The following is a 72089-nucleotide window of genomic DNA, read 5'->3' as shown; positions in this document are numbered from 1 at the left end:
TCTTATTCATCAGTCCATGCTGATTTCTTATTACTCTGGGTCTAACTTTTCCTTTTTGGTAGTCGTGTTGGAGTCACGAACTTATTTCTTAAAATGAGGATATGGCTTTATGGCCTATACTCCTTTGTCGTCTCAAGGCCTGTCACCTCTTGTTTCCTTCACTTTACTATAGACTCTATAATACTATCATCTTTTTGATCTACCATTGTCATCCATGTATCACATCTTAATCATAATGCTTCATTAACTCTCTTCTTATTTCCCGCTAACATTTATGTCTATCACTTTATTCTGAAACTCGAACAAGACATTCTTTTGCTTTTAGCTCCCCTTGCTGCATCTACCGACCCATCGAGTTGCCTAACATTCTTTCTCTTCTAGGGACGGGAGTCACACTAAGATAATATTTATCCCTTCCAAGCTTCCAATGCCTATCTTTGTAGTACTCATATCTAGCTGTACTATTTTAGAGTGTACCATCTGGGTGTCTCACAAGGAGATCTATTAGCACCTTTGCAATATCCTTCAGAAATGTCAACTAACACAAACAATCCATTCACCATTTTGGGTTACTCTTACCCCAGCTGGATCCTGATATCCGTCCTTCTTTTATACTACTTTTGTTAGCCCCCCATAAGGCATAAATGAGATGGGTGTGGCCAATTGTACATACCTATGTTACTGTTGAAGGTTATCTCTCTGCCTGACTTGTAGATAATGTTCATCTTTACTAACTGGGTACCTCGTACCCTTCTTCACCTTGCTTCTTTTGCTTGTTGAAATTTGTATCTATCTTCTAAATCTCTCATTGCCTTTCACCAAAGGGGTGGATAGATATTCTTGCCTTAAGGCTCCTTATCAAGAAGCTTACACGTCTTAATACACATAAGATCTGATGAAGACTTCACATTTACTCATCATAAGTATGATGCAAAATCGAGTTCCTCTAACTCAATTCTTCCACATCTATATATCTTATCAACCGTCTTTCTGGATGTAGGCATCGTCGTATTATGAATAAGATAGAGTTTAGGAAATTGAGTGCTTACAACTGAGCTCTACCACACGATCTAGATATCTGAATATCTCTGTGAATCATTTAATATTATAATGTCATGCATATGCATATAAATGTTATACCATGCAGGGTTATATGCGTTCATAACATCATCAAACCTCTGAGGGCATCCCATCATATCATCTCGGCCACTGTGGGTTAATTATCAACGTATATCAGCTGATCAGGTGGTGGAGCGTATATAACGCCGTAACCTTTTCCCATATCCCATATACATATAATATACATATATATATATATATATATATATATATATATATATATATATATATATATATATATATATATATATATATATATATATGCGTATATAACGCCATCTGGTCATGGGTCAATGTGCATGTATAATTGCATGAAATGCATAAGAATTACGTTAATAAGATTTCTCGGAATGTCATAAAAATCAATATGCCTTTCGGATAAACTTTATCAAATACGTATTTTTCTGAGAACCATGAACAGAAGATATAATAATAATTCACATTGGGAATCAAGAATATAGACACCCATAGTATTTTTATGAATAGAATCATTTATGAAAGTTGTGCATTTGCTCGTTTCATTTGTGTCGTATAGATCATGCCAAAAGAAAGAAGGGATAGCCTTAACATACCTGAATCGATTCTTTTGACAATCCCTCCAATACACGTTGATTGCGACAAAATATGTAAGGGCGAATCGAAGTAGGAGAAAATCCGTATGATATTCCTTGAGAAAGATTGCACCGCACTCCGTTAGAATCGCAAAATCCGGTTGCTATAATATTACTTAGTCTTTGTATGAAATATTGAAGCCACTTCACGTTGCTAAGATGATACGGTATTTTTGCTTGAATTCTTGGTGAATATCTGTTTCTTATCAAATGGACATAAGCACCTCTCTTTAAAGTAGAGAGGTTTCCTTTTTATGCTTAATATGGTGTGGCCCTCACATCTAATGACTAAGCCACCAAATCAACTTAAGTGTGACACCTCTCCATCATAATTCAAGAGTCATTAAATTAACTTTAGCTTGCTTCCAAGTCCTCCTAAATCACACGTGGGTTTGTCCCCCTAACAATTATCCAAATAATTATCCACAAAATTAAATTTACAAGTTAATCTCCCACTTAAAAATTTATAATTACCCAATTATCCACATAATTAAGAATTATCTCAAATTACTTAAAATATTAATCACTTATAACACACTTTATACACCTTACTATCATGGTCATGTGGTACCTTGAATGGCATTATTCCATAGCTACGGGGTATTATAGCTTGGGCCGTATTTTATCCCAAAATGTCAAATTTCGACGAAATTCATTTTCTTCGATTTGCTTGCCCTCTCTCCTTCACAAATTTACTCATCACTTTTTTGTAATAGCATAATGTTTATAATCTCAAAATAATCCCATTTTCGAACTTACGTCGATTAACTTACGATGAAACTTTAACACACGAAAATGCGGGATGTAATATCTCATTTTCGAGCTTCCATCAATTTACTTATGTTGTACTTTCACGTACGCAAATATGGGGTGTAACACTTCTTTTTCCATTTCTTACATTTTTTATTTTGAGTTTTGTAGAGTGATTCGTTCACGTGCATATTCAAGATCGATTGGATTGTGAATATCCATATCTTATATGTCTTGGGTGGTTATATTTGCTTCTTAGACTACCTCTGTGCTCTGTATATTAGAATTTCATCATAACTGCCGACCTAATGTTTATTGATAAACCTGCGGTCGATTATTTCTGTTCATATATGTTTGTTGGAATTGGGATTTATTTTTCTTATTTTAATGATTATAAGTTTAAAATTATTAAATGTGACATTGTATATTTTCATGTAGGTAACATGAGGAGGAAATCAACTGCTAAGAAGCATATTCCTTTGACAAAGCCTTTAGAGCCTTCAAAGCCTTCAAACATGGAAGGAAATGCAAATAAATAAACATCGCCAAGTAAAGCAATTGCTGAGCCTTCAAAAACTGTTACTAGAAAACGAAAAGCACATACCTCTAAAGCTTCCCCTAGTAAAAGAAATGCTGAGATTTGTAAGCGTGATAGGAGAAAAAAGAACAAAGAGCCATCAAAGTCTATCAGTAAAAAAAGAACAAAATCAAAGTCTAGATTAGTTGACGAGGACATACATGTTAGTAAAATATTTGTTGTAAGGAGGTTAGCATTAGAGGGTGTTGATAAGGAGGAGGAAGAAGACATGGACATAAATGCTGCACAAACCCAAATGGAAGAACAGGTTTCTGAAAAAATAATTGTTGAAGAAGAAAAGGACAGTGTTGATGAAGCTTTAGGTGTGGAGGATGATGAAAATAGTGATGATTCTGCTCAGGAGGTTGATAAAGATGCTAAAGAAAAAAAAAGATGTAGTAGAAGAAGAACATGTAGCAGAAGAAGAAGTAGCAACAGAAGAAGAAGATGAATAATATGATGATGATGAAGAAGATGATGAACAACTTGAAGATGGTGAAGATGGACCGGAAAGTGAAACAAATGCAGCAGTTGAAGGTGACCAGGATGCTTTGTCAATTCCTGTGTTTGTAAGGGCGATCGACGTATCCAAATACAGATTCAGGACTTTTCTAAGAAAACATAGACATTTTTCGGCCAAGATAAATGTGAGGTCTAGGATCAATGTATTTCACTAGTTCAAGGACAAACTTAGAACAATCAAATTGATGGAAAAGTTTAATAGTGGTTCTTTTGGTCAGTTTGCAAAACTTTCAGAGCACTGGACACAGTTCAATGGACAACTTGTCCATTCCCTGCTGCTTCGCCGAATTTATCGCGCGAAGAAGCAGGAGTTGTGGTTTTTAGTTGGAGACAAGACTGTTCACTTTGGATTGAAGGAATGTTCTATGATGACTGGATTGAACTGTGGTGCCAAACCAAGTAAAGAAGCTAAGAAGAAAGTGATGGATGATGGCCAAGCATTTTGCGACAAAGTTTGCCAGTCTAGCATGAAAGGGGTGGATGCAGAGCTGCTTTTGAAACAGTTGAAGTCGAAGAGGTTTGACACAGTCTAGAGGTTTAAGATTGCATTGGTGTGGTTCGTCCATTCAGTCTTGCTTGCAAGGGATAACATAGCGCGCGTCGATAAGAAGTGGATTCGTATGGCTAACAATCTGGAATTTTTCATGAAATATCCATGGGGCAAAGAGTGTTTTGAGCTTAAAATTGTGTACTTCAAGAAGGACATGTTTCCAATATACAAATCATATGTGAGCAAGAAGAAGGTAAACAATATCTCTAGTTATGCCTTGTACGACTTCCCATGGGCATTCATGGTAAGTATTAAAACAACATTCTCAAATTTCTTTGCAGTTGAGTACTAATATTTTATTTACTGCAGACAGAAATTAATACTTTTTGATTCATGAAAAAATATAGGCATGGGCGTACGAAGCAATTCCGCTATTTGGTGGTAGTGCTGAGATTTCAAAGGTCGTACTGATGCCGCGACCAAGGATGTTGAGATGGCACAACAAGAAAGTGACATATGACCCTTATTGGGATCCCTTTAAGCAGAGAGTTGATGTCCCTGGTGTGGTAAGATAGGGAGTGCAATAACACTCCACCAGTAAATTAGAATCTACCTAAGTAGGAGATTATCATAGACCTCGTGTCTATTTTTTTGTATTGCTTGTCTAATGACTTTTATCTATGTTATACTTCAGGAGGTGAACCCTTATCTTATTCCTACCCTACGTGAGATGGATATGGACTACATGAAGAATTTGGTATCATACAACGATGAGGTAGCGGATCCTATAATCGACCAACTAGCGGTTGATTTGGAATGAGTGACTGCCATTAAAAAGGCACCTGGTGCAGTGATCTTAGAGACTAATGATGAAGCTGACATTGTTGATGATGACCCTTTGGGTGGGAGTATTCCTGGTTCACCACTAGTTGGTGCTTTTTCTGATATTGGTTCAGGAGGACCATGCAGGATGTGCAATGCTCAGATACAGACGTGCGCGAAGATTTGAAGGTTGTGAATGAGAAATTGGATAAGGTGTTGAAGATACTTGGGGAGATGCAAAATCAGAATGAGAGCCCTTCTAAAGTAGTTGAGTCACCTTGGTACAAAGTTACAAGATTGCAAAGCAGATTGAGGAATGCTCAAATTTCTGCAAGCAAGATGAGGAAGTTGAAATAGAGCAAGAAGAAGAAACCAAAGGTAGACGTACTCAAACAAGTTTCAGAGGAATATAAGAAACTATTCTGTAAATGGTTTGACAAGAAGGAGAAGTTTCCCAAAAACTTGTTGACTGGCAGCTATGGCTGGAGGTTTTTCGAGCAGTTGTGCGGTGCTAACCCGTCCGTTTTAATTTTTGTAAGTCCCTTAATCACTCACTGCGTGTATTTCTTTTTTTTAGTAGCTACATAATTAACAAACAATTTTTTATAATATTTAGCATGTGGAGGAACTTTTGGCACTGATGCGTGTACAAAACATAAAACGTACACGCCTTTATGCCCGTAGTCATGTTGTTATGGATGTTGCATTATGCAACAATATGTGCACTGCATGGGATAAGATCAAGGAGAATTCCAGTAAAGAGGGAAAGGATTTGGACTTTTGTGAAACAGTTGATGCTTGTCAAGACTTGTGTCTTATACCCCCTAATACTATATCCTCAAGAAAGTATGTCAAAACCCGGGGCTGTGGAGTGGTGCAAGGCTAAGCTGTTGCACTGTGTGTGACAAGTTGATAACAAGTATTTTGTGCCTATAGCTTTTCACTTGGCAGAGGATTTGATTCGAATTTATGATAGCAATGTTAGTTTGTATGATGATGGTAAACTAGAAGAATTGGTACAACTGTAATGACCCGATCAGTCGTTTTGATCTCTAGCACATTGTTCGGTGGTTTGAGGCCTTGAGTTGCTTCACTTCAAGTATTATAACTTGTACGTGTGGTCGGAATTGAATTTTGGGAGGTTCAGAGTTGACTTGGAAAGAAAATTCTAATTTCGGAAGATTTAAGTTGGAAGAATTGACTAAGGTTTGACTTTTGAGTAAACGACCTCACAATCTGGATTTGAAGGTTCCAATAGGTTCATATGGTGATTTCAGACTTGGGCATATGTTCGGGTTGAGTATCGGGTGGTCCGGATGCATTTCAGCGCTTATTTTGGAAGGTTGGCATTTTGAAGGTTTAAGAATTTCATAAGTTTGGTTTGAAGTGAAAATTGATGTTATCGATGTCCATTTGGGGTTTCAAGCATTGGAATAGGTTCGTATCATGATTTGTGACTTACACACAAAGTTTGGCGTCATTCCGAAATATTTTGATATGATTCAGACGCGTTCGTCAAAGTTTGGAAGTTTGAAAGTTTAAAGAAGGATTTTGATCGTCGATTCGTAGTTTTGATATTGTTTGGTGTGATTTGAGGCCTCAAGCAGGTTCATTTCATGTTGTAGGACTAATAAGTGTGATTGGACGGGGTCCCGGGGGCCTCGGGTGTGTTTCGGGGTGGTTTCGAACCAAGTTTGGCTAAATTATTATTGCTGGTTTGCTGGTGCTGGTGTTGTTCTTCACGAACGCGAAAGGCCTCATGTGTTCGCGAAGAAGTAATTTTGGACTGGGCCCTTTTGTTCTATGTGTTCGTGATTGAGTAGACGCGTTCGCGAAGGGCAAGCTGGAAAAGCTTGGCGTTCGCGGGCCCTGTCTCGCATTCGCGTAGAGGAACTGGGAGGGCTGAAACAGGTTGTGCTTCGTGAACGCGAGGGACTTGCTGCGTTCGCGAAGAAGAATTTCTGGGCCTGAGTTTGTTGAGCTTTGCAAACGCGAGGGCAGTGACGCGTTCACGATGAAGGTCGCCTGGGTAGTGTATAAGTTTGCAAAAACGGGTTTTGACTCATTTTATCTCAAATCTTCCATGGGAGCCGAGTGTGGGGCAATTTTGAAGGAGCTTCTCCGTCACCCACCACTAGATAAGTGATTTCTTCACATTGTGAGTTAAATACATGGTTTATATATGGATTTAAACATGAAAATTAGTAAAAATTTAGAATTTTGGTAGAAAACCTAGAATTTGATATTTTTTTTTATTTTGACCACAAAATTGAACGTGGATTTTGGAATAAATTAAATATTTGAGTTCGTGGTGTTATGGGTAAAGTTTATCTTCAAATATTTTCGGAATTCGAGCACGTGGACCCGAGGGTTAACTTTATTGACTTTTTTATCGGAGTTGGGAATTATTATAAATTGATTTATTATAAGTATTAGAGTATATTTTTATTGGTTTGCGCATTATTTGACTAGTTTTGGAGTGACGAGCATCGATTTGAGGTGTTAGAGTGGCGTTGGAGGCGGTTATGGAACTTCGGAGGTGTTAGAGTGGCGTTGGAGCCGGTTGTGGGAGCTACGTACGTATGAGGTGACGGGTGTCCGTACGTATGCTAGAATTCCTGATTATGTCCGGGTAGACTTAGGTTCACACCATGCTATAATTATACTAATTGAGTTACCTTTGCTCGATTAATTCCTTTATTTCGTATTACGACTTGAGACTAGACTTGCATAGGCTGATAGACTCGCTATTGTAGAGATGTGACGAGCTGCTTGATAATCCGCGGAATAATTTGTGCTTCCCTTATGAATTTCTCCTGCATTATGTGTATTTATTGCAAGGTTTTTCTTAAAATTCATAAGTCACATGTTTATTCGTGAGTGGGGCCAGGGACCCGTTAAAGCTTCTTATTCTAATAGGATCGGGTCATTCACCTCGGCAGGATTATGTACCACACTCTCATGGGAGCGGGTCGTTCGCCTCGGCAGTATAATAGATGTATTTATGGTTTGTGTTGTTCGACCCTCAGCAGTGCAAATATTATGATGGGATCGGGCCGTTCGCGACGACATTTCTATAAATCACTCTTAGGAGCACTTCCCTTCTTGATTCCTCATCATGCAATTTGATTCCTTTGAAGCTTATGCCTTTATTTCCTTCTTACTCAATCTTATGCAACGTGAAGCACTTCTTATCAATTGGGCATCGAGGAGTTGAAGTGATACTGCAGACATGGTGCAAGATGTTTTTCCTTGCGTGTTCGGGTAGACTATTATCGTTGCCTTGCGGAAGGATGTTCTGTCGTTTCAGCTCAATATCTATATTTCATATGGTTTTGAGGCTATGCACAAATTGCTATGATGCTCATGCGTTGTTATCGCATAGTGTTGGTGTACGTGTAGGGTGCTTGACTATGTGTTGAGGCAGTGAATAACTCAAAAGGAGGATCTCTCAGTGCGTGGTTTAGAGGTTCAACATTTAATTCTAGCAAAGGAAAGGCAATCGGACTATGGATGTTCAGGCTTTGGTTGATGGAGTAACGAGACTTGATATTCCGAGCATGGTAGAATTCTCATTTGTGATGTGGTATCGTCGTCCTTGTTTGAACACATTAAGGTTCACCGGTGTTATGGTCTTCTTTGATTTGTCTACGGGGCAGGGTGTTGTGAAATGGTGCCTGAGAAGCGGTTGTTAGGGATGGCGATGTCTAGCGGTTCAGAATCGAATCGGTGTGTCTAATGCTGATGGATCGAGAAAGAGGATCTTCGAGGAGGTTTAGAGTTGGTAGCAACTTATCAGTTCAGGTGCTACATAGATGAATTTTGATTTGAGGCAGCAATTGGACAACGAAGGACGAGGAAGGACATGGTGGGAAGTGTCTCGCGGTGGTCGAATTTCTAGCAGGTCAAGTATGAAAAGCAGAGATCGAGAAGTTGCTTAAAGGAGATGGTTTAACCGAAGTGGGAGTGACAGAGTAGCATATGGATTCTGTGGCAGGATAGCCACATGCCTTGAGGAAGTTTAGAGTGATTTGGGAATCATGGTGGAAAGTGACTAGGTTTACGGATTTCATTTGGGATGGAGGCTACTGTATTGAGGGAGATTGAATATGGCAGAGATGAGTTTGCTTGAAATAAAGAGGGATGCAACGTGACTTCAAGTTGGGAATGTATTGTCGGACTTTCAGTTGATGTCAATGGGGAATGAACAGACTCTTACAGCTAGTGGGCGAGCATAGGCTTAGGAGGACTTACTGATTTTGTGGAGGTTGTACTCTGTGCAGCGCCGTTGGAAGATGTCGGTATGGAATTCCACAGGTGGGCTATCTCCTCTGAACAGGTTAGTGTTTGCGTGATTTTTATGAAGTTTCTGCGAAGAAGTTCTACTTACTACCCAGCAGGAGGTCGAGTATGCGATTGTGGCTGATAAATTTGGAACGTTCATGAAAAGTTTAACAAGAGATTACGAGAAATTTGGCGGGTTAGCGGTGCGAGATCACGGTAATTGAGTAGGAGAAATCTTTGTGGGTTCTAGATTTATGTGACTGTATCTTAAAGCTAAGTAGGGGAGCCCACCGTCTACGATTGGATCGCATGGTTGTCTACTTGTGTGGTTTCTGGTTATCGGTGGATTATTTGTGACTAAGAAACGAAAACATCAGGGGTAATTCGAGAAAAGAACTTGATGAATGTGTGCTATATTTCGCCTTGTCGATTCAGGTGCAGGTTTTGAGAAGACTTAGAGTTTATGCTTTTTATGGATGTGATGTACAAGGAAAATAATTCAGCCGGTTGCTTCTTTGAGAGGGTGTTCATGTGCTAGCAGAGCGTCAGAGTTTGGTTGTATTCGGACCAGGTCAGAGTGTGTGACTCTCAACAACGGTCCTAGTGGGTTCAAAAATTTAAGGTGCAACAGCTAAGGATTTTTGGGGGTCCATTCCTTGGGGAAATTCCTATGTTATCATTGGATCTGCGGGGCAATATTGGAGGAATGGGAGAAACTACTTCGGATTCGTAGAAGATCTTTCAGAATGGGTATACCAGTTAGATATGCTATTGTGCGCATAAGGAGGGTATGAGATGGTTCATGAGTATTGAGGCGATGTGATCTCGTGATTCGGGTCACTCGGGATGGGTGTTGATTGAGTTTGTTATGTTTTTGAATGGAGTTATTATTATTTCTAAGGCAAGTCAAGAGTAAATTGGAAGAAGTTGGGTCGGTTAGTAATGGTTTGAATCTGCATGATTGTGGTAATGATCAGTTCCTTCGGTATGTGAGCTATATAGGTGATTCGTGGATGTACGTGCGGGCTTGACAGCTACCATAACTTGATTTATTTGGGAGGTATTTGATTCAAATGGCCTTGTTGTGTAAATGGATTCCGAAAGAGTTATGGCGGTTTAGATCACGACTTGGGGTTTGTATTTTCTTCAGTTTGGGAATTCATTTGCGTGTTGCATTGGTTCTTCTGAAATGAGCTAAGTGAAAGGTTTCTAGCCAATGGAGTGTTTATTCTACTAGTAGTTCAGGGGTTATGATGAATTCTTGTACTTTCGTGTAGCGGCATTTCTTTAGTGTCACCTGAGAACAGTGTCCTGTGTAAGAGGCTTTGTGTACTGATTTGCGGATTATTGATTTGCTTTACAACATTAGTATGGTTGGTGGTATGGATGTGCAGACTTTGCTACCTGGTGCGGAAGGTCGTGGGAGCGTATCCCACAGGGAAATCTGTATAAAGGTGACATGTTAGTCACTTGATTATTAAGGATTGAAACCAAGTATGGATATTTTGGTACTATCGCTAATGTGAGAGCTTATGCCTGAAGGGCGCTCTATTCATTTAGTTGTGGACTATGGAAGTTTGTTCCGGACTGGACGGCTGCTCGTGTGTGTCATGAATAGGGCCATTGTGGATCCTTAAAAGGGTGTTGGCCCATTATGGTATGATCAAAATCGGTTTAAGGTCCGTTGGTGGGTCTAATGTGAATGTGTGCTCTACATCAGGTCGGATGTGTTCATTCAGCATAGCGTTGCTTATGGAGGAGTCTTCGAGCGTTGGATGTTATTCCCATCGTCAGCTATTCCATGTAATACTCTATTGTGCCATGTAGGTTGTGAGATGGCTTGATTATTCGTACATGTGTTGTGGTCCCGTGTAGCTTGTGGTGTTATATGAACGAGATGGCTCTCGAGATGCAAGTTATTTATCACACCTTAGTTGTGCTTGAGTTTTGTAGCGTATGGCGCTATCCATCTCCCTAGGGCTGTATTTTTGCACTTGGCGTGCTTGTGGTCGATATTCGGGTATTTCGTAGGTATAAGCGTTTTGTCTTGATGGGTACTTCTTTATTTATTGTTATGTGTGGATCGGGTGGCACGCCGCCACGGGTATGTTGTTTGGATCAGGTTGCACGCCGCAACGGTATCATGTTTGGATCGGATTGCACGCCGCAACGGTACCATGTGTGGATCGAGTTGCACACCACAACCATGAGATGTGGAGTACGGTTCCCTATTTCTAATCTTGTTTATTTTGTCTCATTTTCTAAGAAGGGTTCATAGTATCGGTTCGACTGTTTTATTCGTTACGCGGGCCGGGTAGTTCTTTTACAGAGTTCATTTTTCCTTATGTATCACATTCGAGTTTGTAGTTTGTTGGCGCATTGATGGCGTCATATGAGATTTTTGGCGGTGTTGAGGTGGATTATTGTCCGAGCAGCTTGTACTGGGTGAGACAAGATTATTAGACCTGAAATCAGTGCAATCAGATTTATATAAGGCATATTAAAGAGCCAATATCGTCATTCAGTTAAGAATGAGTTAATGGTTCTTGTCAGGAGGAGAGACTCCATGGTTTGTTGATTCGGCAAGTGGTTATGAGTTTTTATACATCTCTTCCATCGTGGAAGTATTGCGAGAGTTGGAACAGGGTTTATATGTGTTATGAGGTGTATCGCAGGCACCGGGTTCGTAAAATTGCAGCTATTGTGGTTGGAGGATGTAATTATGGTCAAGCGACTTGTGTGGTGCATGGTGTGATTTTAACGGAGGAGCATGGTCATGTTGGGTATAGTGTCTAGTGATTGATGTGGTGTTCGTATGTTGGAATCAGGTCTCGTGGTGGATTTCGGATGTTGGAATTTAGCCCTAAGGCTTGTTGGCTAAGGTAAGAGAGAGGATCTTCAGTCTAGCTCGAGCTAATGTGCTCAACTGGATTGTGGTGGCAAGGGTAGGTGCACGAAGTGTTAAATACTGATTTTGGACAACCCCGGAGCAGTTCTTAGAACGTTCGAGGACGAACATATGTTTAAGTGGGGGAGAATGTAATGACCCGACCGGTTGTTTTGAGCTCTAGTGCGTCTTTCAACGGTTTGAGGCCTTGAGTAGCTTTACTTTAGGTATTATGACTTGTATGTGTGGCCGGAATTGAATTTTGGGAAGTTCGGAGTTGACTTGGAAAGAAAATTTTAATTTCGGAAGATTTAAGTTAAAAGAATTGACTAAGGTTTGACTTTTGAGTAAACGACCTCGAAATCGGGATTTAAAGGTTCCAATAGGTTTGTATGATGATTTCGGACTTGGGCGTATGTTTGGGTTGAAGATCGGGTGGTCCGAAAGCATTTCGGCTTATTATGGAAGGTTGGCTTTTTGAAGGTTTAAGAATTTCATAAGTTTGGGTTGAAGTGGATTTTGATGTTATCAATGTCCATTTGGTGTTCTGAGCGTTGGAATAGGTTTGTATTGTGATTTGTGACTTGCACTAAAAGTTTGGCATTATTCTGGAATGTTTTGATATGATTCGGACGCGTTCGTCGAAGTTTGGAAGTTTGAAAGTTTAAAGAAGGATTTTGATCGTCGATTAGTAGTTTTGATGTTGTTTGGTATGATAAGAGGTCTCGAGCAGGTTCGCTTCATGTTGTGGGATTGATTGGTGTGATTGGACGGTGTCCCGGGGGTCTCGGGTGTGTTTCGAGGAGGTTTCAGACCAAGTTTGGCTAAGTTGTTATTGTTGGTTTGCTGGTGCTAGTGTTGTTCTTCGCGAACGCGAAGGGCCTCAAGCGTTCGCGAAGAAGGAATTTTGGACTGGGCCCTTTTGTTCTATGCATTCACGATTGGACAGAGGCGTTCGCGAAGGGAAAGCTAGCAAAGCTTCGCGTTCGGGGGCCCTGTCTCGCGTTCGCGTAGAGGAACTTAGGGACTGAAGCAAGTTGTGCTTCGCGAACGCGAGGGACTTGCCGCGTTCGCGAAGAAGAATTTATGGGCCTGAGTTTGTTGAGCTTCGCGAACGCGAGGGCAGTGATGCGTTCGCGATGAAGGTCGCTTGGGCTGTGTATAAGTTTGCAAAAATAGGTTTTGGCTCATTTTATCTCAAATCTTCCATGGGAGCCGAGCTTGGGGCGATTTTGAAGGAGCTTCTCCGCCACCCATCACTAGGTAAGTGATTTCTTCATATTGTGAGTTAAATACATGGTTTATATATGGATTTAAACATGAAAATTAGTAGAAATTTGGGATTTTGGTGAAAAACCTAGAATTTGGTATTTTTGGATTTTGACCACGAAATTGGACGTGGAATTTGGAATAAGTTGTATATTTGAGTTTGTGGTGTTATGGGTAAAGCTTATCTTCGAATATTTTCGTAATCCGGGCACGTGAGCCCTAGGGTAGACTTTATTGACTTTTCGGGCGGAGTTGGAAATTGTTATGAATTGATTTATTATAAGTATTAGAGTATATTTTTATTGGTTTGCGCATTGTTTGGCTAGTTTTGGAGCGACATGCATCGGTTTGAGGTGTTAGAGTGGTGTTGGAGACGGTTATGGAATGTCGGAGGGAGGTAAGTCTCCTGTCTAACCCTGCGAGGGAGAATTTACCCCGTAGGTGTTATGTTCTTACGTGCTACATGTGGTGGGAGCTACGCATGTATGAGGTGACGGGTGTCCATGCGTATGCTAGAATTCTTGATTATGTCCGGGTAGACATAGGTTCACGCCTTGCTATAATTGTACTAATTGAGTTATCTTTGCTCGTTTAGTTCTTTTATTTCGCATTACAACTTGACACTAGACTTGCATAGGGTGATAGACTCGCTATTGTAGAGATGTGACGAGCTACTTGATAATACGCGAAATAATTTGTGCTTCCTTATGAATTTCTCTTGCATTGTGCGTATTTAATGCAAGGTTTTCCTTAAAATTCATGACTCACACATTTATTCGTGAGTGGGGTCAGGGACCCATTAAAGCTTCTTATTCTAATGGGATCGGGTCGTTCGCCTCGGCAGAATTATGTACCACACTTTCATGGGAGCGGGCCATTCGCCTCGGCAGTATAATAGATGCATCTATGGTTCGTGTCGTTCGACCCTCGGCAATGCACACATTATGATGGGATCGGGCTGTTCGCCGCGAAATTTCTATAAATCACTCTTATGGATCGGGCGGATCGCCTCGGCAGCGTTGTGCGTAATATTTTCCAAGAAACCAACGTATCCGTGTGTTTTTCCTGATTTGAGTTGTGACGACCTATATGGTGGGGGTCCATTTTATATATACTCCGGTTGAGGAGGTAAGTGCTAATTGATAGCTTGCGTTTACCGTTCAGAGAAGGATTGTACCACATATTTATATTGGTTTATACCATTTATTTACTCTTCCTCATACCTGTTTACTTCTGTAACGACCCGACTTGTCGTTTTAAGAATTAACGCCCCGTTTAGTAGCTTAAGGTCTCGAGAAGCTTCGTAATATGTATTATGATCCATGGGTATGGTCGAGTTTGATTTTCGGAAGATTCGAAATCTAATTAAAAGAATAATTCTTATTTAGAAGCTTAAATGAAAAGTGTTGACCAGAAAGTTGACTTTTGAACAAACGACCCCGGAATGGAATTTCGATGATAGCAATAGCTTCGTATGATGATTTCGAACTTAGGCATATTTTCGGATTCGGATTTGGAAGTCCGTAGGACAATTCGACGCATTTTGGCGAAAGTTGAAAAATATAAGATTTTGGAAAAGTTCGACCGAAGGGTGAATTTTTGATAACGAGGTCGGATTTCGATTCCGAAAATGGGAATAGCTCCCATACGTCAATTATGACTTGTGTGCAAAATTTGAGGTCATTCCGGATTGATTTGATACGTTTTGGGGCAAAATATATAAGTGGAAGATTTGAAAAACTTATAATTCGATTCGATGCGCGATTCATAATTTCGGCGTTGTTTGACATGGTTTGAAGTCTCGACTAAGTTCGTATTGTACTTTGGGCCATGTTGGTATAATTGGTTCAGGTCCCGGGGGCCTCGGGCGAGTTTCAGATGGTTAAACGAACCAAAATTGTGCTTGAAGGAATTCTGGAATTTTTCCAGTTCTGGTACCATCACACCTGTGATGGAAATGGTCGCAGGTGCGCGACCGTAAAAGCAACAAAATGGTCGCAGATGCGGCCTGGAGCGAGATGGGCAAGGGTCGCAGGTGCGAAGCATTTTCCGCACCTGCGTGAGCGCAGAAGCGGAAGCTCTTCTGCAGGTGCGAGGGAAGTGGTCTAGGCATCGCAGAAGCGAGAATTTTCTCGCAAAAGCGAGCTCGCAGGTGCGACTAAAATGTCTGCGGGTACGAAACTGGGCAGAAACATAAGGATTGAACTTGAACATTTTTGGCATTTTATTTTGGTATTTTTGGAGCTCGGATTTGGGCGATTCTGGAGGGATTCTTCACAAGCTTGGTTGGGGTAAGTGTTCTATATCCTAAAGTGATTATATTTCATGAATCTATGATTATATTCATCATTTAGTTCGGATTTAAATGGAAGAAATCAAGATTTTTTACAAAAACTTCCAAAAACGAAAATTTAAGATTTGGAGGTCGAGTTGTTTTAGGAATTCAATAAAATTGGTATGGTTGAACTCGTATCGGAATGGGTGTTCGGATTTCATAAAAGTTATGTCGGGTTCCGAGAGGCGGGTCCCGCGTTGACTTTTGTTGACTCTTTGGAATAAATTTTTAAGTCGACGTATTACTATCCGGAATTATTTTCGATGAATTTTAATGAAGTTATACAATTAATTTGGATAGATTTGAGCGGTCCGGAGGTCAATTCAAGCAAGAAGGCGATTTTGAAATATCGGCATAACTTCAAAAGGGTAAGTGTCTTGCTTAACCTCGAGTGGGGGAATTACTCCTTAGGCATTGAGTCTTATGTGCCATTTGTGAAATGTGAAAATTCGTGTACGCGAGGTGACGAGTACGTACTCGGGCTTATACGTGCAAAATTCATTGAATTAAAGTCTTAGGCATTATTGTGTAGTAAATTGGAAAATTATGGAAAACTATTAAATCATTTATTTGCCATGCCTAACTCCTTATTGTTGAATTTGTTTTTATATGATAATTTGATGTGATTGTTACTTGAAATATTTATGAAATTTCGTGAGTAAATAATGAGGATATTTGGCACATGAATTGTCCGTGCAATTGTGATATGAAATGTGGGCATGAAGTGCTGCGATGAAATGATAATGATATTTGGCACGTGAAATGTCCGTGCAGTTGTGATATGAAATGAGGGCACGAGATGCCGGAAAAATATGATGATTTAATTATGGGCACGAGGTACCGTGGAAATATGAAAAATGGGTTGAGACCCGTGTTTAAGAAAAATATGAAAATGGGCTGAGACACGTATTTTTATGATTATGAAATGAGGTGTCACATGGTGAAGGAAATTATATTTGAAAAGATTTATTGAAAGAATTATATTTGAAAAATAATTATTTGAGAAAATTATATTTAAAAGAGAGTTATCTGGAAGAATTATATGTGAAAGATATTTATTTGAAGGACTTTATTTAATTGGGTGTAATTGTGTTTATTAATTGTTGAGTGATATTAATGGTACTTGTTGTCTGTTGTGCATATAACTGGTCGTTTTATCCTGCCCTTATTATTATTTGTTTCTTATTATTTTGTATATTATATTGCACAAGTTATTAGACTAGTGAGTGTCTTGATTGTACCTCGTCTCTACTCCATTGAGGTTAGTCTTGATACTTACTGGGTACCGACCGTGGTGTACTCATACTACACTTCTGCACATTTTTGTGCAGAGCCAGGTATTGGAGATATCGGACTTGAGCAGAGTTAAAGCAGGATCGTAAGGATATTGTATTGGAGATATCCCTTGGAGTCTTTTCATTTCATTGTACTGTTAATTTGTAGTCAAACAATATTGTATATTCGGTCCTCGTGATCATTCCATGTATTCAGTTAGAGTTCGTGACTCAGTACTACCAGTCTTGGGAGGTTGTATATTCATATTTATTCCGCTGTTAGTTTTGGTTACTTATTTAATTCAAAAACAAATGGCTTCAAAATATAATAGAAATCGACTTACCTAGTCGTAGAGACTAGGTGCCATCACGACGCCTGTGGTGGGATTTTTGGTCGTGACCAGTTGATATCAGAGCTCTAGGTTCATAGGTTCTAGGAGTCACGAACGAGTCTAGTTGAGTCTTGCGGATCGGTACGGAGACGTTTGTACTTATCTTCGAGAGGCTACAGAACTATTAGGAAATTTCAATTTCTTTAATTTCTGTCGTGTGGAATTTGTTGAATTTGGAATTTGAGCCTTTGTATCTCTATTCTCTCACAGATGGTGAGGACACGTGCTACCAGGTTAGCTGAGCAGGCATCCGCTCATACTGTTAAGGCTGCAAGAGGCCGGGGCCGAGATAGAGGCCGAGGTAGAGGTCGAGGAAGGGCTGCGACTAGAGCACCTGTCAGAACACCAGTTGAGGAGCCACCAATAGCTCTAGTTGGGGGACAGGTACCAGAAGCACCTGTTACCCCAGGACTTTAGGAGACTATAGCACAGTTCCTGAGTGTGTTTGGTACATTAACTCGGGCGGGATTGATCTCTGTTGCACCACACATTCAACAGATTGCGGGAGTAGCTCAGACTCCTACCACAACTCTAGAGCAACAGGTTCCCGTTGGTCAGGTTCCGGGTGTAGTATCAGTACAACCTGTTATTTCGGTTCGACCTGAGGTCAGGCCAGAGGCATCATAAGAAGAACAAAAGAGACTAGAAAGGTTTAAGAAATATGATCCACCAACTTTCAGTGGCACAGCTATAGAGGATGCCCAAGAATTTCTAGGGAGTTGCCTTTAGTACATTTCAAATGTCAGGCTGTAAGGACCCATAAAAATTTTAACCAAAAACTCGGGGTTTCATGGTGCCAAGGTAGATTCCTTCATTACTATAGTAGAAATTCTTCGCGGCGAGCTTGCTCGCCGCGGTTCAGACCTTTTTGGATTGAACAGTACCCTACAGACTGAGAGAAAAATGTTTCACAGAAAAACGCATTTCTGCGGCCCATTATGCGGCCGCATAATGGCCGCAAAGTGAAGCAGTAAGTTTGGCCAATTTGAGGTCAATTTTGCGGTCGATTATGCGACCGCATAATCGATATGCGGACCACATATCGGTCGCATAATTCCTCTTGGGTTTCTGCGGAGGGAAATCTGCGGTGCATTATGCGACCGCAGAACAAGTATGCGGACCGCATACTGGTCGCATACCTGAGCCGAAAGTTTAGGTCCCCGAGAGCCATATCTGCGGTCACTTTGCGGACCGCATAACCATTATGCGGTCGCATATGCGACCGCAGACCTGTGTCGGGGCACCATTTTTCTTAATTTAAAACCCGACCCCCATTCCGTTAAAACACCTATTTAGTCTATTTTGAAGCTCATTTATGATATTTCTAGAGTGAGAGAGAGAGGGTTCTAGAGGGAGGGCCTAATTTTCATCAATTAATCTTCAACCATCACTCAAAGCTTGGAAATATTCAAGTAAAGCACCAAATTCTTCATCCTAAAAGGTAAGGCTTCATCACCCCAGCTCTTAATTTCAACATAGCTATAATGGGGTACTAGGGTGATACTTCATGGATATGAGGGTAATTTATCTTGCATGCATATGTGATTAAGAGTGTGGGGAAAAATGTGATAGAACCTTGAACATTTTCCAAATTCTGGGTTCAATTTGTATATTGCTAAAATAGATTGTGGTTTCTAAGGGTTCCGGATAATTGTAGGGTCTAAAGAAGCGCAATTGAGGTATGTATGGCTAACTCTCTTCTTCCAAGAATCGCACTCCTGGTGTCCGAATAATTGGTGTGAGTTCCGACTTGATCATACTAGAATTGTATGCCTTAGTGTGTTGGGATGGAAGATTCATGTTCCCTAATTGTTTTAGATGTTTACCATGTCATCATGCTACTTGAGAACGTTATTATGATTTTCCAAGTTCCTTCCTTATATGTGTAATGCCTTATGTGATGATACTTATCGACATGAATGAGGATGTTATTTGAACGGATAAAAAAAGGGAAGGACTCGAATTGTAAAATGTTCCCAAGTGCCAAGAACTACTTAATAAATGAGGCTGTTTGTGCCATGTAATGAAAGATGGGAAAGAAATGTGAATTGAGTGAACAATTGAAAGAGGTTATATCTCAAGTGAGATGGCTTAGCCGATCGGGCCGAGATCGGACGCCATGTTGTACACATGGTGGCATTTGTGTTGGAATTATTGATTTACATGGTGGAAATGGATATGTCTCACTTGAGAATGGCTTAGCCGGTCGGGCCGAGACCGGACTTCGTGTAAAAACAACACTGTGGCATTGTGAGTTGTGGCTTTGGCCCTAAAGATTATTAATCTAAAAATATAGAAAGATTGAATTGGAAACTATGTGACCCTTACTTGGTATTTTCTTTATATTTCTATGAAGCTCTTATTGATTATTATGACTGCCTTCTCTTTGTTTCACTGTTCATTCTACTAAGATTGGTGTTTGCCTAACATACTAGTACTATTCGACAGTACTAACGTCCCTTTTGCCGGGGGTTCTACATCTTTGAATGGATGTAGGTGGTTCCATCGCAGATAGTGCCGATCGCAGATAGTGGTGCTCTATTTCTCTCCTCACAGCAGTCTTGGTGAGCCCCATTTCTCATAGGGGTCATGTAGTCCTTCTTTTGTGTAAGTTTTCATAATTTGAGGTATAGCCGGGGCCTTTTTATCGCACCTGTAATGTTGCTCTTTTGTACTCTTAGAGGCTCCGTAGGCGTTTATGTGGGTCATGTATGTATGTTGGGGTGGTCGCTGGATCGAGTCGTATTTTGGGAACTCAACTATGACAAATGTATATAAGGAAAAATGAACTAGCAACGTTTATATATTTATATAACTGATCTCCCCCCATGTTTTACAAATGGTGATGCGATCCCTTTTTGGATTATGAATGAGTCGGGTAGGAAAGGTTTAATAGGCTTGCTCGACCAGGTTCACTCGGTTGAGTGTCGGTCGCGCTCCTCGAGGTTGGGGCGTGACAAACTTGGTATCAGAGCCTAAGGTTTTAATGTGTCCTAGGATGTCTCGGAGCCGTGTCTAGTAGAGCCCTTCTTATCGGTGTATTGTCGACCACATCTATAATTAGGGGGCTACTTGGACATTTAAGAATGATACCCTTCATTGTTGTTCTATATCGTGCGATAGAGCGGAACGTGAGGTTGTTTTCCCCTAACTCGTGCATTGTTATAACTTTCAGTAAATGGCACCTAAGAAGAGAGCGAGAATTGGCCAAGAATCCAATGCCACTCCAGGAGTGGCTGTTGATCCCTTACTTGATAATGCGGGTGAGGATAATCCCCCTACTATCACACTGCCTGATTCGTCTACTCCAGAACAGACTACCCTAGTTCCTACACCCGCGGAGGGTGCCACAATCCCTCCCATCGATATACCTGTTTCACCTCCAGCCCCAGCTCCAGGTCCCGGTATTTCTGATGGGGATCTTAGGGGAGCTATTCATATTCTGACTCAGTTAGTAGCTTCTCAGGCCTAGAGGTCAAATGTTGCACCCACCTTATTTTGCTCGCAAGAGGATTCTTCTGGTTCCAGGGTAAACATGTTCCTTCAGTTAGACCCTCCAGTGTTCACAGGTACTAATCCCGAGGCAGACCCTTAGGATTTCATTGATGAGATGCATAAGACTCTCCGAGTTATGCATGCTACTGAAGTAGAGGGAGTAGAGTTGTCCTCTTATCATCTGAAAGGGGTGGCATATTCCTGGTTTGAGATGTGGAAAGATTCCCGTGAGGAGGGGAGCCCTCCGACGAGATGGAGTGAGTTCGCGGATGCCTTCATAGACCATTTCTTGCCTGCTGAGACTAAGGTAGACCGTGCTGTGGAGTTTGAGACCCTTAAACAGGGTAGTAGGAATGTGTGGGAGTATCACATGGAGTTCGTGCGCCTGTTGAAGTATGATGTTCATATAATGCCGACTATGGAGGCAAGGGTACGTCGATTTGTGCAGGGCCTTAGCCCTTTGATTATTAATGAGGCCACTACAGATGGTCTAACATGAGCTATGGAAGGATGGTGTCATTTGCCGAAGATACGGATGCTCGAAAGTTAAAGCTCAGGATGGAACGGGAAAGTAGTAGTAGGGCCCGATCAATGGGAAACCTTGGGGATTCATTCGGAGGTGGGAGATCAGCTTTTTGGGGAGGATCATCAGGGCCATCCCAGTCTTATGCTCAGTCTTCAGCTAGTGCCCCGCCATCAGGGCACGACCAGCAGCAGGGGAGTCACTTTAGGCCTAGTCAGGGCAGTAGGGGGTCCCACCATCAGGGCCGGTCAGGAGGGAGATTCCAGCAGCAGCAGAGGGCCACATGCCCTAAGTGTAGGAGGATACATTAGGGAGACTACTACCTGGACATGCCAGTATGTTACGGATGCGGAATGAGAGGCCATATTCAGAGGGAGTGTCGTGCATCCCGTTAGGGTACAGGCAGGGGCACAGCTCAGTCATCCTGTCCTACAACTGCCACATCTTCAGAACACCCTCCAACTCGAGGCTCTTCAGCACCCGCAGGGCATGGTACAACTAGGGGTGGTGCACAGAGTTCGGGAGGACCCAACTGATTCTATGTTATGAGTAGTTGACAGAGTGCGGAGGCTTCCCCAGATGTCGTCACAGGTATATTGACTGTTCAATTTCATGATGTGCATGCCCTTATTGATCCCGGATCTTCTTTGTCCTATGTTACTCCTTATGTTGCTACGAGCTTTGGGATAGAACCGGAACAGCTTCATGAGCCGTTCTCTGTATCTACTCCGGTTGGCGAGTCTATTATGGCCGCACGGATTTATAGGGATTGTGTTGTCACGGTGCGTGGTCGGGATACCATGGCCAATCTTATTGAACTAGGGATGATTGATTTTGATGTAATAATGGGAATGGATTGGCTCTATTCATGTTTTGCCAAACTTGACTGTCGGACTAGAATTATGAGGCTTGAGTTTCCTAACGAGCCAACTGTTAAGTGGGAGGGGAATAATGTTATGCCAAAAGGTGGGTTTATTTCTTACCTTAAGGCTTTATCATTTGGTTCGAGTGACAGACACCACTGCTGAGGTGCCTACCCTTGAATCTGTACCAATTGTGAATGATTTCCCCGATGTCTTTCCGGATGAGCTCCCTGGAATACCTCCAGACAGGGAGATTGATTTTGGGATTGATATGATGCCAGGCATGCAGCCTATATCCATTCCACCTTATAGAACGCCGCCGGCAAAATTAAAAGAGCTAAAGGAACAACTGAGGGATTTGCTAGAGAAAGGTTTTATCCGACCAAGTGTGTCGCCTTGGGGCACACCGATTCTCTTTGTCAGAAAGAAAGATGGATTGTTGCGGATGTTTATTGATTACCGGCAACTCAACAAAGTCACAATCAAAAACAAATACCCATTGCCTAGAATAGATGATTTGTTTGACCAATTACAAGGTGCTAAGTTCTTCTCCAAAATTGATTTGGGGTCTGGGTACCATCAATTGAAGGTAAGGGAGCAGGATATTCTGAAAACAGCTTTCAGAACCCGGTATGGGCACTTTGAATTTTTGGTAATGTCTTTCGGGCTAACAAATGCCCCGACAGCTTTCATGGATCTTATGAATCGAGTCTTCAGGCCGTTTCTTGACTCTTTTGTGATAGTATTCATTGACGACATCCTTGTATATTTATGAAGTCGAGAGGATCACGCCGACCACCTCAGGGCAGTTCTACAGACCCTTCATCACCACCACTTGTATGCAAAGTTCTCGAAATGTGAATTTTGGCTTGAATCTGTTGCATTCCTGGGTCATGTCATCTCCGGAGAAGGAATTAAGGTTGATCCTCAAAAGATTGCGGCGGTGAAGGATTGACCTAGACCTACTACTCCAACAGAGATTCGCAGTTTCTTGGGTTTGGTCGGGTATTATAGAAGGTTCGTGGAGGGGTTCTCCACTCTTGCCTCTCCATTGACTAAATTGACGCAGAAGGCGGTTAAGTTCTAGTGGTCCGATGCTTGTGAAAGGAGCTTTCAGGAATTGAAATCAAGATTGACTTCGGCGCCAGTATTGACCCTGCCAGAGGGTACTGAGGGGTTTGTGGTGTATTGCGATGCTTCAAAGATCGGTCTTGGGTGTGTATTAGTGCAACATGGTAAGGTCATAGCATAGGCTTCAAGGCAACTTAAGAATCATGAAAAGAACTATCTAACTCATGATTTAGAGCTTGCGGCGGTGGTTTTTGCATTAAAAATTTGGCGTCATTATTTGTATGGAGTCCATGTAGATGTATTCACGGACCACAAGAGTCTTCAATACATTTTCAAGCAGAAGGAATTGAACTTAAGGCAGAGAAGATGGCTTGAATTGCTCAAAGATTATGACATCGACATTTTGTATCATCCGGGGAAAGCTAATGTGGTGGCGGATGCTCTTAGTTGGAAATCTATGGGTAGTTTGGCTCACTTGGAGGCATGTCAAAGGCCCTTGGCTCGGGAGGTTCACCAGTTGGCCAGTTTGGGAGTTCTTCTTACGGACTCTAGTGAAGGGGGAGTGATTGTGCGGAATAGGGCGGAATCATCGCTTGTGACGGAGGTCAAGGAGAAGCAATACAGTGATCCAGTGTTGGTGCAGCTGAAGGAAGGGATTCATAAACATAAGACTACAGCTTTTTCTCTTGGCATGAATGACGGTACATTAAGGTACCAAGGACGACCATGTGTTCCAAACGTAGATGGTCTTCGGGAAAGAATCATGGCAGAAGCACATACTTCTAGATATTCCGTGCACCTAGGCTCTACAAAAATGTGTCATGATCTCAAGGAAGTTTACTGGTGGAATGACATGAAGAGGGGTGTGGCGGACTTTGTGGCAAAATGTTCAAACTGTCAATAAGTGAAGGCCGAGCATCAAAGGCCCGGTGGTTAGCTTAGAGTATAGAAATTCCAATGTGGAAATGGGAAATGATCAACATGGATTTTGCGGTAGGGTTACCGCGCACTCCGCGTAAGTTTGACTCAATTTGGGTGATCGTGGATCGACTCACAAAATCAGCTCACTTTTTGCTAGTTAAATCCACCGACACTGCGGAACAATATGCTCAATTGTATATCAAGGAAATAGTCAGGCTCTCCAGTTTCCATCATTTCCGATTGGGGGGCCCAATTCACAGCTAATTTTTGGAAGACGTTTCAGCAAGGTTTGGGTACGCAAGTAAATCTTAGCACCACTTTCCATCCACAGACTGACGGGTAAGCAGAGCGGACTATTCAGACGCTTGAGGACATGTTGCGTGCGTGTGTGCTTGACTTCAAGGGTAGCTGGGATGATCATTTGCCGCTCATAGAATTTTCTTATAACAACAGCTTCCATGCCAGTATTCAGATGGCGCCGTTTGAGGCCTTGTATGGTAGAAGATGTAGATCGCCGATTGGGTGGTTCGAGGTTGGAGAAGCTGAACTAATAGGACCAGACCTTGTGTATCAGGCTATGGAAAAGGTTAAGATCATAAAATGGCGGTTGAAAACTGCTCAGAGTCATCAAAAATCCTACTCGGATGTTCATCGTAGAGACTTAGAGTTCAAAGAAGATGATTGGGTGTTCTTGAAGGTATCTCCCATGAAGGGGATCATGCGGTTTTGAAAGAAAGGGAAATTAAGTCTGAGGTATGTCGGGCTGTATAAAATCATTCAAAGGATAGGTCAGGTGGCGTACAAGCTTGAACTACCACCCGAGATGTCATTAGTATACCCGGTATTCCATGTGTCCATGTTGAAGAAGGTAGTTGGATATCCGTTCGCTATTGTGCCGGTTGAGACTATCAAGGTTAGTGAAGAATTGTCATATGAAGAAATTACGATTGCCATTATTGATAAACAGGTCCGAAAGTTGAGAAACAAAGAAATTGCATCCGTAAAGGTATTATGGCGAAACCAGCAAGTCGAAGAAGCTACTTGGGAAGCCGAGAATGAAATGAAAAAGAAGTACCCTCATTTGTTTGAATAGCCATGTAATAGCTCTATAAAGTTGTCCCCCCTATTTATTTATTTTTTTTGTATTACTTGTTCGGCTTATATAAAGACACTCCGGTCTAGTTATATGTCCCCCATGAGGCTTCGGTTGATGTTATTTTGCATTTTGTTGTGTCATTTAATCCTATATATGTTGCTAAGGTGTGTTTTAGGGGCTCTCTGACAGGTGGATAGGCCTAAATACAAAGGAAACTCTGGCGAAATTTTCAGCAAGTTAGGAAGTTAGGCAAATTTGGGGCTAATGGTATGTGGCAAACTGAAACTGTGTTAAGTGAACCTTGATCCTCATTCGAGGACGAATGATCTTAAGTGGAGGAGGATGTAAGGACCCGTAAAAATTTTAACTAAAAACTCGGGGTTTCATGGTGCCAAGGTAGATCTCGCAGCGGTTCGGACCTTTTTGGATTGAACAGTACCCTACAGACGGAGAGAAAAATGTTTTGCAGAAGAACGCATTTCTGTGGCCCATTATACGGCCGCATAATCACTCTGCGGACCGCATAATGGCCGCAGAGTGAAGCCGTAAGTTTGGCCAATTTGAGGTCAGTTTTGCGGTCGATTATGCGACCGCATAATCGATATGCAGACCGCATATCGGTTGCATAATTCCTCTTAGGTTTCTACGGAGGGAGTTCTGCGGTGCATTATGCGACCGCAAAATAAGTATGCGGACCGCATACTGGTCGCATACTTGAGCCGAAAGTTTAGGCCCCGGAGGGCCATTTCTGCGGTCACTTTGCGGACCGCATAACCATTATGCGGTCGCATATGCGACCGCAGACCTGTGTCGGGGCACCATTTTTCTTAATTTAAAACCTGACCCCCTTTCCGTTAAAATACCCATTTAGTCTATTTTGAAGCTCATTTCTGATATTTCTAGAGTGAGAGAGAGAGGGTTCTAGAGGGAGGGCCTAATTTTCATCAATTAATCTTCAACCATCACTCAAAGCTTGGAAATATTCAAGTAGAGCACCAAATTCTTCATCCTAAAAGGTAAGGCTTCATCACCCCAGCTCTTAATTTCAACATAGCTATAATGGGGTACTAGGGTGATACTTATGGGTATGAGGGTAATTTATCTTGCATGCATGTGTGATTAAGAGTGTGGGGAAAAAATGTGATAGAACTATGAACATTTTCCAAATTCTGGGTTCAATTTGTATATTGCTAAAATATATTGTGGTTTCTAAGGGTTCCAGATAATTGTAGAGTCTAAAGAAGTGCAATTGAGGTATGTATGGCTAACTCTCTTCTTCCAAGAATCAAACTCCTGGTGTCCGAATGATTGGTGTGAGTTCCGACTTGATCATACTAGAATTGTATGCCTTAGTGTGTTGGGTTGGAAGATTCATGTTCCCCAATTGTTTTAGATGTTTACCATGTCATCATGCTACTTGAGAACGTTATTATGATTTTCCAAGTTCCTTCCTTATATGTGTAATGCCTTATGTGATGATACTTATCGACATGAATGATGATGTTATTTGAACGGATAAAAAAAGGGAAGGACTCGAATTGTAAAATGTTCCCAAGTGCCAAGAACTACTTAATAAATGAGGCTGTTTATGCCATGTAATGAAAGATGGGAAAGAAATGTGAATTGAGTGAACAATTGAAAGAGGTTATGTCTCAAGTGAGATGGCTTAGCCGATCGGCCCAAGATCGGACGCCATGTTGTACACATGGTGGCATTTGTGTTGGAATTATTGATTTACATGGTGGAAATGGATATGTCTCACTTGAGAATGGCTTAGCCGGTCGGGCCGAGATCGGACTCCGTGTAAAAACAACACGGTGGCATTATGAGTTGTGGCTTTGGCACTAAAGATTATTAATCTAAAAAGATGGAAAGATTGAATTGGAAACTATGTGACCCTTACTTGGTGTTTTCTTTGTATTTCTATGAAGCTCTTATTGATTATTATGACTGCCTTCTCTTTGTTTCACTGTTCATTCTACTAAGATTGGTGTTTTCCTTACATACTAGTACTATTCGACAGTATTAACGTCCCTTTTGCCGAGGGCGCTACATCTTTGAATGGATATAGGTGGTTCCATCGCAGATAGTGCCGATCGCAGATGGTGGTGCTCTCTTTCTCTCCTCATAGTAGTCTTGGTGAGCCCCATTTCTCCCAGGGGTCATGTAGTCCTTTTTTTGTATAAGTTTTCATATTTTGAGGTATAGCCGGTGCCTTTTTATCGCACCTGTCATGTTGCTCTTTTGTACTCTTAGAGGATCCGTAGACGTTTATGTAGGTCATGTATGTATGTTGGGGTGGTCGTTGGATCGAGTCGTATTTTGGGAACTCAGCTATGACAAATGTATATAAGGAAAAATAAACTAGCAACGTTTATATATTTATATAACTGATCTCCCTCATGTTTTACAAATGGTGATGCGATCCCTTTTTGGATTATGAATGAGTCGGGTAGGAAAGGTTTAATAGGCTTGCTCGACCGGGTTCACTCGATTGAGCATCGGTCGCGCTCCCCGAGGTTGGGGCGTGACACAGGCACAGCTTATCGGTGGTGGCAAATCTATGAAGAAGGTAGACAAGCCGATGCCACACCACCAACTTGGGCTCAATTTTTGGAAATGTTCTTGAAAACGTTTGTTCCCCAGACTCTCAGAGATGCGTGGTGCGCAGAGTTTGAAAGGTTGTGTCAGGGCACTATGACAGTGTCAGAATATGCTATCAGGTTTAGTGAGTTAGCCCGTCATGTACCTATCTTGGTTCCTACAATTAGAGAGCGGGTCCACAGATTCATTGAGGGGCTCGAATATGATATTAAAATATGCATGGCTTGAGAATTACAAACTGATACTCCATTTCAACAAGTAGTAGAGATTGCAAGGAAGATTGAGGGTGTTTCAGGCGAGGAAAGGGAGTCTAAGGAGGCCAAAAGGTCTCGAAGATCTGGAGGGTTCAGTGGATTTTACTCTTCAGCTAGAACCCATCATAGCGAAGGATCGAGCAGTCGGTCAGCTCAGTCCGCACATCAGATTACTCGGAGTGCTCCAGTTTACAGTGCACCACCGACACAAGATTGTGGTTATTCCAGTTATATGGCACAGACTCAGTACGAGCAACCGCGACCTCAGAGGGGTTGTTATGAGTGTGGTGATACTGGGCATATCATAAGAGATTGTCCTAGACTTGGGAGGGGAGGATTTCATCACAACACTCAAGCTACAAGCTTTATTCCAGTTGATACTCCACGTGCACAGTTAGCTAGAGGTGGAGGACAGGTGGGTAGTGGGCGCCTAAGAGGTGGAGGCCCGACCCGTTGATTTAATCACTATGATTTGGCTGAGGCCAATACACCAGATGGTGTCGTAACATGTACGATCCCGATTTTTATTATAAAAGGATATTTTCCTTAATTTGATCCAATTCTGAATATTGAGGTGAGTCCTCCTATTATGCTCCACTTATGGGTGAGCTCCGTAAATTTGTGACCCACTTATATGTTTATCCTTGTTGGGAGATTTGAAGGTGTGAGCCCGTGTCTGTCATTTATTTTTGTACACCATTGAAGGCTATAAGTCCAAAAGTAATTTTTTATTATTCATTACAGTGGGTTTAATGTGTTTCGGAATAATTGATTCCAATTTTTATGAATTATACACCCTACCGGTATGAGGGTTCATTATGTGTTGTGAAAACTGTTTATGAAATATATTGAAAAGAAGAAATAAAGGAAAATTCAAATTTCAGTTGGCACAATGTGCAAAATACTTGTGATTTGGAGTTGAGGACGAGATCCTCGCATTTTATATATGATGTAAAATATTTAAACCGGGCTACAAGTCACGGTGGAAGTTATAAGGTCGAGGTCCTTGTGGTGAAATATTTATGAGTTTAAAATTATCCCTTTGTGAAATCAATTTGTACAGCAATATCAATAGGGAGTCATGCCTGTTAGGCTTATTTGATAATTCTTGTATATTTTTCTGTTCATATTCAGCCATTTTTGTGCTGTAAACAGTGAGTTTTAGCCTATGAGGTGAGTGCCCAGGTGGCGTTAAATATGACTCATTAATCTGAGTAAGTAATCATGAGGTCTTCATACCTCACATTCCGTTGTCAGGATTGTGAAAATTCAAAATGAGGTGGTGGTTAATATGAGATTAATATATGATGCTGGAATTAATTATGAACGGCTTTTAAGACCAGAGATGTGGTGATGAGCATACATATGATGTGCTTCATATCCCGATATCATTGTGATAATGCAGTGTTTATAACGCTGAGATTGTGTTATTGATATATACATTGTGGATGTGTTGTTAGGAGTTGTTTTGCTGTTACTCTGGCAGGTGGTTAGGCCCAATTACAAGGGAGACTCTGCCGAAATTTCTGAAAAATTTGGGAGTTAGAAAAACATTTGGGAGATTGAGACGTTCAAAGAAGAGACAAAATTATGTTATGTGTTTGAGGGCGAATTATCCTAAGCGGGGAAGAATATAACACCCCGGATTTTTTTTTTTGAAGTACTTCAACACTATCAAGAAAATTGATGTGTGCGTAGGCACGAGTTGCTATAGCCAGTTGAGACTAATACCGTGCGTTGTTGTGAAAATCAGACCTTTTGAAATGTTTGGAGAGTAAGAAATTGATCTTAAAGTTTACAAATATGGATAAAAGAAATAAACTCAAAGGAGATGATGTTGTCAGGCTTATCTCAAATGCGGTAGCGTGGAATCAACCGTGAGTATATGTGTAAAAGTAAATCATCAATTTGGTAACCTCAGAATAATTCTTAGAACATTCGAGGACGAACGTTTGTTTAAGAGGTGGAGAATGTAACGACCCGACTTGTCGTTTTAAGAATTAACGCCCCGTTCAGAGTCTTAAGGTCTCGAGAAGCTTCGTAATATGTATTATGACCCGTGGGTATGGTCGAGTTTGATTTTCGTAAGATTCGGAATCTAATTAAAAGAACAATTCTTATTTAGAAACTTAAATGGAAAGAGTTGACCGGAGAGTTGACTTTTGAGAAAACGACCCCGAAATGGAATTTCGATGATGGCAATAGCTTCATATGATGATTTTGGGCTTAGGCGTATGTTCGGAATCGGATTTGGAAGTTAGGACAATTCGACGCATTTTGGCGAAAGTTGAAAACTATAAGATTTTGGAAAAGTCCGACCGAAGGGTGAATTTTTGATAACGAGGTCAGATTTTAATTCCGGAAATGGGAATCGCTCCCTTACGTCAATTATGACTTGTGTGCAAAATTTAAGGTCATTCCGGATTGATTTGATACGTTTCGGCGCAAAATAAAGAAGTTGGAAGATTTGAAAAACTTATAATTTGATTCGTAATTTCGGCGTTGTTTGGCGTGGTTTGAAGCCTCGACTAAGTTCGTATAATTGGTTGAGGTCCCGGGGGCCTTGGACGAGTTTCGGATGGTTAAACAGACCAAAATTGTGCTTGAAGGAATTCTGGATTTTTTCTAGTTCTGGTACCATCGCACCTGCGATGGAAATGGTTGCAGGTGCGCGACCACAAAAGCGACAAAATGGTCGCAGATGCGGCCTGGAGCGAGAAGGGCAAGGGTCGCAAGTGCGAAGCATTTTCCGCACCTGCGTGAGCACAGAAGTAGGAGCTCTTATGTAGGTGCGAGGGCAGTAGTTTGGGCATCGCAGAAGCAAAAATTTTCTCGCAAAAGCGAGCTCGCAGGTGCGACTAAAATGTCCGCAGGTGTGAAACTGGGCAGAAACATAAGGATTGAACTTGGTCATTTTTGGCATTTCGTTTTGGAATTTTTGGAGCTCGGATTTGGGCGATTCTGGAGGGATTCTTCACAAGCTTGGTTGGAGTAAGTGTTCTATATCCTAAAGTGATTATATTTCATGAATCTATGATTATATTCATCATTTAGTTCGGATTTAAATGGAAGAAATCAAGATGTTTTACAAAATCTTCCAAAAACAAAAATTTAAGATTTGGAGGTCGAGTTGTTATTTGAATTCAATAAAATTGGTATGGTTGAACTCGTATCGAAATGGGTGTTCGAATTTCATGAAAATTATGTCGGGTTCCGAGAGGCGAGTCCCGCGTTGAATTTTGTTGACTCTTTGGAATAAATTTTTAAGTCGACGTATTACTATCCGAAATTGTTTCCGATGAATTTTAATGAAGTTATACAATTAATTTGGATAGATTTGAGTGGTCCAGAGGTCAATTCAAGCAAGAAGGCGATTTTAAAATATCGGCATAACTTCAAAAAGGTAAGTGTCTTGCTTAACCTCGAGTGGGGGAATTACCCCTTAGGCATTGAGTCTTATGTGCCATTTGTGAAATGTGAAAATCCGTGTACGCGAGGTGACGAGTACGTACTTGGGCTTATACGTGCAAAATTCATTGAATTAAAGTCTTAGGCATTATTGTGTAGTAAATTGAAAAATTATGGAAAACTATTAAATCATCTGTTTGCCATGCCTAAATCCTTATTGTTGAATTTGTTTTTATATGATAATTTGATGTGATTGTTACTTGAAATATTTATGAAATTTTGTGAGTAAATAATGAGGATATTTGGCACGTGAATTGTCCGTGCAGTTGTGATATGAAATGTGGGCACGAGGTGCTGTGATGAAATGATAATGATATTTGGCACGTGAATTGTCCGTGCAGTTGTGATATGAAATGAGGGCACGAGGTGCCAGAAAAATATGATAATTTAATTATGGGCACGAGGTACCGTGGAAATAATAAAAATGGGTTGAGACCCGTGTTTAAGAAAAATATGAAAATGGGGTGAGACACGTATTTTTATGATTATGAAATGAGGTGTCACATGGTGAATTTTTAATTGAAAGAATTATATTCAAAATATTTATTTGGAAGGATTTTTACTTAGAAGGTATTATATGAAATAATTGTATTTGAAAGATATTTTTTTGAGGAAATTATATTTGAAAACATTTATTGAAAGAATTATATTTGAAAAATAATTATTTGAGAAAATTATATTTAAAAGAGAGTTATCTGGAAGAATTATATGTGAAAGACATTTATTTGAAGGATTTGATATAATTGGGTGTAATTGTGTTTATTAATTGTTGAGTGATATTAATGGTACTTGTTGTCTGTTGTGCATATAACTGGTCATTTTATCATGCCCTTATTATTATTATTTGTTTTCTATTATTTTGTATATTATATTGCACAGGTTATTAGACTAGTGAGTGTCTTGACTGTACCTCTTCTCTACTCCATTGAGATTAGTCTTGATACTTACTGGGTACCGACCGTGGTGTACTCATACTACATTTCTGCACATTTTTGTGCAGAGCCAGGTATTGGAGATATCGTACTTGAGCAGAGTTAAAGCAGGATCGTGAGGATTCAAGGTAGAGTTGCTTGGTCGTCGCAATCCCTTGGAGTCTTTTCATTTTATTGTACTATTAATTTATATTCAAACAATATTGTATATTCGGTCCTCATTATTATTCCATGTATTCAGTTAGAGTTCGTGACTCAGTACTACCAGTCTTAGGAGGTTGTATATTCATATTTATTCCGCTGTTAGTTTTGGTTACTTATTTAATTCAAAAAGATGGCTTCAAAATGTAATAGAAATCGGCTTACCTAGTCTTAGAGACTAGGTGCCATCACGACGCCTGTGGTGGGATTTTGGGTCATGACAACTTCTTACTGTATATGATTTATTGGACCACTAGTATGTGTCGATGTAGACCTCTCGTCACTACTTCTCCGGGGTTAGGCTAGATACTTACTGGGTACGCATTGATTTTACGTACTCACGTTGCACTTGCTGCACTTATTGTGCAGTTATATACATATGTTTAGTGGTCTTTTGGGCGCAAAGGTGCGGCTGTTGCGGGGACTTTACGATGAGCTGCATTCCATGTTATGATCCGCAGCATATAGAGTCTCCATCAGAGTTATTTATATTCGCCTGTCTAATTTGTATTCCATACAGAGGTTGTATTATTATTGTACTCCTTAGTAGATGCTTATGCACTTGTGACACCAGATTTTGGGATATGCTAGTTGATGCTTAGGGATTTATATATTATTAACGCCATTCATTCCTTTTATAAACTACTAATTATTGTACATTCCCGTGGATTTAAAAGCGTAAATTTCCTTCCTTAATTAAAATTATGATTTCAAAAGTAATAATATAAGTAATGAAGTTGATCAATCATCGTTGGCTTGCCTGGCGACGTTAGGCGTCATCACGACCTATAGTGAATTTTGGGTCGTGACAACAACCCCTCGCACTCGTGATGCCTAGGATTTTGATGAAAACTGGACAGTTTGCAGACTTAGGCCAAGATGTGCTTACGAAAAAATGGTCCTGGGAGCGTATTATGGATATGGCAGCCATTCGGTAAAGGTAAATTAAATGTGTCATCCATTATGTTTTACTCATTCTTCTGGTTTCTTTAATAATTAATTGTGTCTTTGATTAATATAGTGAAAGCAGTGGAGCATATTTAGTGAAGGTTATTGACTTCCTGCTAACTGATACACCGCTGGATCAACTTAATGACAAGCAAATGGAGTTGTTCAGGAAAAAAATTTCAGTTGATATCTTCAGGGGAAGGATGGACCCTTCTTAGTTTTATAATTGAAATTTCAAGTTGTGATGGTCATGGGACAAATTTATTTTGGGTGAACTTGTAGTAATTATGATATCTGTATCTACCTGTATATAATGAAACTACCTTGTTGCTTATTAACTGTTGATGTTGTAATTTTTGTTTCCTTCGCACTTCCTTATTGTATTACAATAGGCAGCTACTTGGTTGCATAATAGACAATGTGTCTAGTAATAAACTAGCTACTTGGTTGTGTAGTAGACAATGTATCTAGTACTAATAACTTGATCAAATATAACATTGCATCAGGCATAACTCAGAGGTTGCGTAATAGACGATGGGTCCATTAATAAACTAGCTACTTGGTTGCGTAATAGACTCAATGCCGCGTTTAATAACTTCAACAAATTTAACATTACATCAGTACAACATCACATGATCCAAAATACTTCCAACAAAACAATGTTCTTCTTCTCACTTCATTATCCAAGACAACGACGCACAAGAGCATTACCCACTTATTGAGCCTCATTTCATTCATCTTAACCATCCCTCCAACTGTATAATTTACAGGAATATTCCCTCCCTCAATTTCAATCCCTCTATCATCATCATCTTTTTCATGAACATCCATTGCTAATATATTTTCAAGTTCAGTCACCTTCATCTGCAGAACGATCCTTTCACGCTTAAGAGCATCCTTTTCACACTTCAAACTACTGATAAGGTCAGCATTCCTTGGATCTAGTAGATCATCGTCCCATTCCCAAAATTGACATCTTTTACCCTATCGAATCAAATAGAAAAAATAATTTATTTGTAAAATTAAATCTCTAAAATTAAAAAGAGACGGATCTGTGGAATTCATCTTACCTTAGTTTTGGAACATTTTGAGAAACGCCCAATTCACCGAAGTTGTAGCTGTAAATTGACTTGCAGCCATGCCGCAGTAACAATTCTTTCTCGACCCAAAGGATGCACTCTACCCTTGACTCATTTTCCTTCAATTGTTTGAATAATTTGTTTTGGAAGTAAAAATTGGGGTTGAACTGTGATCAATTTTATTTTGGGCCAAATGGGTTAATTTGAGCGGGTCAAAAAAATATGGTTGAAATATGATCAATTTTATTTTGATCACATGGCCGGTCAAATGGGTAATTTTAACATGTCAAAAAATGTATGGTTAGGGATAGTCCACGCGGACATATTTTAATTTACTGAACAGCACGAGTTGTCTTCCATCAACCAGTAGTCACTGATAAACTTCTTTAATAGTCTATAAACCCTGAACCCTAACCCCAACCCTGGACATTCAGCATAAATTAATAAAATTTCTTAATGGGCGTGTCAACTTGAGGTTTCGTCCTCAACTCTTATTGCTGTCGAGGGTAAACTAATGGTCGAGAATTCGCTAAAATAAGGATTACACCATGTTCGACCTTGGTTTTTTTTTATTTTATAATGTTTAAACATCTTATTAAAAACATTTAAAGTTATTATACATAGCGGTGTATTTCATACCATTAAGAGTTGATCTTTCTAAAATATGTAACAACTCAAGAAGCAAGACCTCTAAGTATAAAAGTGTTGTCTAGTGAAGTGTTGTCAACAAGTAATGACTCTAAGTATGAATATTGTATATTGAATATTGGGCTGTAATATAAATATGTGTTGATATTACGTAATTCTATGATCGATTATAATAGGTATTTAGTCTTCAAATTGCATACATTGCCTTAACATTATGTTGTCATAATATTCATTGACTATATAATAAAAATTATTTTCACCAATTATAAGATTAGGTTGATACCAATATAATTGATACGTTATATTAATCTATTTTATACAATTCAAAGTTTGCAATTTGTTGAATTAGATGTTTATAACTTTAAGTTATTCACAAATAATTGTCATTTTTTGATTTAAAGTAACTAAATTAATATTTTACACTAACGAACAACTAATAATCGAGGAACTACCCCTATTTCTGATATACCGTTCTTAATTCTTTACTATGAAAGTCTATGGTTTACATTTACAATGGATCTATAAACCACCAGTGGGCTAGACTATATACTGTAGGTTTATTCAAAAACTGTTGTAAAATTTTCAATTCATTGGCTAGAAATTCAAATATTTGGAAGACTTAAATTTATATCCCCTGAGTTGTATGTTTATATTGGAACCTCTTTATTTCATTTTGGGGCCTTTTTGCACTTAAGTGTTGTTAAATAGAAAAAAAAAAGCATAAAAATAAAAACAAGGCAACAAAATTCAAAAACATAGGGTAGAAAATTAAATAGACAAAAACTTAATATTTTAATTAAATAACTCCCCTCACAGCAGCATACAGTTTTTCCCATTAACTAAAGAAAAAAAATTAAACTGTATAGGGAGAAAGATCACGGGGAGAAAAATTTCCTGGGCTAACATAGTGGTCAGTATTTGCTCCAGCCCTACAAAGGAGAATCCGTAGCATGCGTGCTATACGACGAATGTTCCTTTCTTACCTCACCCTGTCTTCTTGGATCTCTTGGATGAGCCTATCCACTGATTCCCTGATGAAAATGACGTCCATGCTTGGCCTTGGCCTCGGAAGCATTTCTCTGTTAAGTGATTGGGCTATTTGGAAGAATGATGAATAAATATTTCCATCAGATCTAGTGTATTTATAGGAAAAATTTGACACTAAATGGTGCCTTTCCATATGACTTCTCGTAAATGACGTGACTGTTGAGTGTTTTGAGAAACAAATTGTTGTTTTGCATCAGCATATTCGATATAGTTCAGTTAATTATACAATTCCTTTTCATATTAGCTGCCATCTGTTATTAACATTAGACATTAAATTAACTACCTAAATCAGTGGTTGTCAATAGATTACCTAAACCAGTGCAACAAGTCTTGGTTAAATTGAAAATATCGATTGGGGTTGACAATAGAATATTGGTTGATTACACGTGGTTGAAGATAGAATAAGGGGGTTGATCGTAAAATAGGAAATAAGTATGTCACATGACTCCTTAACACCTATTTTTCGTCAGGCAACACCTATTTTTCTTTTGTAGGCTCGACAATGGTTCCATCATATGCAGCCAAATATGTTAAAACCTTATAGAATGAAGAGGAGTGATAGTAAATGGAGGAACCATATCCATCCCCAAAGCTCAATCTCAGAGCTGTGATTGCATGTGGGCAGGGTATTTTTTTCAAATAAAACTGGCAACAAGAACATGTGTTCAAATCCAGATCAACTACCGCATCCCTGCCGTGCCCGACGACGCTAAACTGGTTATTCTCTAATTGATGCACCTGGAGCGCATCGTCGATAACCATATTATTCCTAATTTTCTTTTCAGCAGAAGGAACAAAGAAGGTCAAAATATTTTTCATTTCTTTACGCTGCTCCTCGAATTTGTTTACAAACTTTCGAATAATATGATTGAACAGGCCAATGATCGGGAAGTCTCTTTGGTCCTTAAGCATTGCGTTAAATGATTCTGCAATATTTGTTGTCAACATGCCGTATCGGTTTCCTGTAAATAAGGCCCTGTTCAACTTTTGGAACCCAATTTCATTCGCGAGGCAGTTAGCTACTTCCCTGCTTTTATCACGCAATTGCTGAAAATGTTCAAAGAATTCCTCAGTACTATATGATTGTGCGGCAGAAAAGAAATACTTAATAAAAATATCACAATGAAACCTCTTGCGCATATTTTCAGCAATGTGATGCGTGCAAAAACCATGATGAGCGGCGGTAGAAACTTTTTTGCAGCCACTCCCAATAGACAGATGCTGATCAGAGATAATGCACAATTCATCACTATCGTCAACAATGTGCCACAATTGTTCAAAAAAGTAGGTCCAAGAATCATCGCACGCTTTATCGATTATACAGAACGCAATTGGAAAAATGTGATTCTCTGTATCTTGTGCCACAGCAAACAATAAACAGCCTACATACCTGCCACTCAGAAATGTCCCATCAACAATAATAACCTTTCTCATATGCGTGAATCCCTTAATGAAAGCTCCAACAGATAAGAAAAAATATCGAAAATGCAATTTATGATCAACCTTCAAATCAACAATACTTCCTTCATTATCGGATAACATAACATGGCGATACACTACCAACAAGCATACCCCTGATCATAGCCTTAGCTATTTCACCTACCTTCCATCTCCTTCAATAAGTAAGATTTTGATTAAAATCTGCAAAAATAGCATCTTTCAAATCTGATGGGGATGGGCCTTTGCCATTAACTGTCACGACCCAACTCCATGTTAGGCCGTGATGGCGTCCAGCACCGTTGCTGGACAAACCAACAGTGAACAACTTAGTAATTTCCCATTTTTGTTTATTAAGCAATTCCAACATTTAGCTTTACTTACATTTAAAGTATTTGATAAATAAAAGATTTTTAAGGCAAACAAACGAAAACATCTAAAAGCAGTTATAACTATTGAATTACAACCCAAAAATCAAAGTCTACTAATACGTGCCAAGATCTGGTGTCACAAGTATGTGAGCAACTAGTAGAATATACAAAAGATGACTATCCTACTGGCCAAAACAGAATAGACAGATAAAAATAAAAGAGAAACTCCGGCATGCTGCTGAACGGCTCATAAGGGGCAGCTCACCATGAAGTCTCGGTCCAAGATCAGATATGCATGTCGGGCGGGTAACTAGATGCACCAGCCTCAGATCCTGTACAATTAAGTACAGAAGCATAGTATGAGTACATAAACAATATGTACCCAGTAAGTATCCCGTCTAACCTCGAAGAAGTAGTGACGAGGGGTCGACTTGACACTTACTAGGCCAATAATAATGTAATAAAAGTATTATGCTAAGCATGGATATCATGAATGATACTGCCAGTTCAACAACAGAAATAGATAAGTCCTTCTTTCATAATTATAACTTAAATTTCAGTAATACCATTTAGCAACTTACATTTCAAGGCATTTAAGCAGAATAAATCATGGAGAATTTCCGAATAATTAGCATGCGCAATTATGTCGAAGTCGTACGACCCAGTCCAATATAATATTAAATTGTGCACTGCCGGAGAGTCGAACGGCGCAAACCATAGATGCATCTATTTACTACCGAGACGCTCGGCCTGATCCACAAGTAACAATTATTTTCAAGAAAATACAAGTTTCTCATTTACAGTTAAGTATCTCATACAAACCTTCAAGTAAGTGAATTTAACCTTATACAATATATCATGACTAAGTGATTATATTAGCAAGTAAGGGCACAAACATTCCAAGTATAGCATGATACGGGTCCAAGACTACCCGGACAATAACATAATAGTAGCTACATATGTAATCTCGTCACCCCGTACGTACGTAGCCCCCATAATTAGGTACAAACATTTATTTAATTCCCCTATGGGGTTAATTCCCTCTTACAAGGTTAGAAAGGAGACTTAGCTCGTCTCAAAGCCTACTTCCCAATTCAAGAACGCGCTCAAACCTCCAAATTTGACGCCAAACGATTCGAAGCTAGTCAAACATTACATAAACTAATCAATCTATGCTCAAAAGTTCATAATTCTACCATTTAAGCGATTACCCAGCCTAAATTGCAAGATTCCTAAAATTCACCCCTGGGCCCACGTGCCCGGATTCCGGAAGGTTTTAAAGAAAGTTGTTACCCATAACCTTAGGAACATAAATATATGATTTTTACTAAATTCCATAACGAATTTCGTGGTTAAATCTCATTTTTATCAAAAATCTAGGTTTTTATCTAAACCCATGATTTTCACTAATTTATATGTTATTACCTACCCATAAACCATGTATTTAACTCACATTGTGTAGAAATTATTTACTTCAAAGTGCTAAGTGAAATCCCCTCTCTAAGAGCTCCAAGAATCGCCCAACAATGGAAGAAATGAGCTAAAACAGCTTAAGTCCCATTTTTTTAAAACGTTTCTGCCCAGGTCTACCTTCTTCGAGATCGCGGAAGAGGCCTCGCGATCGCGAAGGCAAACGGCCCAGGCCCAGGAGAAAGTTACCCATCATGAACGCGACAGGAGCAACGCGAACGCGGAGGGTCGCTTGGCCTACCCTACGCGAATGCGAGGGCTTCTTTGCGAAAGTGAAGAATGAACAGCGGCCACCCAACTCAGCCTCTTCTACGCGAACGCGGGCCAGGTCACGCAAATGCGAGGCTAGAGGACCCAGACCTCCGCGAACGTGGTCTTGCGCACGCGAATGCGAAGGGCAAAAGCTCCCCATCCCACAGTACCCCAAATCCTTCATCGTGAACGCGAGGGTCTGATCGCGTTCGCGAAGAAAGAAACCAAAAGCAGAAATTTGGTGTGTTTCAACTCAACTCCGGGCGGTCTGAAACGCATTCGAGTCTTGAAATTCCATTCGGACCTCGGTATCACCAAAACCTACTCCAAACCAAATTTAAAGAACTTCAAAAACCTTCAAGAACCAACTTTCACTATTAGGCGCTGAAACGCTCCTGGGTCACTCAAAGACCGATCCGAACATACGCCCAAGTCCGAAATTATCATACGAATCTATTGGAACCGTCAAATTCCGATTCCGAGGTCGTTTACTAAAAATGTTGACCAAAGTCAAACTTGGCCTTTCAAGCCAACCTTAAGGAACTAAGCGTTCCGATTTCAACCCAAACTCTTCTAAATCCTGAACCAACCATCCCCGCAAGTCATAAATCAGTAAAAGCAAGTACGAGAAGTCTTATTTAGGGAAACGGGATTCTAGAAAGTAAAATAATCGGTCGGGTCGTTACATTAACATACCGTTCTTGGTAATATGCACCTAAAGTCTTCGACGACGCGTTAGGATGACGGCTTGATATGTGGTGTACCCTGCATGTGTGCTCGCCATGGTACTTGGTAATATAAAACCTATCAGAACTCTCATACTTTAAAGCGCGTAACTTCTACGGGCAACTCACATCTCAAAATGCCACTGAAGTTAATTTACTACTACTCTTCCTCATACGAAACGTAAAATGCATTTTCACATAAGCAATCTCCAACTATTTCATTAGATCCAATTTGTTGTCAAAATATTTAACAAGGAAAAAACTTGTACCATCAGGGTGGTTGTGTTGTGTAGCTAACGAGTCCACCAAGCCTTCATCTCCAGTTGCCCGACTGACAACATCTGGGAGCTCTTCCGCTCCATCTGCATCTTCCGGACCATACGAGTTCATTTCATTGTCACCAAAATCATGCAAGTCATCATTAAATCCACTGAAGCCATCTTTCACTATTCTTTCCTCCTCTACTTCTAAAATTGGTGGTTGTGTTGGTGTTGGTGGTGGTGGTGCGGCATTTGAACCTTGATGAGACCTTTCAACATGAACTTCAGCCCCTTCTTCAAACTCATTTTCAGCCACAAATATCCTCAAACAAGGTCTCATACCATCAATTGTAACATCAAGGAGGTACGATTGCATATCATTGTCATTCTTAATGAAGGAAGGAGGAATAAAGGCTTTATGTCACTTAAGAATATCTATACTATATTAAAAGTACGAAGACCCTTAGCAAAATATTGTTCGCCTTTTTTATCCTTTAATAATAGCCTTTAAAATTAATTAATATTTAATACTTTAAAATCAATTAAATTTTACATATTAAATCTTTCCTTATCAAACTAGGTAAGAATTCTAATATTTAGGAATTTAAAACTAATAAATCTTTTACCTTTTATAATTTGTACTAATCTAAAATAACTTCTTTGTGCAGTCTTATAGAATCAAGATAAGATAAGAACTAATACGGTGGCTTCAATGATTTCTAATAAAATTGTAATATGGGGACATAAAACTGCATATTAAATTAAAATTATTTAATACAATAATATCTAAACTAAAATTATTTCAATGCAAAATAATTAAATATTTATTTGTAAAATTCTCGTTTTAGTCATAAAAATAATTAATCCAATTCGATTAAGCACCTAAAAATATTATTTTGATACCATATTTAATCATACAAAATTATACAAGACTAAATCAATGTTATAAAAGCACGAAATCTCTGTACGAAATATTGATTGAATTTTTTACCTTGAAAAATAAATTTGATATTGAATAAAAATATAATATAAATATTTTACTAATATTTAGGATTTTAAAAATAATTAAATTTTTATTTACTAAATTATTTCTTTTTTGAACTATGTAAAAAGTCTAAATAGTTAAGACTTTAAAATGAATAACATATCAAAAATGTCTAACTTAATATGTACGCACACACTCAATGAATTCAATGGTTTTTCAGAGTAACTTGTACGTCCTATTTAATTTTCATGTTTTAGTAATGATTTCTTTGCCGATGCACATTTCGACAAAGTTACGAAATTATTTTAAAAAATCTTTTTATTTCAACAGATAAAACCTCATTAAATAAATAATATTAAAACCTTTGAAAAGAGATAAATTGAGAAAACATAAGACTCAAATTTTTAATTTATGTTATTTGACGAATCTTTAAAGAATTATAATAAAAGTCTATACCTTATTATGTCTTTTCGAATGAACTTGAGAATATATGTTGAAGAAAAATTCAAAAAAAATCTAAAATCTTTAAGGCCTATGTGTTTTTTTAAGAAACTAAAAAAGAAACACAAGAACTTGTGAAATTAAACTGATAAAATTATAAATGGGACATCATTTAAGGTGAATAACAGAAGACTTTTGTGAACAAAGTTTTTCCTTTATTGAGTTTATGATCAGTGTTCATCAATTTTATAAGCTTACACTTTATTCTATAACTCAAATACAATTTTAAAAACAAAAATATGTAATTTATTTACGAAAAAATTACTTATTGAGATGGAGAACACGCGCAACGCGCGTACACTAAAACTAGTTATATTATAAGCAACAAGTACGAAAAATGGCAACAATAACTTTTTTGTATATGTATGTGTATACATATTTGAATTCTAATATTAAAAAAGTATGAGGTCTCTTATTAAAATACGGCTTTAGGCCACTAATTTTATCGAATTACCCTTGTATCAAAGTCATGCCATCATATTTTTACTTTTCCAAGTTGCATAACATGAAAAGAGAGCTTGTCCAAGGCATTGATTCAATTAATGACATGTATTATATATGTAGAGAGAACTTTGCCAAAGTCGAGATAATTAAGGTTTACAAAAAAAATTAGTCACATATAATCTGAGCGTTGATCATCATCTAAGGCTTCTAAATAAGCGGTCACTAATAAAGGAGATAAGGAGTGTAGCGAAAATACATCTGCAAGAACATTTTAATTCCTTGTCCATACTTTCTAGAAATGATTGGAAAACGACAATCAGGAACGAAGCTACCATCTACCAAAGCTGTAGGAAGTCAAAAATACATCCACAAAAATATTTAATTCCTTATCTATCAGTATTTTTCGGAAAACAGTAATTAGGAATAGGAACATATTTAAAGAAAGGCCTGACTGCTAGTACAATTTTCTCCTTTGCTATTTGATACATTTCAATCATTAACATAGTGAATTAGGTGAAAATGTTGAGAGATATGAGCTACTTGTGGGATAGGACATTCTCGAGTGATTCAAGTTTAGTCGTAGATTAATTAAATTCAATTCAATTAAATCTATAATATATTAAAAACACGAATCCCCTTAATGAAATGTCGTTCAGCTTTTTTACCCTTTAAATTAAAAAAACAAAATTGGACAAAATTATAATTTAATTTAGTATCCTAATATTTAGGATTTTAAAATCAACGAAAATTTAGTTATTAAATAATTTCTTATTGAACTAGGTAAGAAATCCTAATATTTAAGTAAAAATTAATGAAAACCTTACCAAAAAAATGCCAACTCTTTATCTATTCGAATTAATATGTCCTTATATGGTGTCAATAATGGATCAGTTTGGTGGAATCTTTAATTTTGTTTTTCCTTACAACTACTTGTTCTTCTCCTTTTATATTATAGAAAATAAAACAAATCTTGGGAGAAAAAAAGAAGAAAGAAATTGAGAGCACAATTGAGGTGGTATGTCTTTGTAGAATTTAGTATGATTTTCAAGTACTTCGTTGATATTTTTATCAATTCTTTACCGAGTTAGTTAAACAGGATCAATATCATTATTTTTAGGAACTTAAATTATTTTTCTTAATTTAATTTTATAACTCAAAATATATTTTTTATAATAAATGCAAGTAAAACATAATATATTAAACTAAAAATTAAGTAAATTTTTTTTTAAATGGCTTAAGAGAATATTTCAAAATTTTAGGTTAAATTAAATAATTTCTAAAATCATTAAAAACTTTTAGCCGCATACATTATATTTTGAAGAATCATCTTACAAATTGAAAGTCATCTACTTCATTTTGCACATGATATTGTCAATTATTTTATTTTATATTTCAAGTATTGGCAAGCTTAATCTTATTGGAGAATTTGTACCGTTAGAATAGTAGATGTGTTAATATAATTACTACAGTGACATAAGCTTGTATTTAACTCATTGTTTCATTTTTTTTCCATTAACCTTTCTAAGTTTGTTTCTTAAATAAATAGTCATTGATAGTTTTCAAAGAAATTATTAATGTATTTACTTTTTCAAATAAAATAACTTCACCATGTTGATCGATTTGTATATTCTTGCATGATAACTTGTGAAATTTGGATTATTTTTGTAACGACCTGACCGATCGTTTTGCTTTCTAAGTCCCCGTTCCCCTAATTAAGATTCCTCGTATGTGCTTTTACTATTTTATGACTTGCAGGGATGGTTGACTTGGGTTTGGAAGGGTTCGGGTTGAAATCGGAACATTTGGTTCCTTAATAGTGGCCTAAGAAGGCCAAGTTTGACTTGAGTCAACATTTTTTGTGAATGGCCTCGGAACCGAGATTTGACGATTCCAATAGATTCGTATGATGATTTTGAACTTGTGCGTAAGTTCGGATCGGGTTTTAGATGACCCAGGAGCATTTCGACGCTTAATATTGAAAGTTGGCACATCAAAGGTTTTCTAATTCTTTAAATTTTGGTTTGGAGTAGACTTAGGTGTTATCGAGGTCCGTTTGGGATTCCGAGCCTGGGAATAGTTTCGTATGGTGATTTATGACTTGTACGCAAAATTTGGTGTCATCCGAGTAGTCTAAGTATGGTTCGGAGTAAGTTGAAAAGCTTGAATTTCATAACTTGATTCAATTTGGTTTTGGGGTGTGATTCCTAGTTTTGATGTTGTTTTACCTGTTTCGAGAGTTCGAGCAAGTCCACATTATATTTACAGACTTGTTGCTGCTTTTGGACGGGGTCCCGGCGGCTTCGGGTGGTGCTTTTCGAATCACCCGGAGCTAAGTCCAAAAAGTTGTCACTGTTGTTCTGGTTTCCTTCTTCGCGAACACGTAGAGAACCTCGTGATCGGGAGGGAATTGGGGACTGGGTTAGTTTGTTCTTCGAGTTCGTGAAGTCTTGGCCGTGTTCGCGAAGGCTTGGGTCTAGTGGCCTTCGCATTCGCGGGTGACTTGTCGCGTTTGTGTAGAGTACGTGGGTTTGAGCCTGGGCAACCCAGTTGCCTTACACGTTCGCGAGTGGGAGTACGCGTTCGAGATGAGAGGGCGACTCAATGCATCACGTTCGCGAGTGTCCTTTCGCGATCATGAAGAGGAATTTTCCTGGGCTCTTCAGTTTTGCCTTCGCGATTGCCATGAAGGCAGACCTAGACAGAGACTTTTTAAAAGTCGGGATTTTGGCTATTTTGCTCATTTCTCTCACTTGTTGGACGATTTTAGAGCTTTTTGAGGAGGGCTTTTCACCTAACTATTGAAGGTAAGTATTTTCTACATAACATGAGTTTAATACATACATTATGGGTAGATTTAAACATAGAAATTGTGAAACAATTAGGATTTTATTGAAAAATCTAGGTTTTGATAAAAATGGGATTAGACCACCAAAATGATTATGGAATTGAGTAGAAATTATATATTTGGGTTTGTGAGGTTATGGGTAATATTTATCTTCAAAGATTTTCGGAATCCGGGCACGTGAGCCTAGGGGTAAATTTTAGGAATCTTCCAATTTGGGTTGGGTAATTACTCTAATAGCTAAATTATGAACTTTTGAGTATATATTGATTAATTTATACAATATTTGGCTAGTTTCGGATTGTTCAGTACCGACTTGAGGCATTTAGAGTGGTTTGTGAACCGGAAAATAAACTTGGGAACGAGGTAAGTCTCTTGCCTAACCTTGTAAGAGGGAATTTACCCCATAGGTGTTTAACTGCCATTTGTTACTAATTGTGGGTGTTACGTACGCGTGAAGTAACGAGAGTCTGTACCTAGCTAAAAATCATGCTTATGTCCGGATAGTTTTAGGACTCTACCATGTAATACTTGTATTATTTGTACTCTACTTATTAGTTTATGTACTTAAATTATATTGATACTTGATAAAGAACTAGTAAAGACCGAACTTCATTACTTGAAGTTTTGGCTGGTTACTTGACCATTAGTAAATATTGTACCTCTTTGAGTATTATTTTTGTAGTAGCCGTTAAATCAGAGTTCGTAGAGTATTCTCTCTTCTTGTAGATTGGGCCGAACACCTCGGCAGTATAATAGATGCATCTATGGTTCGCACCGGTCGACCCTCGGCAGTGTACACATTATTCTGGATCGGATTGTACGACCTCGGCACAAATCGTGCGTGATATTGCTGGGAGTCCGATTATACTTGATATTTCTTCCATGACTTGAGAAATTATAATTTACTTGTTGGCTCTTATTTGTTGAAGTTAGTATGTGTTAGTTGGAGATCTTAATTGACATCTAGTTAAAGAATCACTTATTTATTATTCATTATTACGCTATTCTTATTGATGTATTCCATGCCTATTTAGAATTTTAGTACTTTATTTATTGGCCCTTATTAAGTGTCGATGTCAGCCCCTCGTCACTACTTCTTCGAGGTTAGACTAGATACTTACCGGGTATATGTTGTTTATATACTCACGCTACACTTCTGTACTAATCGTGCAGGATTCGAGGCAGGTGCATCTGGCGGTCCTTCAGGCGCGTACCCCCGTTACCTAGAGGCTTAGTGGTGAGCTGCTCTCTATGCCCGTTCTGCAGCGCTCGGAATCTATCCTTATTGTATTTATTTTCTGTCTATCTTATTTCAGACAATATTATAGGAGGTTTTGCATATTCTACTAGTTTGCTCATGCACTTGTGACACCGGATTTTGGGAGTATTCTAGTAGACATTTTATAGTTTTGGGTATTAAATTCACTACTTTACTCTTTTCGTTATTTGGTGCTTTGGTTTTACTATAATTTCCTATTAATAGTTCTCTCATTAAATAAAATTAATTACTCTAAAAAATATTTAAATGAACAATTGCATGGACAGTTCACTGTTGGCTTGCCTAGCGGTGACGTTGGGCGCCATCACGGTCTATAGTGGGAATTGGGTCGTGACATCTTGGTATCAGAGCTCTAGGTTCACATAGGTCTCATAAGTCATGAGCAGGCCTAATAGAGTTGTGGATCGGTGTGGAGACGTACGTACTTATCTTCGAGAGGCTATAGGGTGTTAGGAAACTTCTCTTTCTTCATCTCCTATCGTGCAGTTGATGTTGTGCTAACTATCTTTCTCTTATTCTCTTATAGATGGTGAGAACACGCGTGGCAGATCTACCCGACCTTGGAGGAGCTGCTCCCACTGTTGCTAGAGGCAGGGGCCGAGGGAGGGCTCCAGCTCCTGCCAGAGGATGAGGGCATCCTAGAGTTGCTCCAGTTGTGCCACCAGTGGATCTAGTGGAGGATCCTGTTATTGAGGAGCAGGGCGAGGTACCTGCAGTTGATCCAGCCCCAGCGAACTACATGTCCGCTCCAAGATTCCAGGAGGTCATGGGTTGTATGTTGCAGTTTATGGACTCTATGATGCAAGCTGGAAATTTCCAACGGACCCAACCACATCTCAGGCGGGAGGGGGAGCACAGACCCCTACCGCTCAGGCTCTAGGGCATGCTGCTGCCGTATATCAGACTCCGGGTGCACTACCCGAGGGCGGGGCTCAGCCAGTTGCAACGGCTATTCCAGAGCCTAGACCGGCCGCGAGCGGCGAGTCGCAGAAGCTATTGGATAGATGGACCAGGCTACATCCTCCTGCCTTTGGCGGTGAGTGACATGAGGACCATCAGGACTTTATTGATCGTTGCAGGGACAGACTGCACAACATGAGAGTATTGGAGTCCCACGGGGTGGACTTTAGCACCTTTCAACTGGAGGGCAGGGCCCGTAGATGGTGTCAGTCATATCTTCTCAGCAGACTAGCAGGTTCTCTTCCCTTGACTTGGGACCAGTTCACACATCTCTTTCTAGAGAGAGATATCTCACCATATCAGAGGGAAGAATTACGGGATCAGTTCGAGCGACTCCAGAAGGGTTAGATGTCAGTGACCGATTATGTGGCGAGATTCTCTGAGTTGTATCGACAGGCTCTTATGATACTCCCTACCAATGCAAAGAGAGTGCGGATGTTTATTGCAGGCTTGCACTATGATATCCAGGTCACTATGGCCCGAGAGATTGAGATGGGGACTTCTTACGAGCAGGTTGTAGAGATAGCTCGGAGGATCGAGGGTATTCGTCAGTAGGGCCAAGAGCAGGCGCCAAGGGACAAGCGGTCTTGATATTCTGGAGGGTTCAGTGATGCTCCATCTGGGGGCAGAGGTCATCTTGTGAGGGGCCAGCCTAGCAGGCCCACGTATCTAGCACGGCCGCCTTCTCGGAGTGCTCCAGTGCGGCCCTATTTCAGTGCCATTCCAGAGAGCTCCTACCGTCCACCGGTTATTCAGGGTTCTTCCGGTGGGTGTTCAAGTCCTCAGAGTCAGACTCAGGGTCAGTTATCTTCCGCACCGAGAGGTTGGTTTGAGTGCGGGGAGCTTGATCATATGAGGAGATTCTGCCCCACGCTTTAGGGCAAGGCAATACAGCAGGGTCATCAGCCCGTGATTGTCGCACCAGCCGTATGGCCACCCAGAGGTGAAGGGCAGGTGGGTAGGGTCCGCCCTAGAGGTGGAGGCCAGTCAGGTGGCGCACCAGCTAGGTTCTATGCCTTTCCAACTAGACCAGATGCAGTAGCCTCAGACACCATGATCACAGGTATTATTTCTGTTTGCGATAGGGATGCTTCGGTACTATTTGATCTGGGATCTACGTATTCATATGTTTCATCTCTGTTTGCTCATTTTTTAGGTGTTCCTCGTGAGTCCTTGGGTACTCCTGTATATATGTCCACGCTAGTGGGCGATTCTGTTGTGGTGGATCGAATTTACCGATCTTGTATCGTGACTTTCTGTGGTTATGAGACCAAAGCGGATCTTCTGTTGCTCGACATGACCGACTTTGAGGTCATCCTGGGCATGGACTGGTTGTCTCCGTACCATGTCGTCCTTGATTGCCACGCCAAGACTGTTACCTTGGCGATGCCAGAGTTGCCTAGATTGGAATGGAAGGGTTCATCTATCATTTCATCTAGCCGGGTTATCTCTTTCTTGAAGGCTCGACAAATGGTCAAGAAGGGTTATTTGGCTTATCTGGCTTATGTTTGGGATACTGCTGTAGAGAATCCCATGATTGATTCAGTGCCCATGGTGCGGGAGTTCTCCGATATGTTTCCTTCTGATCTACCAGGCATGCCACCAAATCGTGATATTGATTTTTGTATTGATTTGGCTCCAGGTACCTAGCCTATCTCTATTCCACCATACCGCATGGCTCCAAAAGAGTTGAAGGAGTTGAAAGAACAGCTTAAGGAGTTGCTAGCAAAGAGGTTCGTCAGATCGAGTATGTCACATTGGGGTGCACCGGTGTTGTACGTGAAAAAGAAGGATGGGACTATGCGGGTATGCATTAATTACCGCCAGTTGAACAAAGTTACCATTAAGAACAAGTACTCGTTGCCGCGCATTAATAATTTGTTTGATCAGTTGTAGGGTGCCAGGGTGTTCTCTAAGATCGACTTGAGATCGGGGTATCATCAGCTGAAGATTCGTGCTTCGGATGTTCCGAAGATGTCTTCCCGGACTACATATGGCCACTATGAGTTTCAAGTGATGTCCTTCGGCTTGACCAACACCCCGGTGGCATTTATGGATTTGATGAACCGGGTGTTCAGGCCATATATTGACTCATTTGTCATTATCTTCATTGATGACATATTGATCTACTCGCGCAGCATGGAGGAGCACGAGCATCATTTGAGAGTTGTGCTCCAGACCTTGCAGGAAAAGAAGCTATATGCTAAGTTCTCCAAGTGCGAGTTCTGGTTAGATTCTGTGTCATTCTTGAGGCATGTTGTATCAAGAGAGGGTATTAAGGTATATCCCAGGAAGATCGAGGCAGTCCAGAGTTGGCCTCGTCCTACCTCAGCGACCGAGATCTGGAGTTTCTTGGGGTTAGCAGGTTATTATCGTCGGTTTTGTGGAGGGATTCTCATCTATTATAGCACCTTTGACTAGATTGACCCAAAGGGGTGTTCCGTTCTAATGATCCGATGATTGCGAGGCGAGCTTTCAGAAGCTCAAGACCGCATTGACTACAGCACCGGTGTTAGTGTTGCCTTACGGTTCAGGGATATATATTATGTATTGCGATGCTTCACGCGTTGGCTTGGGTTGTGTATTGATGTAGGAGGGGCAAGTTATTGCATACGCTTCACATCAGCTGAAGCCCCACGAGAAGAATTACCTCGTACATGATTTGGAGTTGGCCGCGATAGTTCATGCCCTCAAGATCTGGAGGCATTATCTTTATGGGGTGTCCTGTGAGGTTTACACCGATCATCGCAGCTTGCAGCATTTGTTCAAGCAGAGGGATATCAATTTAAGGCGGCACAGGTGGCTTGAATTACTAAAGGACTATGATATTAATATCCTTTATCATCCGAGCAAGGCGAATATGGTTGTGGATACCTTGAGCAGAAAGGCTGGGAGTATGGGTAGTTTGGCATTCATTCAACAGAGGAGAGGCCATTGGCTTTGGACATTCAGTCCTTGGCTAACAGACTTGTGAGGTTGGATATTTCAGAGCCCAGTTGAGTTCTTACATGCGTTGTGGCTCTTGGTTCTTAGGGAGACGGTACTACAAGGTGGTGCCAAGGAGGTTACTATCGGTGAGGATGGTGTTCTACGACTCTAGGGTCGTCTATGTGTTCCTAATGTTGATGGATTGAGGGAAAAGATTCTAGATGAGGCATGTAGTTCTCGGTATTCTATTCATCCAGGTGCTACGAAGAAGTATCGTGACCTGAGGCAGCATTATTGGTGGCGGAGGATGAAGAAGGACATAGTTGAGTATGTAGCGAGATACCTAAATTGCCAGCACGTTAAGTGTGAGCACTAGAGGCCAGGTGGCCTACTTCAGCAGATGGTTATACCTAAGTGGAAATGGGAGCGCATCACCATGGGCTTCGTGGTTGGGTTGCCTCGGATGTTGAGGAAGTTTGATGCCATTTGGGTCATTGTCGACAGGCTGACCAAGTCGGCACACTTTATCCCAGTGATGACTACGTACTCGTCAGAGAGTTGGTCCAGATTTACATTCAGGAGATTGTCCGGTTGCATGGTGTGCCTGTTTCCATCATTTCAGATCGAGGCCCTCAGTTCACTTTGCACTTCTGGAGAGCAGTATAGAGCGAGTTGGGTACCCAGGTAGAGCTTAGCAAAGCCTTTCATGCGCAGACCAATGAGCAGTCGAAGCTGACAGTTCAGATCCTAGAGGATATGCTCAGAGCATGTATGATTAACTTTGGAGGGCAGCGGGATCGATTCTTGCCTTTGGCCGAGTTTTCTTATAACAACAGTTATCAGTCTAGCATTGAGATGGCTCCATTTGAGGCTTTGTATGGTGGGAGATGTCGTTCGCCCATCGGATGGTTTGAGCCCGGCGAGGCTAGGTTATATGGCACTGATTTAGTGAAGGATGCCTTGGAAAAGGTGAAGTTGATTTAGGAGCGACTTCGCACAGCACAGTCCAGACAGAAGAGTTACACAGATCAGAAGGCGCGTGATTTATCATCTATGGTGGGCGAGAATGTTCTCTTGAAATTCTCGCTGATAAAGGGAATCATGAGGTTCGGGACGAAGGGCAAGTTGAGCCCAAGGTTTATTGGTCCATTTGAGGTATTGAGGCAAGTTGGGGAGGTTGCTTATGAGCTTGTTTTGCCTCCCAGTGTATCGGGAGTTCATCCAGTTTTCCACGTGTCTATGCTCCGGAAGTATCATGCTGACAGGTCGCATGTGTTAGACTACAGCATGGTTCAGCTAGATGAGAGCATGGGTTATGAGGAGGAGTCAGTTGCCATTGTTGATAGGCAGGTTCACTAGTTGAGGTCTAAGGAGATTTCTGCGGTAAAGGTCCAGTGGAGGAGTCAACCAGTCGAGGAGGCGACTTGGGAGACCAAGGAGGACATGCGGAGCAGATATCCACACCTATTCAGCACTCCATGTATGATTCTAGACCCGTTCGAGGACGAACATTTATTTAAGAGGTGGAGAATGTATTGACTCGATCGATCTTTTTTGCTTTTTAGGTCTTCGTTCCCCTAATTAAGACTCCCCGTATGTGTTTTTACTATTTTATGACTTGCGGGGATGGTTGACTTGGGTTTGGAAGGGTTCGGGTTAAAATCGGAACACTTGGTTCCTTAATAGTGGCCTAAGATGGCCAAGTTTGACTTGAGTCAATTTTTTTAGTAAACGACCTCGGAACCGGGATTTGATGATTTCAATAGGTTCGTATGATAATTTTTGACTTGGGCGTATGTTCGGATCGGGTTTCAAATGACCCGAGAGCGTTTCAGCGCTTAATGTTGAAAGTTAGCACATTGAAGGTTTTCTAGTTCTTTAAAATTTGGTTTGGAGTAGATTTTGGTGTTATCGAGGTCTGTTTGGGATTCCGAGCCTGGGAATAGTTTTGTATAGTAATTTATGACCTGTACACTAAATTTGGTGTCATTCTGAGTAGTATGATTCGGTGCGTTCGGAGTAAGTTGAAAAGCTTAAAGTTCATAACTTGATTCAATTTGGTTTTGGGGTGCGATTCCTAGTTTTGATGTTGTTTTACATGTTTCGAGAGTTCGATCAGCTCTGCATTATGTTTACAGATTTGTTGGTGCTTTTGGACGGGGGGCTCGGGTACATTTCGGACCACCCGGAGCTAAGTCCAAAAAGATGTCACTGTTGTTCTGGTTTCCTTCTTCGCGAACGCGTAAGGAACCTCGCGATCGCGAATAAGGAATTGGGGACTAGGTGGGTTTGTTCTTCGCGTTTGCGAAGGCTTGGTCACGTTCGCGAAGGCTTGGGTTCAGTAGCCTTCTCGTTCGCGATTGACTTGGCGCGTTCCCGTAGAGTACGTGTGCATGGGCCCGGGCAACCCAGTTTCCTTATGCATTCGCGAGTGGAGGCACGCGTTCGTGATGAGAGGGCGACTTAGAGCATCGCGATCGCGAAGAGGAATTTTCCAGGGTTCTTGGGTTTTGCCTTCGCGATCGCGAGGGCTTGTCCGCGATCGCGATGAAGGCAGACCTGGTCAGACACTTTTTAAAAGTCAGGATTTTGGCTATTTTGCTCATTTCTCTCACTTGTTGGACGATTTTAGAGCTCTTTGAGGAGGCTTTTTCACCTAGATATTGAAGGTAAGTATTTTCTACATAACATGAGTTTAATACATACATTATGGATAGATTTAAACATAGAAATTGTGGAAATTTTAGGATTTTGTTGAAACCCCTAGATTTTGATAAATATAGGATTAGACCACGAAAATGATTATGGAACTGAGTAGAAATTATATATTTGGGTTCGTGAGGTTATGGGTAACATTTATCTTCGAAAATTTTTGGAATCCGGGCACGTGAGACCGAACTTTATTACTTGGGGTTTTGGCGGGTTACTTGATCGTTAGTAGAAATTTTACCTCCTTGTGTATTATTCTTGTAGTAGCCGTTAAATCAGAGTTCGTAAAGTATTCTCTCTTCTTGTGGATCGGGCCGAACGCCTCGGCACTATAATAGATGCATTTATGATTCGCGTCGGTCGACACTCGGCAGTGTACATATTATTATGGATCGGGTCGTACGACCTCGGCATAAATCATGCGTGATATTGCTCGGAGTCCGATTATACTTGATATTTCTTCCATGACTTGAGAAATTATAATTTACTTGATGGCTCTTATTTGATGAAGTTAGTATGTGTTAGTTGGAGATCTTAATTGACAACTAGTTAAAGAATCACTTATGTATTGTTCATTATTGCGCTATCCTTATTTATGTATTCCATGCCTATTTAGAATTTAAGTACTTTATTTATTGGCCCTTAATAAGTGTCGATGTCGACCCCTCGTCACTACTTCTTCGAGGTTAGAATAGATACTTACTGGTATATGTTGTTTATGTACTCACGCTACACTTCTGCACTAATCGTGCAGGATCTGAGGCAGGTGCATCTAGAGGTCCTTCAGGCGTGTACCCCCGTTACCCAGAGGCTTAGTGGTGAGCTGTTCTCTATGTCCGTTCTGCAGCGCCCAGAGTCTATGCTTATTGTATTTATTTTCTGTCTATCTTATTCCAGACAGTAGTATAGGAGGTTTTGTATATTCTACTAGTTTGTTCATGCAGGTGTGACATCGGGTTTTGGGAGTATTCTAGTAGACATTTTATAGTTTTGGGTATTAAATTCACTACTTTACTCTTTTCGTTATTTGGTGCTTTGGTTTTACTATAATTTCCTATTAATAGTTCTCTCATTAAATAAAATCAATTACTTTAAAAAAAATATTAAAATGAACAATTGCATGGACAGTTTACCGTTGGCTTGCCTAGCGGCAACGTTGGGCGTCATCGCGGCCTATAGTGGGAATTGGGTCGTGACAATTATTTTTAAATGAAATTTGGATTGAATTTTAATTTGACTATATTGATTGAGGACTTCTATGGGGCAAAGTTTCTTCCTTCTGTTGTGTTAACTAAATATAATCAACAATCATCATTTTCAGAAACATAACTTTTAATGTAATATTGATGTAATTTCTAAAAAAAAAATTGTATTTATTAAGAGGGGGTATACGCGCAATGCGCGTACCCTAAGACTGGTTTAATTAAATATAGGTAACCCATACTTTTGTCCTCAGCTTTTCCTAGTGTTTATTTTAAGCCCATATATATGGGATGGTTTATTGGTCAATATCTACTATATTTTCAGTGTTGGAATATTACATACCAAGAATCATTTATGAGAGAAATCACTTCCCCAAAGATATGTGAATAGATGGTCGATGAAGATCTTATCTAATTCAAGCCTCGTGAATTCGTTAGGTCGGACTTGGAGTCAGTAATAGTGGGTGATAGTGGAAGTGTTATGTAGGTCCAAAGGCAGTGTGTTTTGAGTAAGTGAAATATCTACTCTTAATTCTTGGCAAAAGAAAGCCCCATGAATGACCAAACTGAGACTTGGGTAGATAAAGTTAAGAGAACATTTATTACTCCGACATTTATTAGGTAGTACAATATTATGTTTCCGAAGGCTCTTTTGAGGTATTAAGGTCTTCGATCTGTGAGGAAGTAACCCATTTTTCATCTACACAAAAATGAATTAACATAATTAAGACGGCAAGAGAACTGGGAAGCAATGCAAAGAAGACCTCCCAAGCTGAAACGTGCCTCTGAACAATTTCGACTAAACCTATTCTCGTAACTGCAGTTCAGAATTACAGCCAACAGGGCGACAAACCACGTCTATGAAAAGGTATCTTGTCTCGGGCATATTTATTCTAGTGATGCAAGGCATAAAACAGGTACCACCATACCTCTTCGAGAAGCTTATACAAAAGGGTCGCAAGTACAATCAAGTAGGCAGAAAGAAGGGGAAAGTATGCTGAACAAGGACAAACATAAACCTCAGCTTGTTTAACCAGTAAGTGCAGCATTAAGCGCACTATGTACATCAACGCCTATCTGGGCTCAGCTTTCTCTACATCAGTTGATGCTGTACTTAACTTTTGTGTAAACTCAGTCAGGCCCTTTTGAACCAAATTGGAATCGATGCGGTCAAGTGGTACAGCTTCAATAGCAATTATATCTGCAAAAGAATTTGCATGAACAAATGCAAACCCACCACTCACAAAGTACTTGGAGATGTCGTTGCCTTCATGAACTGATAAGACACCAGGCTTCAGCTCAGCAATTGTTGCCACATGCCCAGGCAAGACACCCATCTGTCCCGTAGTTGCGGGGATTATAACCATGTCAACCTAGAATGTAATGCGAACGGATGAATTACCAAGCTTGAGGTCTATGCACATAGACAAGAGTGGGTTGCTCTAGTGGTAAGCACCCTCCACTTCCAACCAAAAGGTTGTGAGTTCGAGTCATCCCAAGAGCAAGGTGGGGAGTTCTCTTGGAGGGAGGGAGCCGAGGGTCTATCGGAAACAGCTTCTCTACCCTAGGGTAGGGGTAAGGTCTGCGTACACACTACCCTCCCCAGACCTCACTAGTGGGACTATACTGGGTTGTTGTTGTTGTTGAGGTCTATGCACATAAGCATACATTAAATCTGACACAAGCCTTCTCACATTCTTGACACATGTTGAGACATTGAACCACAAATTTACTCTGATTCAGGTTGGTTCCAGTATTTAATCTAAAACTTAATGGGGGCTAAAGTCAGATCCTCCAATATGTTAACTAATCTGTGAAAATAACCACCCTAGTAAAATCTGCGTAATTGAAAACAAAGAAAATAACAGCACCAAATTTCCGATCTGAGGAATGTTGTGGAGTTCATTACAAGACCTATGAAAGAGATGCTTTTGATGGGAAAAAAAAACTGATGTTCCTCTAAAGTCACAAATGAACTTAAATTTAGAGACTGATTAGGTGATTCTTCGTAGCATAACAATAAGTAGAAGAAGTCACCAAATCTGTTTTTCTTTTGAAAGGCCACTCTTACAGAAAGTCTATTTCTCGAGTAGAATGCTAACACTCCAAGGAATTAAAAAGACACAACAGAAAATCCAAATTATACGAATGAAAATGTAGATTGTCAGTCGCTTTATCCAAAAATAGATGATTGTCAGCAACCTAATCATCCCCTCAAAAGGACACTTCTCCGTGATTTCTGCTTGAAGCAATTATTATACAAGATAAAATATAAAAAGCTTCAAGCATACAACTTTCATGGGCCTTAAATTTATTTACTAAAGATTTTCCTTGAATCAAATTACAACAACAACCCAGTATAATCTCACTAGTGAGGTCTGGGGAGGGTAGAGAGTACGCAGACCTTACCTCTATCTCCAAGAAGGCAGAGAGGTTATTTCCGGTAGACACTCGGTTCGAAAAAGATAAAGACAACAACAAGTATATCAATCGAAAAACCAGAGAAAAAATACAAAACTAACAGTAAGTACTGTAATCAGAAAGCCGAAACGAAAGCAACAACAAGTAATAACAGAAATCAAGGGATACGACAATACACATATAGGACAACACTCGGCTACCTATCCTAACCCTTAACCTTTATTCTCAACCTCCATACCTTCCTATCCATGGTCATGTCCTCAGTAAGTTGGAGCAACGCCATATCCTGTCTAATCACCTCTCCCCAATACTTCTTCGGCCTGCCTCTACCTTTCCTCAGACCCTCCTCTCGCACCTCCTCACCGGAGCATCTGTATCTCTCCCCAACACATGTCTGAACCATCTAAGTCTTGCCTCCTGCATCTTCTCCTCCACAGGGGCCATGCCCACCTTGTCCCGAATAACTTCATTTCTAATTTTATCTATCCTGGTATGCCCGCACATCCATCTCAACATCCTCATTTCAGCTACCTTCATCTTCTGGACATGGGAGTTCTTGACTGGCTAACACTCCGCCCCATACAACATAGCTGGTCTGACCACCGCTCTATAGAACTTAACCTTAAGTGTTTGTGGCACATTCTTATCACACAAAACACCATAAGCGAGCCTCCATTTCGTTCACCCCGCCCCAATACGATGTGTAACATCCTCGTCGATCTCCCCATTCCCTTGAATAACTGACCCAAGGTATTTAAAACTCTCTCTTAGGGATGACTTGAGAATCAAGCCTCACGTCTTCATCCACTACCTGAGTCGCACCACTGAACTTGCACTACAAGTATTCCGTCTTAGTCCTGCTCAACTTGAAACCTTTAGACTCTAGGGTCCGCCTCCAAACCTCTAACCTCTCGTTAACACCGCCTCGCGTCTCCTCAATCAGTACAATGTCATCTGCAAATAACATGCACCACGGCACCTCCCCTTAAATGTGGCGTGCCAGAGTGTCGATCGCCAAGGCAAATAGAAATGGGCTGAGGGTTGACCCCTGGTGCAACCCCATCATAACTGGAAAGTGTTCCGAGTCCCCTCCCACGGTCCTCACTCGAGTGTTAGCTCCATCATACATGTCCTTAATAGCCCTAATATATGCAACAGGAACACCTCTACCCTCCAAACATCTCCACAGAACCTCCCTGTACTTTATCGTAAGCCTTCTCTAAGTCGATGAACACCATATGTAAATCCCTCTTCCTCTCCCTATACTGCTCCATCAACCTCTTAAGAAGGTGGATAGCTTCCGTAGTCGAACGTCCCGGCATAAATCCGAACTGATTCTCAGAAATAGTCACGATCCTCCTCAGCTCCATTACTCTCTCCCAGACTTTCATAGTATGATTTAGTAACTTGATGCCCCGATAGTTGTTCTGAGCGCCAGTTCTCTCGACCCACTTCCCATTTCAGCATCCCCAACTTACTTTACTTCCCTAATGTTCTCACATGTCAATTACAGATATTTTAAAACTGTTTCAAACTAACTCCTATGTGAGACTGGATTTAAATTCTTTTCTTGAAACTCCAAATTGGTCAAGTGAGACCAACTAAATTGGAATAGAGGGAGTATTGAGAAAGAAAGCTCCTTCCTTTAGCTTCTTTTCTTTTCTTTCTATTTTTCCTTTTCTTTTTTTTTTTTATGTACGCCAAGATGGTTATAATAAAAGATATTGACTACAAGCAGGCCTTATGCACCCTAGGAATCTAAACCACTATTTATACAACATGGACTTTCCTCTTTACACAAAAAAACATAAAAAAAACAAATGGAGAAAGAGAGAATTTTGAACTTTTAGTATTAACCCTCAATTTCATCAAAAGTTTTCTTATTCATCTCTCCATATTAACCAAAAGATACATAGACCGATAGACGGACAGTCTCGCATATCTGTTTTTTCTAGCATCCATCTTGCCAACATCTCCGCCACAATTCTAGACTACTATCATACTTCATAGTAAGCACCTTCCTCCAAAGAGAATCCTCCTCGCATGCAGATCACACATCCATCTCGCAAAAAGAGCTCAATTAACCATAGCTAATCTCTGAATGCCTAGACCCCCAACCCGTTCTTAGACACAATTGAACAAGAGATTGTTCAGGATAAATGTTTGGTAACAAAACTGAGGAGCCTGCAGTCAATGAGAGAACTACGGACTACGGAGAAGAGTAATTTGGCTCATAATAGTGGGGATTTGGAAGAGTGCAACTATGGCAGTGACTGACTGGATCTATAACTCTCTTAGTCCCTCAAAACCTCCCTACTTTAGCTTACCTATCACGAATTAATTCTGTACCACAGCTTTGTCACCCCATTTGATTTTTCAAGATGGCAATCTATACTACTAATGCAAGCCAGAATAATGGAGTTCCAACTAAGAATTTCTTTATATTTCTTCTTTAGACTCAATGACTGTTTGTTTCAACTGTCTATTTTCGGGCCAAATCTGTAAAATGTTTGCTGAAACTCCATTATTTTTAGCAGTAAGATGTAGACACGCATGACAAACCTTAATATACCATGAGCTTGAAATTTGAAGGTATTAAATAGTAATGATAGATGAAAAGTATAATTAGATGTTTTTAGTGACCAAAAAGCAGTCAACAACATTACGGAACAGAACTCATACTCTAAGCTTCCCTAAATTTTGTCACCACGCCAAGCTATGGTTGGTGAAAGTATGGACAGAGTGAAAGGGGAAGGGAGAAATATTGCTAAAAACTCGTGAGCAAGTGCCCAGCTGAAAAACAAGAGGTATGCTCTCTATATTAAGCATTGACTCCATGATACTTATTTGTTCGCCTTTAATAGATAAGCTCGTGATCTTATCGTCTGTGTTAGTGATCTATCTTAGTCGATATATAGCGTGTATTTCTTTCACAGCCAATTCACCAAATGTGAAGTTAGAAACAACTCAGTATGGTGAAATGGTAACAGAACTTATCTATCCCAAGAATCCTCAAACGAAGTCAAGGATCTTCATAATTACAACCATGTTATGCTTTTCTAAAGAAAATTGAATTAATGTGACATCCCTAAATCATGAGCTACTTGATCTTCAAGGTAGATGCTTAGTACTTCATTCCATTTTAAGTGAAAAGCTTTGAATAAGCACAACATTAAGATATTAATTTGACTTAATGTATTATATTAGTGATAGTAGACATAATATTTCAGAAGATCAAGAAGAACACAATTCTTCTTTTTGTTTTTGGTGTAAAGCAGACTACAGTGATGATTTAGAATCGACTCTACAAGTCTTTCCAGTAAACATCCTTTCTGGCTCCCAGCACAAGCTTTGTGCTGAAGATTTATCAATATACGGGTATATGTTACCTTCTCAAAAAAAAAAGTATTGAAGTAGCACTTGAAAATTTAGTTTGATAGAGATGCATTACAACAAAGCTTAAAACTTGTATACCTTAATGAGCTTGAATTCTTCAAAAATTGTATAAAATATCAATTATTGTCACATTGTAAACATTTTGAGACGTCCAAAAAAAAAGGCACATTTAGTGCGACGGCATACAAGTTTTATGACTTAAAAGTTATGTACTGAGATGCAAAAATAGTTTACATTTAGTGCTGAGCATTGAATTTAAGACAGCAATAACAATGAAACTCAGCCATCAGCCTAAAAAGAATTGCTTAAAAGTATATAAAATAATCGATAACACATCATCAATATCGATCGCACTAAAGGTTATACGTATCTGTCATCTAATCAATTCTCTCTTTGCTACCTCACTCAGCTCCCTAAGCGTGAACAGCAGTCTAGAATATAACCCCATACCCGAATAAAGGAAGGAGATCAAGGGGTAGGCAAAAAGAAAGAAAAACACAAAAGACAGGACAAAAGGAACGATCGAATCTAGCATGCAAAGAGACCTAAAAATGTTAGAAACTATGGAAATTACATTTCAAAAAAAATGCTATGACTGCTGTCTATGTTATTACTGCATCAGTAGCTAAGCCAACCTATCCAAAGAATCTTATTTCTCATTACGTAACTTTAAGCTATTATCATATCTTTAGCTCCAAAATAGTAAAGACTATCAATCCATATTTCTATTTCAAGACATGGTAGGGATGAAAGAATAGATTTTGATCAGAGGAAAAAATAGAAAAGGACTATTGATAAGTCAGATATAAGCTCTGTCGTTGTCCAAATAATCAAGCAAACAGAGAAAATAATCCAAAACGTTCGTAAGAAAAAGCTAAAAGTTAAATATGTCCAGGTACAGTCTAGAGACCATAAAAAAGTCAAATCCAAATAAAAATCTCCTGATATCAGTATTAGCGTTTCACATTTCCGTAGGAAGAACCAACACTAATCCATTTATCAATCAACTAAACCTCAATCCTAAATTAGTCAGCTATATAAATAATTAATTCTCAAATTAGGAGTCAACTTCCAACGAAAAATTGGAAATTTTTAAAAGGGAATTAGGAGTCAACCTCTTTACCGGAGAGTTCAGAAGAGTAAGGAAGGACGAAGTTGACTGTAAGCTTTGAGGGAATGGATGATGGAGTTGCGGGCCTAGTGGCCATGAACGCAGATGGAGTCTTTGGTGGTTCCACGTTGGGAATTGCTTTCCTCCATGCCTCCAGGAAGTTGGAATCTACAGGGGCTTCCGCCGGCAGACCGATCGAAAATGGGCGGCGCCACTTCATCGTGGTGGCCCGAGATAGGAATCGTGAACCGTGTCGAAGCATCGCCAGATTAGGAAGCGGAGATGAAGATTGGCCGCGATTGCAGAACCCGGTCGGAACCTGGTAGTGGAATTTACCGGTTTTAGTTGGTAGTTTGTATAAAATGGAGAAGTGTAAAGGGCTACGGGTCTGAAATCTGGATGGGCCATTTAGACAGGTTAAGTTCACAAATGGGAGCTGATCTTGAACTTTTGACTTTGGAGCATGTATTTGACCAATAAGCAAACTTTCAAGTTTAACAAGTTTTGTTCCATGGGCAAAACTTTTGACCTTGAAGTGAAGGTTAAAAGTTCAAGACCAGCTTATTCCAAGGTCAGTTGTGAATTTTACCCAAAAATAAAGGGGCTTTTTACATATTTGACCGTCAATCAGATATAATTACACCCAAAAATTATGTATAAGTGCAACTTTAATCACGTTTTTAAGTTCGGTACAAATACTGAACTGAACTTCAGTTTGAGAAGAAGAAGATGCACGCACAAGAAGACGCAAGTTTTGTGCCAACAGTGGCTAGGTGTGCAATACTTTTAAATATAAGCCACAAAAGTAGCCACCTGTTATAAAAGTCCTTCTTGGACTGGCATCATAGTAAGTAGATGTGGGTAAATCTGGGTGTCGAGTCCAAACAAACTTGTTATAGAAGCCTCAAGCCAGCAAAATTTCAACCGAGCTGAACTCAGTGTATCGTGCGTAACTGAAATGAGATGCTTAATACACAAGTGTTCTTCTTGCTCCAACTTATTTGATACTTGTCTTATTAATTATCAACCTGACCAATTTTCAAAACTAGAATAGATTAGGTTAACTCTTCGTTCTAGTTAAATCTTAATCAAATCGAGTTGAATTTAGTTTTGACTTCACTTGGACTTGTAACAGGCTTAATTGCAACTTATTTTGGCTACTCGATTAGATTACCATAGCAATAAGATCAAAAATCTCAATTTTCCAAAAGCCACGCCTAATATTACGTTGAACCAAGACAATGAGCTTGCTGAATCTGTATTCTGTTGTAAGCTACAACCAAGTGTAATTTAAATGAAAAAAAGTAATCTGGAAATTTTAAGTAATATAAACAAGAGACTCTTCTGTGTTCAAATCACAAACCAAATGTGGAACTTAAACTACAAAAGAAAATATGTTTGTAACAGCGAATCTACAATGTGCACGTGACAATACATTCTATTAGGTCTTGTCCCCTTAACCCCTCTCCTCACCGGGGCCAAGTAACTGAAGTATCTCTAGGTGTGCTGAGGATCCAGAAAGGTAATTTTTTTATATAAAAAAAATTATTGTTAATATAGAAAAAGCTAAAGAAACTAGTGCCCCGATCCATGGTCAGAAGCAACACATTACATGGCAGGTTTGTCATCGAAGTTTGGCATCATTCTGTTTGCTCCCCTTGAATGCTGAAAGAGAGAAGAATGATCTTGTTGCTGAAACATAAAGCACCACAAAATTAAGGACAAAGAACATACGCATCATTATCATGTAATGTTACAAGTTATGGCAAGAAAGTAAGTCAAAGTGGAAAAGAAAAAAGTTGTAACCTTTTGTTGTAGTCACTGAAACTGAGATATGGCTTTCTTGCAATTTCTGAGCAGAAAATCTGCCTATACCATTTGGTGCTGCAAACAAGAATGTTCCTTTAGGTTTATCAAATTAGGATAATGCACAAAAATCCATAACAAATGAACCATAGTCCATCTGAAAGCATTTTAATACTTGCATATGTGCAATGATTAAAATTAACAAACAACTTAAACAGTCAATTAGAAAAGACAGAGGGGCTTGAAAAACCAGTTGATGTGAAGCACAAGAACAATATACCAGATAGCTCGTAGACTTCAGATGATGACGACTTCTGTCGCCCAACATTTTTTGCATGAAGTGTAGCCTTCTTAAGTAGGTTGTCAGAACTTCTCTTAGTGAGAATTTTAGAATCCTCTAAATCATCCTCTCCTTCAGAAAATATAGAGAGGCTTGAAAAACCAGTTGAGTTTGCATCGTTCTTACTCTTCCGGGTAAACTTCAGAAGCCGCTTTAAACCTTTAGGCGCATCCTTCTGATAGACCATGGTTGGAGGATTCTCAGCATTACCCCAGTCAATAACGTCAGTTTCACGGTTGTCTTCGAGCAGCATTTGAGAAAGAGAATGACGAACTCGTGGACTTGAGACTCTTACAGGTGCAACATCATCCAGAGATTCATTATTACAGAAATCACCATTACTTGGAATGGACTGATCCTCATGTTCCTCTATTTCCACCCAGGCACTAGGTGAGATGTTTGGTTCTCCTTCAACCTTTGTTTTTGTTGTAGAATCTTCGATCTGTCCAAAATCATCTGTGTCATTTGGAGTAACCTTATCAAACCTTTCTGTGTTTTCACATATCTGGGGGTTCTTTGACTGAGTTTCAGAGTCTTTATCTTCATGGACTTCTAAATCTTCAAGACCCCTATCCTGCAGTTGATTAACAGGATCAAATGAAACAGAAGCCATCTCTTCCTCTTCCATTTGAACTAAATCTACAGTGTCTGCCACACACTCTTCAGGCTGAGATGAAACTTTAACCTTTCTCACTGGACTAAGACCAGATCCAATACCTGAGCCCTTACGAAGAAAAGGCTTTGGCTCCTTTGATTCCAGAGGCACCACGCTACTTCTCTTTGTTACCTTGCTGAGCTTAGGTTTCACTGAGAAAGCAGAATCTTCAGAAGCAGGCTGAACTTTGGATCTTCTAGGTTTGCTAGTTTTTGTCACAGTTTCTAGCTTCTTTTCACTTACACCTTTAACGCTCTTTTTGGTATCATGCTGTGTTGCTCTCCCGGTCTTTCGTTGTAATATCTCAACCTTTGTAGCGGTTGGCACCGGCTGTGATATTCTGCGGGTAGGTGTAGGACCTGCAGGAATAGCAGGTGATATCCCTGCAGCTCTTGGTGAAGGTGCAGATGACCATGACTTGCGGGTTGCTGGCAACGTTGATGGTTTCAATGGAACTTTCTTTACAACTGCAGGTTTAAGAGTTCCACTTCTGGGATTGGCAGATTCAAATAAGTTCTTCACTGCTTTCTGTGTTCTCTTTATACTTGATTTTTTATTATCACTACTTGCATTTCTTGAGACCATCTCCGCTTTTCTCTCATCAAGCTTTTGCTGCAGTGCTTTAATTTGCTTTTCCTTCTCTCCTTGCTTCCTGGTAGTTTCACCACGAAGTTTCTCATCCCTCTTTTCTTTGTAATGATCATAGAAACCACCTCTACACTCGTTGGAAAGACGTTGGAGTTTGCTATCACTAGGTGCCAGGTTCTGATATTTGGTAGGCTTGGTTTCCATCATTTTCATCAGCAATTGGTTTAGTTCTGCTTCCTTTTTTCGAGTCCATTCAACTGAGGCATTTAATTTCTCACTTGTTTCTTCATACTGGTTAGGGAGAGACTCCTTTCTCTTTTCCTCGGGACTAGATGCTCTTTCTTGAGGTAAGTTTGGTTTGCAATCATTGTCAGCAGCCTCAGCATCATAGCTTTCTGGAGTTGGATGAGACTCTGGATTCATTTCTGAAGCACTCTCGATTTCATGATCTTCCAATTTATTGGAAGCTAAGGAAGCTGCTGGATCACGAGAAGCAACATTTACAGGGTTAGCACGTTCACACACCCCTGAACTCCATCTTCTCAATACCGCTTTATTAGCAACTGAGACATTCAATAATGGCTTTGTCTTCTGAAAATCTACTGTTTGACCTCTCTGTTTTCTTTCAAAAAGATTAATTGCATCTTGCACGCTTATTCTTTGTACATTGTTCTCAGATTTTTTTGAGGTTTTCTCACATTCTTCCCCATCATCATTATCGCTTGCAGATTCATCTTTATGAGAGAATGACCTTTCCCTGGCAGGAAAGAAATTCAGACTCTTTATTGTTAAAGCAGTGGATCTTCGTGATCCAGAGCGCCCAATTTGGACTCTTCGCATTGGAGATGCAGACCTCCTTGGTGATGCAGATCTCATAAGAGTCCGACTCCTTGCCACCGCTGGTTGTTCCTCCTCACTTGTCGAAGATGATTCCTCACTTGCTGATGAGATTTGCCTCTCAAGCTGAGCAGCTTTTGCAGGCGAGGCTCTATACTTCACAGCTGTATCTGACTTTGATGCTCTCGATGTCTTGCAATTCCTCCCTTCTGGACCAATTTTCTCAGTCCTGACATCGTTGTTAGACAGAGATGGTTCTTTAGCAGGAAAAGCGCCAGTTACGTTTTCCTGCTGCAATGCAACAATCTTCTGCAGACAGTACCTAAAATAGACAGCACATCATCGGTCATTACCAGTTGCACATATTTCGGTTCTAGAATATTCAATTTCAGCTCATTGATAGGTGGAAGGAGCCTATTTACAAATTAAACTACATATAAAAAGAAATACATTCATTGCTTCAATTTTTCAGTTTCCAAAGTCCTATTGCCCCAAGAAAGTGAACGCTTCCCCCTCTCCACATTTTTTCAGAAGAGTTTGGATGAAGAATTTTGCAATCTCTCCTTAACGAACATTTGTGCAGAAACAATCTCCAATTTAAACTGGTCAAACTAAGAAGCACTAAAGGTCTTCAAGATGGAATTTCCTTGTATGAGCAAGGGTAGCTAAGTCACCTTAATTCTACAAAGGGAACAGTCATACAACAACAACAACAACAAAAAACCCAGTGTAATCCCATGAGTGGGGTCTGGGGAGGGTAGTGTGTACGCAGGCCGTACCCCTACCTTGTGAAGGTAGAGAGGTTGCTTCCGATAGACCCTTGGCTTAAGAAACACTAAACAGGAAGCAACCAACAATAACAACACAAGAAAAAATAACAAAGACACTATGTAATAACAAAGATCTAAAAATAAGAAATACAAGAATACTACTAACAATTTTGGTAAGAAAAAGGGAACAGTCATAATATTGTCAAAATCCGAAATCAAATCTCTCCTCTCAACCAAATGAGTCTATGTCACTAGAACAGGTTGGAAGACCTCCGATCAACACATTGACAATTCAAAAATACCCCTTCACAATTGGAGTACTTCACTTCCAAATTTCCTCTTACTATTAAGTTCTGGTAGTTGACCATTGAATCGAAGGGTAACAGTTTCTTCCCTTATAATATGATCACTCAAAGTAGAATAGCAAACTAAAAAGTTTATAGAAATGAAAAGAAATGGTGATAGAACATAGAAATTACTACACAATTTTGTTATAGGTAAAAACAAAACCTTTCTGGCTTCAGGCGCCTATACTGTCCATTAGCTTACCTTAAGTCAACAGCTCCAAAATAGTAAGAGAACTTTTCTATGTTAGTGATATCCTCAAAAGAGCATTTGGTGCCAACAGCTTTGTCAAAAACAGCAGCCAATTCCCCTGTTAGTGCAGCGAGCCTCAAGTCCATTGCGCGCAACAATTCATTCCTGTTTACCGTGAGGATTTTAGGAGATGCTAGAATAATTACAGAATTTAAAATTTCAAGAGTCTCAAGGACATACTTGGAGGCATCTGATGAAGAAGGGTGATCATCAGCCTGGGTAGAAATCAGTAATCATGTTAGCTTCACATCGTATAATCATATATAAGCAATAATCTCTGAGAAATAAAAAGAAAAAGTAAAAAAGGATGACTCAGGAACAGGGAGAGATCAAATTACATCAACTGTTGATGCCGCACTATTTGAGTAGCTGCTGCCTGCTGAAAATAAGAGAAAGAAGGATGTAACGTGCTCTGCGGTTCTTTTTTCTTTTGAGGGACGTTCTATGAAGGGTAGGTTGCATAGCCAACATAGTCCAACTAGTCTAGACATAATTCAAAGCAGAAAAGGACAGCAACAACAACAACTAAACCTCAGTCCCAAACAAGTTGAGGTGGGCTATATGATTCCTTACCATGTCACTTCATATAAACTCATCCCAGGCGAATAATATACAAAACAAAATAATAATAATAATAATAATAATAATAATAATAATAATAATAATAATAATAATAATAAATAAATAAATAAATAAATAAATAAATAAAAGTAAAAATTGCTATAAGTATAGTAAAACCAACCTGTTTCCCTACTCCCAACATGATCTTCGTGACCCTAAAAGAGTAAAGGAGCTTAGTATTCTGCTTGTCACATGTTTCTATGAAATAACTGAAGGGGCAAAAGGATGTTAAAAAGAATAAAGCACCTTTGAATATAAAGAAACATGAAACTTCCGAGCATCTTCAAGCTGTGATATTTCATTTACCATCGCCTTGGCCACATCAATTATATCTAATGAATTGATAATACGAAGAAATCTTGGGAAAAAAAGAAGAGGGAATTGCAGTGTGAGAATATGAACCCTTAGAACTAATAAAGAAATAGTTTGAAGCAAATGATGCTGTCTGACTAAAACCTGATTAACGTGGAATTCGTAAACCATTTAGCATCGCTAAGATTTCCCAGAGGTTTAAATTTGAAACTGGAATCTGATCCTTTGTAGTGCAAAGATTTGATTTTGGGAGAATGCAGCACTAATTGCTCCAGAAGCCCAGAGGATGCTGCCTCTACCTTTTTGCCATAGCACATATGTGCCTCATACCTGCGTCAACATTCTCAAAAAATTGTTGAACAAGCTCATTTGTGATCCAAAGTAGCGTCAATGCCGAGTTCACTAATTATTTTGTTAGTTGAACAAGCTCATTTGTGATCCTAAGTAACTCTATATACGACACAACAGGTCATTTTAGTTAGTTGCACTTGGCCAATGAATTGTCAGTCTTAAGATCTTATCCACACTTTATTTTGACCAAAGAATACATTGAGTGAAAGATTGATCAAACCACTTAAAGATGTAATTGCAAGAACAACAAGATGAAAGGAAGGAAACAAAGGTCAATGAAGGACCCTATGACATTTTGGTGAGATAAAGAACTACTATATTGTAACATGATTGAAAATAGTTTAATAGAAAACAGAAGTCTAACCTGCCCCGGCTTGGAAAAATCTGAAATTCAACATACTCAAGCAAAACATCAGCATCTACACCTCCCTCCATTTTGATCTCTCAAAAGTAGCACTCAACCTGGTGAAACAAAACTAAATTACATTATCCCTATATAAGAATTCTCTATAATCTGACGGAAAACTCATCGTTTGCATTAAATAGAAACTCATCGAATCATCACATCACCTGATCAAGATTTTCAGAAGAGAACATAATATTGTTTAAGGGAACTAAAATTTATGCAAGATTGCCTAAACTATTTCTTAAACAACCAAACAAGCAGAGCAAAATTAAATTCCACCATACGTACCAACAACTTGATAAAACATAGTAAACCGGAATTGAGCTAACACAATGAAGACCCCACCAACCCACATTCAAAATCAGATCTACCAATTAAAATAAAAATCCAATCTTGGCAATTGTACAGCAAAAGGACCATCTTATAAGAAGTCAAATGTCAAACATTGTTCTATATGCATGAACTCATATAATATTCTTGTGTGTGTGTGTGTGTGTAAAATGTAAATGCAGGTGAATTGAAAGAAAGTAACTTACAGAAAATGAGCAGAGGACAGAAGAAAGATTTTATAAATTTGATGAACATCTCAATTCTCAGGTGTAAAAGTTACAGTCTTTGTTTATCTTTTCTTTGACTTTAAACTTATGGGACAGATATACAGTGGAGTAAATGTGGGAGCTAAAAGCACAAAAAGGACACAACTTTGAGTGTGAGGGAGAAGATAAAAAGGGTAAAGCTGAGGAACAATACAGTGTGTGTTGATTTGAAAATATTAACATTTGCACCAAATCAAAACGCATATCATTGTTTTTAAAATACCAAACGTTTTCTGGGGATTGAAAGTGCAAAAAGGATAGTGATTTATTAGTACAATGAAAGACAACGAAAGCAGTGGGGACAATCAGTGAATGTATGATGATGTGTTTATTATTGCACCGAACTATAGGCTCGTGATGTCACGTTTCTCTACTACTACTCCTCCTATTTCTTTATGATTTTTTTCAAGCTTAGTTTGATTATTAAATTACTGAGTGGTCCTCTCGTCTTCATATTGTTTTTGTGATTGTGTTGTTATTACCTTTTCCTTCCCTTCTGCTTGTGGTTTAGTAATTTTTGTATTAGTTGCAAGTGTAATCCTTAATGTGCTGTGTTAAAAAAGAAAGAAACAAAGCAATCCCATTACATTACTTCTTCCCGTAAAATTTTACTTATCTACCCTATTTTTAAAATTTATTTACCCTTAATATTAAAGTTTTAACTTATTTAGAAGTTGATACACAATTTATCAGTCATATACAAAATAATGTATTAAAATCTAATTTTCCCTATTTTTCTCTCCCTCTTCTTCCTCACTCAAATTCCCTATCCTGCCGGGAGAATTATTGAACTTCAAAGGTCCCTTGGACTTGACAAAGGTAGTATCTTTGTCGATAAAGTTCATAGGATTCTTGAAGTCAATTTCTGGTCCTTCGGTAGAGCAAAGCATGTAATCAATTACACTACTGAAAATCAAATTGACATACTTATTACTAATTAAATGTGTCGATATTAATCCATTAAAAACTCATTGACAAATATTAAAATATTTCAAAAGTTTGAATTCGAAAATCGAATTTTGTGAATTGTTATTTGTTTGTATTGGGAATGTACTTCAAATTTTTAAATTTACTCTCTCTCATAAAGTTGAAAAGATACTTCAAATTTTTTAAAGAACATAAAATTCCATCAAAAACAAAGTTACTGTTGTCTATCAAAGATTTAGTTTGGGACCTCGAATTTTCTTGATATAAAAATATACATGGGAACGTCGGACATATATACTTTATATTTCTTGACTTGGAAGATTAACGTAACAGGCTCTCAAAACCACCACTTTACTCTTGTGTGCCTTTTGATTTTTATCCAAATCTTGAAGCAACAGCCATTCTTACTCATTTTCTATTTTTTGGATGTTTTCCTCCGTGTGAATTATGGCGACAATTACAGGCCAGCGACAGCATAATAATATCTTCTTCCCATCTTGTCTCTAGCAGTGTTTTAAAAGGTATTTCTGGGACTCGCCCGGGGCTCGCCCCTGGACGGGGCACTTGCAAAACGTCATGGGGCTCATGTATGGGGCTTAGTTTTGTGAGGCTTACGTCCCAAGCGCTCGACCGTGTGCCCTAAACACGCCTAACGCCCAATGCTCGGGGCTCGCCTAATAGTTCTAATGCAAATCACTTGTCGAATTTCCTAATTAATATCGTTGGCCTTCAAAATTCTTTAACAAATTAATGATAAAAGTTATATTCATCGATAGAAATATGAAGATTGAGCATAACTCTAATAATGAGACATAGTATTGCGAATTTATATCTTCACTTGTTATTGTTCGTGTCTTAATTCATTTGTCCCTCTTTGTTATACATTTTTATTAATTTGATATCTTAAACTAATTTGTATTTATTCATGAAGGAGTAATATTTTAATTATCGTACTAATAAGATTTATTAATTATTTATTTTTAGGAAGGTAAAATGTAGAGTTTGATAAAAAAATTTAAAGAAATGTAAGTTTTTAATTATTTGAAAGTTAAGACATTATACGTGATTTATGCATTACTTATACTTAAGAATCATGCTAGATTTTTTTTCTATGGGTTCCTTTAATTTTCTTTTAATTTTTAACTTTTAATTTATATTTTATATTTTTTTGTGTTATTATGTTATTTTATTAATTTATAAATTAAAACTTTTAAAGATCCATGGGGCTTACGCCCTCCCCCCTCCGCCTCCAGGCTTACGTCTCGCCCCATATCAAGTAAAACGCCCCGCCTTACGCCCCCGCCTTTTAAAACATTGATTGTAAGTAGCGTATAATAGATTGTTTTGACTAGTTTTTTGTAGGGATGGAACACGCACACACACACACACACACACACACACACACACACACATATATATATATATATATATATATATATATATATATATATATATATATATTTCACATATTTATAATTTTCTTCAATTTTTATGCAATTTTATCT

General features: G+C 39.5%; 3 protein-coding genes and 1 pseudogene across 6 annotated transcripts; 1 reads left to right on the top strand and 3 right to left on the bottom strand.

Annotated features, from left to right (window-relative positions):
- The first annotated feature begins 20942 nt into the window (after positions 1-20942).
- On the top strand, positions 20943-21326 carry LOC138892660 (uncharacterized). Its single transcript, XM_070176394.1, has one exon. The coding sequence runs from the start codon at positions 20943-20945 to the stop codon at positions 21324-21326; it is 384 nt and encodes a 127-aa protein (XP_070032495.1).
- A 15633-nt stretch (positions 21327-36959) lies between these two features.
- On the bottom strand, positions 36960-38024 carry LOC104102427 (uncharacterized). Its single transcript, XM_009610126.2, has one exon. The coding sequence runs from the start codon at positions 38022-38024 to the stop codon at positions 36960-36962; it is 1065 nt and encodes a 354-aa protein (XP_009608421.2).
- Positions 38025-55525: 17501 nt separating this feature from the next.
- On the bottom strand, positions 55526-62348 carry LOC104102423 (ATP synthase subunit delta', mitochondrial-like; annotated as a pseudogene).
- A 719-nt stretch (positions 62349-63067) lies between these two features.
- Positions 63068-69818, bottom strand: LOC104102424 (uncharacterized). Of its 4 annotated transcripts, none has more exons than XM_009610121.4 (11): positions 69598-69818; positions 69020-69117; positions 68449-68634; positions 68239-68350; positions 68114-68147; positions 67710-67750; positions 67552-67586; positions 67324-67476; positions 63865-66326; positions 63585-63662; positions 63068-63470 (listed from the first exon to the last, which is right to left on the bottom strand). In XM_009610121.4, exons 2-11 carry the CDS (start codon positions 69088-69090, stop codon positions 63403-63405), a joined length of 3240 nt encoding a protein of 1079 aa, XP_009608416.1. In that variant the 5' UTR covers positions 69091-69117; positions 69598-69818; the 3' UTR covers positions 63068-63402. The 4 variants fall into 4 exon arrangements, with proteins under 4 accessions (XP_009608416.1, XP_009608419.1, XP_009608418.1 ...); XM_009610124.4 differs by having other exon boundaries at positions 67710-67747; XM_009610123.4 differs by lacking the exon at positions 69598-69818 and adding an exon at positions 69350-69469.
- Positions 69819-72089: the final 2271 nt, after the last annotated feature.

The sequence above is a fragment of the Nicotiana tomentosiformis genome, chromosome 5, assembly GCF_000390325.3.
Source record: "Nicotiana tomentosiformis chromosome 5, ASM39032v3, whole genome shotgun sequence".
NCBI classification, from domain to species: domain Eukaryota; kingdom Viridiplantae; phylum Streptophyta; class Magnoliopsida; order Solanales; family Solanaceae; genus Nicotiana; species Nicotiana tomentosiformis.
The sequence above is the reverse complement of the archived record's forward strand: the minus strand, read 5'-3'. Positions and strand labels throughout refer to the sequence as shown.

Coding starts and splice junctions, on each gene's coding strand:
- LOC138892660 (XM_070176394.1), top strand. CDS start 20,943: ATGCATAAGACTCTCCGAGTTATGCATGCTACTGAAGTAGAGGGAGTA.
- LOC104102427 (XM_009610126.2), bottom strand. CDS start 38,024: ATGTTATCCGATAATGAAGGAAGTATTGTTGATTTGAAGGTTGATCAT.
- LOC104102424 (XM_009610121.4), bottom strand. CDS start 69,090: ATGGAGGGAGGTGTAGATGCTGATGTTTTGCTTGAGTATGTTGAATTT. Junction 68,148..68,238: donor ATGTTTCTTTATATTCAAAG/GTGCTTTATTCT, acceptor TTACTCTTTTAG/GGTCACGAAGATCATGTTGG. Junction 67,477..67,551: donor TCTTCATCAGATGCCTCCAA/GTATGTCCTTGA, acceptor CACGGTAAACAG/GAATGAATTGTTGCGCGCAA.